Source organism: Globicephala melas, chromosome 21 (assembly GCF_963455315.2).
Source record: "Globicephala melas chromosome 21, mGloMel1.2, whole genome shotgun sequence".
Taxonomy (NCBI): Eukaryota; Metazoa; Chordata; class Mammalia; order Artiodactyla; family Delphinidae; genus Globicephala; species Globicephala melas.
In genome coordinates, this window is record NC_083334.1 from 33,072,606 (window position 1) to 33,144,202 (window position 71,597).

Genomic DNA, 71,597 nt, shown 5'->3' on the forward strand with positions numbered 1-71,597 from the left:
AGGAGTCCTGGAGCACCGCCCTGTTACCTCACCACTAATCAATCAGAAGAAAGTTTGCACACAGTGCAAGATAACAAAGATTCTGACCCTCTCCTCAAATGTTACTGTGATTAAGTTTCCCTTTCTCCCTTTAAAAACTTTTGTGGTAGAGCACAGTCTTCGGAGTTGGTTCTTGGACATGAGTTCAACTTCTTCCTAGGATGCTGGCCTCCTAAATAAAGCAACCTTTCCTTTCCAAACAACTCCTGTCTCTTGAGTATTGGCTTCTGAACAGCAAGCAGCTGAACCTGAGTTCGGTAACAGTTTGCTTCATCTCACAATTCATTGACAACAATCTCAAAATAATAATACCAACACCATTATCAATAATATGATTACTGGACTTCCCTGGTGGCACAGTGGTTAAGAATCTGCCTGCCAATGCAGGGGACATGAGTTTGATCCCTGGTCTGGGAAGATCCCACATGTCACGGAGCAACTAAGCCTGTGGGCCACAACTGCTGAAGCCCACGCACCTAGAGCCCATGCACCGCAATGAAGAGTAGCTACCACTCAACCTGACTAGAGAAAGCCTATGTGCAGCAACGAAGACCCAACACATCCAAAAATAAATAAATAAATTTATTAAAAAAAGAAATATGATTACTCAATTCAGGTTTTGGGTGTGGATTTTTTTGGGGGGGGTACTTTGTCATCAGGATCTATCTGACTACAGATGTACAGTCAAATTACTGTGAATTAAAGTCCCTTGAAATATCTCACCTCTGTGCATTATGCCACCAACTCACTATACAGTCGGATTCATTTCTTTCCATTTTTAGAATATTTCTCTTTTCCTTTTTAAATTTAATTTTGTTTTATAATTATACAAAATACTTACTTGGTTTCAAAATCAAATCTACCAGCCAAGGTATAGTCAGAGAAGTCTAGCTTCCACACCTGTTCTTTCAACCCCATTCTCTTTTCTCCCTATCAGTAACCTTTTTTTCCCTCTCTTTATGGTTTATCTTTCCATTTTTAAAAAGACAAGTTTAGATATATTTATAGAAAGAATATGTGTGTGTATATTCACATCCCTCCCCTTTATCATATAAATGATATATTAATGTTTCTCCACTTATTGATATAATCCAGAAATAACTATGCAGTAGTAGTATATAGAAACATTTCTTTTTTCTTTTTTTCATTTGAATACCTCCTCATTTTGTAAATGTAAGTAATTCAACCAGATCCCTGTTGACAGACATTTGCTTTGTTACCAAACTTTTGTTAATCTGTGCTGCATGAATAGCCCAGTGAACGCATCTTTTCATAGTCATGCTACACTGTCTTTGGGACAAATACGTAAAAGCAGGAAAGCCAGTTCAGTGAATAAAAGCATATGTAGGACTTCCCTGGTGGCGCAGTGGTTGAGAGTCTGCCTGCCGATGCAGGGGACCCGGGTTCATGCCCCGGTCCGGGAGGATCCCACATGTCGCAGAGCGGCTGGGCCTGTGAGCCGTGGCCGCTGAGCCTGCGCATCCGGAGCCTGTGCTCCGCAACGGGAGAGACCACAACAGTGAGAGGCCCGCGTACAGCCAAAAAAAAAAAAAAAAAAAAGCATATGTAATTTTCATAGATATTTCCAAGTTTCCCTCCATAGGAATTATACATTGCTGGTGGGAATTTTGCATTCCCACCAGCAATGTATCAGAATGTTTGTTTCCCCACAGCTTGGCCAACAGAATATGTGGTCAAACATTTTGCCTTTTGTCAACCTGCTAGGTGAGAAATAGTATCTCAATGAGTTTTCATTTGCATTTTTCTTATTGTAGGCAAGGTTGAGAATCTTTTCATATGGGTAAGGCCCATTTGGATTTTATTTTCTGTGACTTCTCCATTTCTCTAGTCCATGTTTCTATAGATTTTTTGGCCTTTTTCTTTTTTAATTTAGAAGCTATTTTTATATCAGGGATAATAACACTTTGTCTATAGTATTTTTTCCTGGTTTGTTATAATTTGCTTATGGTATTTTTTGCCATGCAAACTTTTTTTTATGTAATCAGATTTACTAATCTTTTCTTTCATTGTTTCTGGATTTTAAGCTTTAGGAAAGTTTTCTCATTTTTCAAGTTACAGAGGAATTCACCCATGTTTTCTTCAAGTAGCTGTAGGGCTTAATTTTTCACATTTAAATCTCTGATTCATTTGGAACTTATGTCAGTATACCATGTGAAGAAAGGATCTAATTTCATCTTTTTCCACATGGCCGTCCAGGTATCCTTAAACCACCTATTGACACTTCTATTTCTCCCCCATTGACTTGAAAGGCCTCCTTCATTAGAAACTGGCACAGACAAATGGATCTTTTTCTGGATGTTCTAGTCTGTTCCTTGGTCTGTGTGTCTATTTCTGTGTTGATACCACACTGATCCAGTTACAGGGTTTTATAATATTTTCCTGTTTCCCCCATTGTTCTTTTTCAGGGGCTTCCTGGCTATTTTTGCTTTTATGTTTTAGTGAATAAACAAACTATTCATTCTTTTTATAGTTTATATGGTCATAAACTTTATAATCAGTTTAACCTTCATGAGATTATCAAGAGTCCTGGCAATGCAGCCAGTTCCGACACCCCGTACCTACATGCCTCTCAGAGGAAAGGCAGCTGGGGGTGGGGAACTGAGCATTTGCCCCAGACAGCGAATCATCCAAAGACACTAAGACTCCACCTGGCAAGCTGGAAGTCCAGGTGTCCTTTCCAGAACTTTCCAGAAGGTGAGGTCTCACGATTGGTTATGGAGAAATAAAGAGGATACATTTTGTTTATGCTTCAGCACAGGAGGGCAAGTAAATGTTGGTACTGCGCCTCTTCCTCTTGATTTTCTTGCTTCTCTTTTTTTTTGTCGTTTGTTTTTTTTGCGGTACGCGGGCGTCTCACTGCTGTGGCCTCTCCCGTTGCGGAGCACAGGCTCTGGACGCGCAGGCTCTGCGGCCATGGCTCACGGGCCCAGCTGCTCCACGGCATGTGGGATCCTCCCAGACCGGGGCACGAACCCGTGTCCCCTGCATCGGCAGGCGGACTCTCAACCACTGCGCCACCAGGGAAGCCCTCTTGCTTCTCTTAATAGCATAAGCATCCTCCTCCTCCTCCAGATTGGAACCTCGGGTTGTCTTTGCCCCCCTTCTTCCCATGCCTCATCCCATCAGTCACTCAGGCCTGTAGGTCCCACCTTCACAGTGTCTTCACGTTTTCCAGGATAACAGATCAGCAGGACCTCAAGGCTCTAACCACTGGCACCCAGCTGTCATTGTCAAAAGAAACACATGCTTTCCAGAGCCAGCTCTGTGTATACACATAAACACGGGCTTCTAACCAATTAATTTTAACCAATTAACTTTAAGGAACAAAGGACACCACTCCCCTTATGGTCTCACCTTTCCACTGTGCGACATAAATGTCGATGTTGCCCATTGTGTGATTTTATTTGTTACTTATTTATTTGTTTTTGGCCGGACCATGCTGGCTTGTGGGATCTTAGTTCCCCCACCAGAGATTGAAGCCAGGCCAGCAGTGAAAGTGCTGAGTCCTAACCACTGGACTGCCAGGGATTCCCCATCCTATGATTTTAGAGCAAAGCAGTGTGCCTTGCCCAGAGTGGGGTCACTCACAATCGAAAATCCATTTTCTGTGGGCTGCAGATAGCTGTGTCTTTAAGAAACACACGTGCTGTGTACACGTACATATATATGTATACAGATATATAAACATCTGTATACATATTCAGAGATGAAAACCTAGTGTGTGTGTGTGTTTTTTTTTTTTGCGGTACGCGGGCCTCTCACTGTTGCGGCCTCTCCCGTTGCGGAGCACAGGCTCCGGACGCGCAGGCTCAGCGGCCATGGCTCACGGGCCCAGCCACTCCGCGGCACATGGGATCCTCCTGGACCGGGGCATGAACCTGCGTCCCCTGCATTGGCAGGCGGACTCTCAACCACTGTGCCACCAGCGAAGCCCCCTAGTGTGTTTTATCTAGGAACATTTTTAGAATCTAAAAATACTCTCAGACTCCACTCTTATGTATGTGTCAAGAGTAGTGTGCACCAAAACCCATGTGCATGCCTTGTTAGTCATAGTACCTCAAACTGCAAACAGCCTAAATGCCCATCAGTGAGAGGATGGATGAATAAATCAGAGTACGTTCCTTCAGTGGAATTCTATGGGACAGTAAAGAGATCGGACTAGCGATAAACGCATCGATTTGGACGATGGCAGACATGAACATGGACCAAAGAAGCAGACTCCCCCCTCCCCAGAAAAAAGAGTACATATGCATAGTTCCCTTTTTGTGAAGTTCAAGACAGATAAAACCATGTATGATGATAAAATCAGAATAATCCTTGTGGGAGGGGGTGTAGTCTGGGAAGTGGCAGTAGGGAACCTCCGGTGGTTGGAGATGCTCTGCATCTTCACCTGGGTTGTGGTCACCTGAGTGTGTAGCTGTGCAAAGATTCACTGAGTTGTGTATTTAGTATTTGTGTACCTTCCTTGATGTATGTCACCCTTTCACTTATAAAATCTCAGAGAACCTTCCCTCCCGAATCCTCCAAGACAGCAAACTTCTCTAAAACTCCCTGATCCCCAAATATCTGGCGCAGGGAAAGCCGTGTTCTTACTCTGCCGTGAGCCCCCCACCTAGGTGTGTTCGGTATGATGGCGCCCCCTGGAGCACAAAACAGATCCAGTTGAAAGGGAATTTCTCAGCCTCTTATTTCCCATGTGAGTGAGGGAAATCTAGCTCAGTTTATGGATCATCAGTTGGAACGCGACAGAGTGAGATCAGAACTCCCATCAGGAAAACAGAAGTTCTCACGTCAAAGCACACAGCCGGCTTCACAGGCAGCTCTAACTTTCTTGAGGGTGGGAGTTATCATCTAATCCTTGTTTTATCCTTTGTGCCTTCAGCACTGGCTTCCCTGAACAGAGTAGAAAATCAGAATGAATGAATGCATGAATGACGCGTAGTGGACGGAGGGGTGGATGAAACCTTACATCCTCAGTAAAGCAGCTTAATGGTCCTTCCTAAATGTGTGTTTTCTTGGTGGTGGGTCCTCCTCGTGGTAGGTCCTTCTCGGGGCTTCACGGTTAGAACAAGCCTCTCTCATCCCCTCCCCTCCAATTTGTGTCTTTGATGAAACATAATTATATCTAAGTGGTATTTTTCTCAGTGTTCCTCCTTGTTGGAATTCGTCCTGTTCTCATGATTTGTGTCCCATGGTGAAATTTTCCAGTGATAAGGGCTGGCTTATAATCTCACATTTTCTTCTCACGGGAATTGGCAACATTAAGAGTCCAGTTAGTTTGAAATACACATACAAAAAAATATGGATACCTGGGTTTTCACCAAAGGCTTAATATAAAAATCAAACTGTCAAGCTTTTCCACCTGAGAAGAGTGAAGTTCTCTTTGAGAGCCAGCCCGTGCCAGCCTGGGACCTGGGCAAGTCAAGGGCCCTCCACCCAGGGGAGGGCTGTGGGATGACTGGGAGTATCTTCCAGGCTGGTGAAAGCTCAGCCTGGGACAGTGGAAGGGAACTCTTTGGTGCAAGGCTGCTGCTGTGTCCCTAGAGTTTGTTAGAACAGGAGTTGTTGTTTTAAAACTGTATTTTATTGAAGAATAGCTGATTTACAATGTTGTGTGAATTTATGCTGTACAGCAAAGTGATCAGTTATACATAAATATATATATATACATTTTTTATATTCTTTTCCATTATGGTTTATCACAGGATATTGAATATAGTTCTCTGTTTATCCATTCTATATATAATAGTTTGCATCTGCGAATCCCAAACTCCCAATCCATTCCTCCCCTACCTTCCTCCCCCTTGGCAACCACAAGTCAGAACAGGAGTGTTTTTGAAGATACCCTTGTCCACTTAAGTACTGCTGATGTCCTTAGGCCACAGGCTGAGGAAGGAAGACCCGTGGCTACCTACTCTTTGCCACTTCCTAGAACATCTAGAACGTTCTTTCACTTTATCTGACACCTATCCTTAACCCTCCAGAGAACTGGACTCCTACTGCATGATGGATCAGAACCAGAACTTGCCCTCAGCACATTGACTGTTGGGGCAGGACCCCCATTGTTGTGGGGTTTTCCTGCACACTGTAGGGTGTTTTGTAGCATCCCTGGCTTCTACCCATTGGAGGTCCCAGTACGACAACCGAGATGGCCCCCAGTTGAGAAGCATTGGATTAAACTGACCAGATATGAGGGCCTATACTCAAAACCCAGGAACAGGCTCCCACTTGTCTCTGCCCCAAACTTCCAACACCTTCTACTGCTAAGCCCCTGGGAAGGGGGCAGTAAAGCGAACCCCATGACTCCATGATAGCCGTTGGGTGGGGTAGGTGTAGAGACTGTCAGATATAAGAAGGTAACAAAATGCAAATTTTATGACAATATTTGGTGTCCAGGAGCTCTTCTGCCTGGAGCCAGGCCACAGAGGACTCACACAGGATTGCAGAGCTGGTGAGATCAAGGAGTGCATTTAACCAAACTTTCCGAATCAAATCTAAGAGCTATAGCATCTCCTTTGTGGTCACTCTAATGTAGAAGGAATCGAACATGAAATCTCCCTAATTAAATGCTTTCTGTGATTCAGTTCCTGGATTCAGAGATGACCCGGCATGTCTGCAATGCCTGGGTAGCCCGAGAGCCACAGTGGGTGTGGCAGCATGGGCTGGGAGATGGCCCTCACCTGTGCCGCTGCCCCTTCCACGGCCACGATGGCAGCTCTCACTGCTGCTCCGTGCCCCCATCTCATCTTGCCACAGTGACTGTGGGGACTTGACTCTGTCTGACCCCAAATCCTTTCTCCTTTTTAGAAAGGACCCTGCTAGTTCCTTAGCTACAGAGGGGGCAAAGGACCAGGCCGGATGCATCATAATACCTCACCCCTGGCCACAGTGACCCTCGGCCAAAATCCTTTTTTGACATCTTCAAAGTTGGGAGAGAAGCCTCCTCTCCCCTCTGGTCAGGGACTGTTGAAAGGCACACGTGAGGCTGAGCGTCCCATGTGCTATATTTTTCATCACGCGGAGAAACCCGTCTCCATCGGGAGGACCAAAGCATCACCTGGGGAGAGGACGTCCTGCTGACTTTGAGCCCTGGTCCTGGCTTCCACGCTGCCCAGTCCTGACCCCAGGCTTCCTGCATATGCAGAGCCTCATCTGAGTCCATAATATCCCCAGGGTCACTCCAGCAAGTGCCCCCCGCTTTTATTCTAAGCAGGTGTGAGCTGGAGTCTCATCCATTGTAACCAGGAAAGTGCTGGTGATTCTAGACTGGAAACGCCATCAAGGACAGGACCCTGTCTCACCATTTTTGTTATCACTCACAGTTTCTATCATGGATGGATCTCAGAACTGGTTTTCAAGGGACACTTGTTGATTAATTCTGAATGTTCTAGTCTGAACAGTGGCAATTTGTAAACAACAGTCTTCACGTGGTTGAATAAGCCAGACATTTACCTGCTTTACTATCCCCAAACCAACATGGCTTCGCCTTGCCTGAGAGGAACTGTGCTCGCAGTTAAGGACAGCCTGTCTGTGGCAGGTCACCCTGCTCATCTCCGAGGTGACTTGGCTGACATCCTGGACCTGGTGACCTTCCTCCCTTCATGAGGGTCATTCTGAGGCTGGTTAGTCTAAGAGGACAATCTTTAAAGCATGGAAGGACTGTTGTATCATGGGTATATCTGCCTATATTCCATGGATAATATTACTTTTTAACACCTATATTAGTATTTAATTAGCAGTTAATACGTACATTATATATACATATAATTCTGTCTAGTTAGATGGCACATGGAAATCGAGAACTCATTCCACGACCCTCAAGTTCCAATTATTTGAATGTTTCTCATATCACTCATGGGGCCCAAAAAGCTTGTGTTGGTGGGTGGTCTCTGTGGTCCAGCTTCTTCATCTGTTGAGACCATTTCTCCACTGTTGGGGTTTTTGCCGCCAGCCCTTTAGGGACAGAAGACTCGACATTTCCAGTCTCATCCTTCAGCGGTCGGTTGAGTCCTCTGACCACTCCAGAATCCACAACTCACAAAAAAGTAAAAAAAAAAAAAAAAAAAAAAAAAATCAACCATGAAGAAGAAGGCCAATCTCTGTTTTCTTTTCTATGAGTTGCCATCTTTGTTTTTCCGATATTTATGTCTTAACTTCTTATTTAATGCAAGGGAGAAGCAATTCTAAGATCTGTGCCTCTGAACTGCAAGAAATTATAAATTGTTGTCAGAAGTTGCAAAGAAAAAAAGTACTACCTTAGACTCTCATATTATCATGCCTTATTCATCCTTTTATAAACCAAAGTACAGTTGCTTTGTCATTTTGGAAAAAGATGGGTGTGGTTTAAGAAGCTCCCAAGGACTCACCCAAACTTCAGGTTTAAAACCTGATTAATTGAGTTCGTTCTGGCTCTTGGGTCAAAAAAGATTTGAGTAGTTTTGAGAGGGACACGCTGCCTTGTGGGTAAGATGATTATCCTATAAGATGGAGGGTTGGATAGAAGCTGTTGAATACTAAGGAATGCACAGATATGGGAACAGAATAGAAGAAGAAAAGTAAGTAGGGAGAGTAAAGGCAAAGGGAGTAGATGAAAGAAGTCTCATCACAACATAGGTCAGAATGTTTCTATTTCAAAGTATATTTATACTTTCTCCTGCATTAAGTTCCCATTAAGGATTTTTTTAAATGGCAATTTCTCAAATTTCCTTAATCATTTAGCTTAAGCTCCACAGTCCAGCATGGCTACTATCAAAAAAAAAAACCAAAACAAAACAGAAAATAACAAGGGTTGGTGAGGATGTGGAAAAAGAAATTGGAACGCTTGCGCACTGCAGATGGGAGTGTAAAATGGTGCAGCCACTGTGAAACACAGTATAAAGGGTTCTCAAAAAATTAAAAATAGAAATACCATATGATCCAGCAATTCCACCTCTGGGTATATACTCAAAAGAACTGAAAGCAGGGACTCAGAGAAATATTTGCACACCTATGTTCATAGCAGCATTTTTCACAAAAGGCAGAAACAACCCAAGTGTCCATCAATGGATGAATAGATAAGGAAAACATTGTCTATACAGTCAATGGAATATTATTCAGCCTTAAAAAGGAAAGAAATTCTGACACATGCTACAACATGGATGGACCTCGAGAGCTCTGTGTTAAGTGAAATAAGCTAGTCACAAAAAGACAAATGCAAATATAAGCTCTATCATTCTGCCTATATGAGGTAACTAGAATAATCAGATTCAGAGAGAGAAAGTAGAAGGGTGGTTGGCAAGGCTGGGATGGGGGGAATGGGAAGTTACAGTTTAATGGGTACAGTGTTCCAGTTTTGCAAGACGAAAAAAGTTCTCGAGATGGAGGTGGGTGGTGGTGATGATTGCACAGCACTGTGAATGTACTTAACACGACCAAACTGTACACTTAAAAATGGTTATGACAGTAAATGTTATGTTGTGTGTATCTCACCACAATTTTTTTTAAAGCCCACAGCTCACGTCCCCCTTCTGGAGTCCAGGGTCACAACTGCCAGATCTCCCCGCATCACCCTGAAATGCAACAGGTAACACCTGGGACCTTGTTGGAAACGCAAATAATCGGTCCCACCCCAGACCTCCTGAATCAGGAACTCGAGCCCTGGCATTATAGTGGTAACAAGTTGCAGGGTGACTCTGATGTCCCTCGAGTCTGGGAACCGCTGCCCAAGGGTGATAGATGTGGGGCAGTCAGAAGGGCTACGTTTGAGATTCAGAATATGTCTTGAAGGTGGAGAAAATACAACTGGGTGGTAGGTTGGACGCAGAGTAGAGAAGAGGGAACAGCAGGCAGAGGTTGAATAGATTTGAGTGAATGAATGCCTGTTAAAACTGTTCTGCTGAGGGGGAAGGGTAAGCTGTGACAAAGTGAGAGAGGCATGGACATATATACACTACCAAACATAAAATAGATAGCTAGTGGGAAGCAGCTGCATAGCACAGGGAGATCAGCTCGGTGCTTTGTGACCACCTAGAGGGGTGGGATAGTGAGGGAGGGAGGGAGACGCAAGAGGGAGGGGATATGGGGATATATGTATATGTATAGCTGATTCACTTTGTTATAAAGCAGAAACTAACACACCATTGTAAAGCAATTATACTCCAATAAAGATGTAAAAAAAAAACCAACAACTGTTCTGCTCTTAATTTTTCTTCGTTTTACTAGAGTCAGAAAGAAAAAGTAAAAGCCTGCTTTCTCAAAGCATCAGGTTGGAGAACAGGAAACAAGCTAGGATGGCTGGTATATAATCTTTAGAAATCCACGCGAGGTAGGCCTTATCCAAATGTGTACTTAACTGCACACACGGCAATTATGTAGCGGGTAAGTGGTCGAGTCATACGTTTGCTTATGATAGGCTTGGTGACGTCACACACAAAACCCACACTCACAACACACCCCAGAGAGCTCTGAGCATGCCTCTCTTCTTTCTTTCTATACTGATGTCAGAGGGGGAGTGATGTAGACCATGGCCCGAGACTGAGGGGTTTCTGGGACCAGGGACTTTCAGTTTGAAAACTGGGACAGTCCCGGGCAAATCGGGATGGTTGGTCACCCTACTTATAACCCACACGCATAGAATTTCAAACCCAAAAGGAGAGTTCTTCTGGTCTGTGGTTCAACACGCTGGCTAGAGATGAGAAACACCTGGAGAGCTTAAACAATATAGGATTCCTGGGCCTCACAGTAGACCAGTTAAAATCAGCATCCCTGGGCACAATACCAGGAGGCAGTATTTGTGAAAAGCTCCCCAAGGGAGCATTGAGAACAACTAATCTAATCCAACATCCTGACCCAATAGAGGAGGAATCTGACGCCACAAAAAGTTATTTGTCCACCATCACACAATTAATTAGGGGCAAACTCAGGGTTCCTGACGGTAGGGCCAGTGTTCTGCACCCACACACAGCACTTTTGTAGATAATAACTGATGAGTTACCTGCAATTAGCCCCCGCCCAGGGCAATTAACTAGACAACTCATCCCCACACCCTCTGTCTGGGCCTCAGTAAAGCTGACCCCCTGAGCGGCCAGCTGTGTGCTCACGGCTGAGATCCAACACTCTCTTCTCTTGCTTCCTTCCAACTTTCCTCCCTCCCAGCTGCTCCTGAAGGATTCAGACCCAGCCCCTACTCCTGGCCCAGGGATGCCCTCTGCCCCTGGTTGCAGATTTGGCCTCCGCAGTTCTGACCCCGGCATTCTCTCCCTTCAGCCTCCGGAGGTCCCTCAGCGCATTTGCTTTGGGCACCTGGGACCAGTCACCTGGGTCCAGGGACCACCTGGCGGCACCTCCACCGGCAGCAGCGAAGATGAAGCTCCTTTAACTACAGAGCTGACTTTGTAGAACAAGCAAAAGCCACAGCAGCCTGTTTCTCATGCCTGGGGGAGCCTGGCTGGCTGACCACTTGCTCCACAGCCTGAAACAAGCCCCACTGCTGAGGACGCAGAGCCTAGAAGGAAATAACGTCTCTGACTGGTGAGGGCCCTAGCAAACCGGGCCAGGAAGGGCTCAGCTGTTACCCTGACCAGGAAAAGGCCCCGGAAAATGACAGCATTGAAGGAAGTTCATGTCACTCAAAGAGGATGACGTAAACCCTCAGAAAAGAAACAAGCGAACAAAAAAAAGAACACGTAAAGGATGAAATTGGCAGTGTTGAAGGAGATTTCTAGGTCCAAGATGGGGCCTCTCCTGCCCGGCGTGCCATGGCACATATAACTTTCGTGTCCCTGTAAAGGCCCACGTGACCTGGATTTTCAGGGTAAATGCAGTCAGCTGTCCCCACCCACCACGCCAACTCTGGGCTTCTCATCCCAAACCAGGTTGACCCTGGGGCCCCCGACAACCCGATGTTTTCCATTTTTCTCTTCCTTGTTTTTTATTCTTTATCCTATAAAAGCTTCCTGCCTTCTGCCCAGATTTCCAAAAGGAGACCGTCCACTTCATGAAGTGTCAAGTGTTTGTATCACCTCAACTGTCTTCTAAAGTCATTTTCTTAGCAGAAGAACAATGAGAAGCCCACCCTTAGCCCGGGGGTTCCTCCCCCCTCCCCGTGTCACAGCCGGCTTCCTGAGGACACGGTGCTTCTAGGGCCGCTGGGGCTTTGGGCCCTCACTGCCCCGCCTCCTCGTTTGCGGTGGTTTAATGTGGTTTGTTCCCCTGTCATCAAGTGTTTTCTACTGGTCCTTGTGGTGCCTTAACTTGGAAGAGGATGCCGGTCGGCGGTCTGTGGTCTGTAAACCACGCGGGCCCCATTCCAGACCCACCGAACCAGAACTGCCAGGGAAAGCATCCCGGAATTCGTGTTTCTCAAAAGCTCCCGGAATGACTGGGATGCACAGGTATGTTTGGGAAACGCTGGCGTGATAGATACGTTGAGAGATGGTTTCTTTTTGTTTAACCCACGCCCCCCCCGCTTCCTGGACAAACGCCAGGGTTCCAACGGTGGGCGCTTCCCGCTCCAGGGCTTGGCTCACTCCACGGGCGCGCGGGGTACCAACTCATCCCCTGAGCGAGTTCTCCGGGCTGAGTCCGGAGCGCCCTTCTTTTGAGAGCTGTGCGTGGGTGGGTGGAGCTGTCGCGCCAACACCCCACTGCCTTCGAGTGCTTAGTTTTGGATTCAGGCAGCCTTTAAAATTTTTTATTTTATTTTTAAAGTTAAATTTTAAGGAACAACGTCTAAAGCGTACTTCCTTTAAAAAGGGGCCTGTCGGCCTTAGCTTGCAGTCTGATCGACGGTCCAACAGGGGGCGCCCAAGCCCCGCACCGCACCGTGCGCGCCGCTGGCTCCCCGCTGGTCCTGGTCTCTGTGCTGCGCCACCTGGGGGACCGCAAAGCTTCCCAGGAGCCCTTGGCGCTCATCCTTCGATCTCAGGAAAAAAACTGACACGTAAAAACCATGATTTTCAAATCGCTACGGATAATGAGGAATGTTACTACCGGGAGTATGTCATACAGGTGCAGAGGAAGAAAAAGGGTTGAGGCTTTGCACCTCCCAGGGTCTTGGATTTAGTAAGTTTTAAACCAAATTAAAGAATTAATTTATGTTAACTTATTAAAGTTAACGTAAATTAGCTTCTTTATAAGTTTTAATTCAAATTAGGAATTCTCTTTAGAGGGAAATTTTAGCTATCAAAGGAGAGGTTATTTTGGAGGGCATGAGATTTTCAAGTTCAGGCACTGAGATTTCAGCCCTTCTGACTCCGGAGTCAGTCACCCATCCCTCCCGCACAACATCCCCACTGCTGGTGGGTGCACATCGGAAACTCGGGCGGAGCGGCACTGGCTAGACGTGGGCAGACGGGCTGCAGGAATGACCGAGGGTGCAGGGAGGGCCCACGGAAGAGGGCTGGGACCTCTTTGATGGGTGACAGGGCAGGAATGGCACGGATGGGCCTTCAGAAGGCAGGTTGCGTGTCCTCTCCTCTCCCGTTTCTCCATGAGCTGGTACAGTCTGCCTGGGGGCATCATACATGATTCTGGCCCGATTCTGCCCGTGCGACCCGAGACAATGACTCCACCTCCCTGGGCCTCAGTTTTCTCGCCTGTAAAATGGTGTTGGTGCAGAGGGGTTAGCCATCGAGTGTAAATGTTTCATAGCAGAAAGCTTCCTAAGACATTTTTTTCTGATCTAAGCTCCTTGCCCTTTAATTTTTCTCATAAAACCTCCTTTCTGGACCCTGGGTCTCCCAGCTCCCCCTGGATGAACATATTTAACTGTCTTAAAACACATTGCCCTAAACAAAGACAGTGTCCCAGACGCCATTCTTACAGGGACTCTCAGACTCAGCGCTGTGTAATTGTATTCTTTGTGATAAAGGCAACTCACTAATTGAACACCTCAGTATAATTTAGTGTTTCTAACTCTGTAAGATTTTTTGGTAGAATAAAATCTTAAATAAGAAAGACATGTAACAGAGAAGAACAAACCTGAAATATACATGATGACCCATTCTCAAGACTCTGACCTTCAAAGGGTCAGAGACCCTTTGAAGACTTTTTATTCACATAGAGGTAAGAAGTTGCAGAACAGAGAATAACATTTGTCTTGTTAGAGGTTTACAGGAACATCGTGACCTGACTTACAGGGACAGCAGCAAGAACAAAGGATTCCAGCACCAAGAAGTTTACAACAACTAACCACGCCCCCTCCCCTTTTAGTATAAAAGAAGCCTGAATTCTAGTTCGGGTAAGATGGTTCTTTGGGACACTAGTCCACCATCTCCTCTGTCTGCTGGTTTTCAGAGTAAAGTTGCTAGTCCTTGACCCAACATCTCATCTCTCAATTTACTGGCTTGTCATGTGGTGAGCAGTATGAGCTTGAACTCAGTAACAGACACATTTTGTCCCAATTTACAGAGATGTGGTCACTTTCAGCTATTCTACCTTGTCCGTATGGGCCCAACATCCCAGGCTTTATAGCTTTTTCTGGCTCTTGATTCTGTCCCTCACAGTGGATGACGAGCTGGTACAGTTTAGTATTGGAAGAGACCTTGGAAGTCAAGCTGATCCTCTTATTTTTGTGTTATTTGCAAAACTGATAAGCATATCTTCCATGCCTTTAAGAAAATACTTGAGAGATTTAAATGTGTCAGAGCCATGCTGCCATAGGGGAGACCACTGCTGGAGACCTCCTTCCAGGCTGACATCAGTTATTAACCAACACTCTTGTTTGTGGTTGCTCAACTAGCCTTGAGTTTACTTATTTGTACTATGGAAGCGTCTACAATTCTTTTTGTCTACATAAAGATCAGGAAATACTTTCTCAAAGTTCTGTTCTCAAAGTCGATATCAGAACATTCTCCTTTTTAATGGTGTCAAATTTTATATTATAGTCAGTAACAGTTCAGCTGAAGGCTAAACTTGTATACAAACTAGATAGCAACTATGCGATTGTGTGTGCATGTGTGTGTGTGTGTGTGTGCGCGCACACGCATACCCACAGGGGCATGTGCACTGGAGGGAAATAGACCAACACCTTGATGGTGGTTAGATTAGGAAGATGGATTATAAATCTTCTTAAAATTTACCGTTAAGATTATACTACTTTTACCATTTAAAAAATACTAATCATAACTTTTTAAACCATCAAGTGAAAGTACATCTGTTTCCCGGCACCTTCAGTTTTGTTTTGTGGCTCTCATGATGTCTGTCCTGGAAGTGGTCTGGGCAGTGTTCCCGAGTCCTCAGAAGGAGCCAGCTCACTCCCCACGGGGAGCGCGTTTGGTCAGTGATGGCTGAGCAGCGGTTTTGCTCGGGCTCCCGGGATGCAAACGTGTCCCCTGTTGACGATGGAGACCTTCTGATGATTCTGCGTTGCTGGACCCACTCCGGCACCCCAGGCAGTCACCTAGCTGATGTTTATCATTGGTTATAGAGCAGGTGAGGGAAAGAGCACACACTGGCTCAGAACAGGATGATTTGGGGGATATGAATTTGTTTTGTTCTCTGGAATTTGCTTTCCCCTACATTTCCCAAGAAAGGAGCTAGGACTCCTTATATTTGTAGAGACCAAAGGCAGAAGCCCCTTAAAGACAACCTCTCTTCCTATTTGTTTGATGTCCGCTTTCACCAAGAGTCTAAACTCACTGAAGAGATTATTTGAGGTTTCTAGAGCTGGATGGAGATGAGGTGAGTGTCTTTTCAGGGGGAAAGGGGGGTGTAAAGGGAGATAGGCCAGAAATTCCCAGAGACTGGCTGGTCCCTCCAGCAGCGGGGACCAGCCACTGGGGAATCCTGTCACCCAGACTTCCTGACCAGGAAAGGGTAGCAGAATGTGGCCGGCCACTGACCCTCTGCTCTGGTCAAGACGGACTGGAGGCTACAGGCCTGCTTGTGTTTGGGGGGACCACAAAAGCCTTCCCAATTCTTTTGCTACCCTAGGCAAGGGACTGGAATTCCTGTAATGACAGTGTCAGAATTTCCTGCCAGCTCAGTGGAATGGCAAGCTCCATTTTATCTGATTTATTGAAAATAAAGAAAGGTGATACTTCCTGCACCCTTGGGTTAGTGGCTAATTAATTCCTGAGACAGTTGTGAATTCACTGCGGGCCTGGAATGCAATTCAGATGGATAGGAAATCAATGTCTAATTGTTTCCTTCCTCTTCGTTCTGAAGCATTCACAAGTGATAGGCGCTGGGGATGCCACGGAGAGAGGATGAGAGGACACAGCCCATCCTCAGGAGCCTGTGGTCTGGGGAGGGGACAGCCACATGGTGTGAGGGGGTCTCTGAGGGAGGAGCGGAGAAGGGGTCGGAGGAGGGAATGCAGTCCTGCCTGCCCCTCCCTGGCCAGGGCTGTTTTGATTCTGTGCTGGTACCTTGCTGAGCATCACCTTGGAAGTTGCTGATGCACACAGTGGGGACTTGAATGAGATACAGGGGAATTTTAAATTGGATTAAATCAGTGTAGCTCAGGTCGGTTGTCAGTGCCCAGAGTGTGTTGCTCCAGAACTGGGGCCCCATCAGGTGACTCTGCTCCCACCTGGCCCTCTTCTCTTTCCAGCCCTAACTTTCTCTTGCCAAATTTGCATTTCTTGAGGGCCTCTGTGTGTGGACAGCACTGAGCTAGGTGAGAATCGGACCAACTGTGAACAAGATGAATCCAAGGGTGGTGAACAAGATGACACTCCGACTGTCCTTTCTCCTGTGGAGGGTCCGCTGGACCTGCCGCCTCCAGGGAACCACAGAGGATGCTCTGACCTTAAAGCACATGAGAACTGCTAGATGAGGGCCCTAAAGGACATGGTCATTATTCCTTTGTAAAACTGAGGTGCAATTGCCATATGACATTATGTTGGTTTCAGGAGCACAACGTAAGGATTTGATATTTGTATACATTGTGAAATGACCACCACAGTAAGTCTAGTTAACATCCATCACCACACGTGGTTACAAAGTTTTTTTCTGTGATGAGAACTTTTAAGATCTACTCTTTAAGCAGCTTTCAAATGTGCAGCGCAGTGCTGTTAGCTCCGGTCGCCACGCTGCACATTACATCCCCAGGGCTTGTTTTTATAACTGGGAGTCTGTACCTTTTGACCCCCTCGTGTTCACTATTCTGAAGCTCCAAGTCCAAAATGAAGGGTGATGGAGGAACACCGTTTAGGAGAAACTTTCACCAGCTTCCATGTTGCATGTTTTCATGTGTGGTTTTTCCCTTTCACACAGCTCTCCAACCATGAGAAAACTAGCTCAGAACATTCAGAAGTTGTCTGGGTTCATCTTCTCTCCATTGGCCTGCATCTCTTTGCGAGAGAGTGAATTAATAAGTCAGGAGTTAGGACCCAGAGATATTTCTCAGACTTAACCGATCTGACAGCCGACTAGAAATCAACGAGGTGTGCTTTCAGAGACGTCGCGCTGACGTGAGCTGGTTCGACCCCATTTTACCCTCTCCAGGTGTCCACTTTCCCCGGGTTCTGCTCTGAACTTTGAAGCACTGCATTTTCTTGTCCTTTCCGATGGAAATACCCTGTTGTTACAAAGGAAGGAATTATCGTTCTCAAGCTGACATCATGATGCTGGCAGACTTTATCCTGCTGCTCAGCGCCCTCCGTGTCACCAGCTCAGGTAAGCTCAGGCTAAAATAAATGAAAACTTGATCACTGTTAGTGCTGATAATGTTAGAATTACAAAATGTAATGTGTAGGTATCTTTAGGATAACCTCTAGAATGTGGCTCCGATGAGTAAGTCTTTGAAATCTGTATATTGCTAAAGAAATCATATCTATGAATTCCATAATGTTTATGCTTTTGTCATTTATTGCGTTATTCCTTTTGAATCGTTATCAGCTTGGTACAGAGATATAAAAGCAGGGAAAATCTTACCAAATGCACTGAATGGTACTCAGAGAACTATTAAAATATTTAGCATAGGAATTGACTATATCAACATTTTAATATCCTATCTATTAACAATCACTATATCTGTGTGCAGATAATTATCCAAAATATCAGGTAGACATAGAAATATTTTCATAAATTTGTGTATGTAGGTACATTTAGTATGTATGTACAACAGAATTAAATGAAATATATATCAAACGTCTATGAACCTGTGTGAGTCTTCTGTGACTATTATTCACCAGAAAATAGAGGGTTCTTAATAAAGAATGGGGGCAAATAAAAGGAGAGAGAGAGAGTGAAAAGGAAAGAGGGAGAAAATAACTGAAAAGTTTAGGGAAAAATTGTCATTGTCACCTGCCAGTTTTCTGGGTTTTGGAATCATTTCACTTTTCCTGTAACTTAAGAACAGAACGCTCTTCCATGACACCAGAAACCATATAGAGCCAGGAGCCAGATGGTGGGAAAACAGTGTTATTTCTTTAGCAATTTGTATTTATTTGTCACTAGTATTTTTGCCACATCTAATTATTGTAATTTTCAGATAGAGAACCAGAGGCACTGAGATAGATTTGCCCAAGTCCTGAAATAAATCCTGGAATTAAAAGTCATAAGGCTGTGAGGCATACACACCTGAATGTCATTATATCTTCAAAAATGTAGCCTTTGCTATGTACCTGGGGCTCAGAAACACACAGTCACTTCTAAGTGCAGAGAGTGGCAAACCCACTTTCAAATATCATTAAATTTGGTCTCTGCAAAGTCTTAAGTGCAACTTGCCAATCATAAAAATAATAATCAACTTCTGTGTGTTTTAACATCAATTAATCATGAAAATAATAATCAGTTTCTGTACAATTAATGTCTGGTGTTTTTCTGCCTTAATTACGAGAGCATCCTATTTCCTATGAAAGAATTGATTCCTACCATTCTGCCCACAGGGAAACCACCCCCTGGTTAGCAGGGGCAGTTAGCACGAACCCTCTGGCTCACCTCTGACCCCTCCTCTGTGCGTTGTAAGTTACACAGAAAGTTGGAATCGGAGGAGGGCCTGGTCACATGTCTTCCCCGTGTGGGCTGCAAGAGTTTGGGAATGTAGACTGAGCTGTATACATCCATCACTGATCTATACAAATCCATGTAGTAACCGGCAGTAACTCTGGAATTTGTCAGTGGTTCTAGATCCACTGGAGCCGATCGCTAGTTTTAGATCTGCACCACCTTTCCTTAAGTTCTTTAACTTGACTACTCATTGTAAAGAAAACAGTTTCTTTTTGTTACACAAGACTACCTTTTTCAAATTACAAGGGACAAGCCCTCATCTCTGCATTTCTGGTTTTGGTGGCAGGATCATTGTCATGGCCACGCTTTGCGTCTGCTCCCAGAAATAGGGACTGTGTCTTCTTCATCTTCCCATCACTCTTACCACCTGAGGACGTGTGTTATTCATTCAAAAAATATTTATTGAAGATCTACCATACTGTAGTAATTGTTCCAGTATGTGGGATGCAAGGAGGAATAAAACAAGGTTGTTTTAAGAGATCTCATGCTAGCAGGAAGCCATGAAATATTTATTATTTGAGTCCACCCTGAGGGCTAGCTCTGCGTGTGGGCAGAAGAGGCTATTTGTGGTATGATTTTTTTTGGACGAGGTGATGATAATGAAAGGCAAACCCCAAATATACCAAAAAGTGTCAAACAAAAAATACGCCTCTCCCAACCATACTTGCTGAGGTTTGAAATTCTTCAATTACTTCTTTACTCTCCTAGCTGAGGATAAACAATGATATTGTTTTCCACAAAGTCGTAAATAATCATGGGAAGTTTCATCCATTAAGTTTTTTTAATTGAAGTAGTGTTGTTTCATAATGTTATGTAACTTATAGATGTACAATATAGTGATTCACAATTTTTAAAGGTTATAATCCATTTATAGCTACTAAAATGTTGGCTATATTCCCCGTGTTGTACAATATATCCTTGTAGCTTATTTTATACCTAATAGTTTATTCATCTTAATCCCCTACCCCATGATACCCCTCCCCTGTCCCCACTGGTGACCACTAGTTTGTTTTCTATATCTGTGAGTCTGCTTCTTTTTTGTTATATTCACTAGTTTATTGTATTTTTATCATCTATTAAGTTTTATCAATTATTTATACTTTGGTATAAGAGAGTTTGTCAAAATTTTGCTGAAAGCAGTTGTTGATATGGGGGTGAGGAGAGAGCAGAGGGTCTGAGCACCTGAAGAAAGGTAAGGACACAGGAGCACGAAGAATAAAGAGACCAGAAACTCAAGTCGTGGGTTCCAAAGAAAAAATTTGTCTCCAGCTGTTTCTGGGCGCCCCATCCAAATCTGTCGTGATTCCACTCACTGGGGTCGAGAGAGCGCTAAGCTCCTCCCAGGGAGTGTCTAGCCCCGGGGTAGCTTTGGTCACCGTTACCTGGATGCCTTCTCTGCTGCAGCCAGGTGTGAAGGGCTGTTCTCGAATCAAGGGCGCATCTCAATCTTGAGCTCTCTGTGTATCTTTGGAAGAGCAGATATGGCATTAAGAGGTCACGTTTGTGGCTGTCTCATGGACGTAAAGAACCTAGAAGCACTGGGCGTGTGAGTGGCTGGACCTTCCCCATCACTGCTCCCTATTTTCACTGGGAGAGGTTAAAGGTCTTACTTGAGATCACACAGCCTGGAATCAGGACCAGACCTCTCGTCTCTGGGTCTGAGTCCAGGGCCTCTCAACGTTGAATAAATATTCATTGGACCCTCGTTCTAACGAGTGATGAGTTTGGCAGGAGACTCGGGGTCCTGAGCCAAGAGCAGCGCACCCTCCTGCAGCTCTGCCCCAGCCAGTTCCACGTGGAGGAAATCACTAGAATCAGGCAGGGCACTGCATCTCTGTCTGTCTGTCCGTCTGTACACATTTGCTGTCTGTCTCTCCCTGTTCTTGCCCTCTGCCTGCGGGGCCGCTTGTCTGGTCCCAAGCGAAAGATTTTGACAAAGAAAAATGAGACAAAGATTAAGTAGGGATGGGACTGCCCTGGTGGTCCAGTGGTTAGGACTCTGTGCTCTCACTGCTGAGGGCACTGGTTCAATCCCTCTTTGGAGATCTAAGATCTTCCAAGCAGCACAGCACAGAAGCAAAAAAAGATTTAAAAATTAAGTAGGGAGAAGAGAAGAAAGGGGGAGAAAGATGTTTCAGGAAGAAACAAAAATTCCTTTTTTACCAAAAGAGATGGTGAAAAGCATCTCTAACAGGCAGCACACATCCTCTGAAGATGTGCGTTAGACCTAGTGTGTGTTGTGTGTGTGTGTTTTGCGGAGGGGCTGCAGGGAAATGCGGGGAGACCCTTGTCTGGTCTGAAGCAGGGTGGCTCTGCTCTGTGACTGTAAAGCACTGGACGTCCCCCTCCCCAGAGAGTGACCCCAGAGCAGTGCCTGTTCAAGAGTCCCCCCAACCAACCCCGCAGTAAAGCAGCCTGCCAGGTGCCACCTGCAGCAGAGGGAGATTCCGGGGAGGCGGGGTGGGTGATTACAGAACACCTTCAGCAGGGTTGAGTGTCTCCCCTTGACCAAACAAATACTACCCGGGACCTGGTTTTAGAGCACCATTCTTCCCCGTGATAGACAGCTTGAAGCAACAGTTTGGAGGATACAGGGCTAACAACACAGCAGCAGAAAGAGCAGTAGCAACCAATATGTGTTCATAGGAGTGATTGTTGGAGCAGTTTTTATGTGGCAGTAAGACCATGGTGGCGGGAACGGTGTTTTTCCTCCTCAATCCTCAGTGAACTCCATGGGACGGTGGAAAGATGGAAGCTTGGGATTCAGAAGACCAGCCCGCACCCCCATTCGCTGGGTGACCCCTCGCAGGTCCCCTGGGTCTCCACCCATAAAATTAGGGGCTCACATCACCATAAAAGTCCCTTCTGGCTCTGTCGTCTTCACGTCTTTATCATTTCTCTTTTCTTCCTCTTTAATTAATGCTGAAATTATTCACGAGTACAAATGTCCTCCCGTCCCTCCCCTAGGAAGCTGACTTCGGGGACTGCAAACCCCCATGGCAGAGGGGGGTGGGAGACTCACTCATCTTCCAAGAGCAGTTTCCTGACTTGTCAATGAATCATTGAGATGTATCTTAGAATAGTGGTCTTGTCTAATTAAGCTGAAATAGAAGTCCATTAGCAAAAATTTGGTTTACACACAACTTTTCAGGAATCCACTTTTTTCTTTTCTTAATGTATTTTTTAAATTTTACTGAAGTATAGTTGGTTTACAATGTTTTGTTAATTTCTGCTGCACAGCAAAGTGATTCAGTTATATATGTATATATTCTTTTTCATGTTCTTTTCCACTATGGTTTATCCCAGGATATTGAATACAGTTCCCTGAGCTCTGCAGTAGGACCTTGTTGTTTATCCATCCTATATATCATAGTTTGCATCTGCTAACCCCAAACTCCCACTCCACCCCTCCCCTACCCACCCACCTTGACAACCACAAGTCTGTTCTCTATGTCTGTGAGTCTGTTTCTGTTTTGTAGATATGTTCATTTGTGTCATATTTTAGAAGGAATCCATTTATTTCTTAAGAGACCACTTGTTCTGGAAATCCTGAGAACGTCTGTGGTTCCACATCCTCTGGAGCCGTGAGCCGGTCTCCTGTGCACAGAAAGTGCCGTTATAGCCTTTTGTGCATTTATTCATTCATTCACTCATTCACTTAAAGTCATCTAATGTTTACTGAGGCCTTAGCCTCAAAGAATCAACATGGAAGCCCTTGCCCTTCCTCATAACATTCTATTTTACAAGAAGAACAAACCAGAAGCAGTTCTGGGCCTGTCTCTACATCTGCTCCAATAACATCAGTGACTTCAGCTTCTATTTTGGGGAAGATATTAGGCAGAAAACATTCAACCTTTGGCCTTTTTCTTTTCTTTTTTGGTAAGGTCTGTTTTAGGCAATGCAGATTTGTACTAGCCAGCTCAGACTACCATAACAAAATACCACAGACTGGGTGACTTAACAGAAATTTATTTTCTCACAGTTCTGGAGGCTAGAAGTCCATGATCAAGGTGCCAGCAAACTCGGTTTCTGGTGAGGGCTCTCCTCCTGGCTTGTAAACTGCTGCCTCCTGGCTGTGTCCTCACATGGCCTTTCCTCTGTGCTTGCTTGGGGAGAGATCTCTGGTTTCTCTTCCTCCTCTTATGAGGACCGCAATCCTATTGGACTAGGGCCCCACCCTGATGACCTGATTGAACCTTAATTGCCTCTTTTGAGGCCCTGTCTCCAAATGCAGTCACGCTGGGGGTTAGGGCTTCAACATATGGATTTGAAGGGACACACATCCAGTCTGTAAGAGCCAGTACAGAGCTAGGCCTTTTCCTCCTTGACTCAGATGGCAGCTCACCCTCTGACATGGGCAACAGGGTCAAAACAAACACACGGGTCTCTGAGAGCAGATCTGCTTGCTTCCCTCTGGATGCTGGTGATGGGGTGTCAGGGGCTGGGGAGGTCAGGTCATAGTCTTAGGAGATCCTTCCCAACATGCAACTCCCACTGCCTCCAAACTGACAGTAAAGTTATCCTGCCAGGAAGGAAGGTCCAAGGTGCAGTCTCAGGATCCTTCTCACATGTCCAAAATGATGATAATGCAGGGCTGTCCCAGATAATAAGCCCATGGTGTGTGTGTGTGTGTGTGTGTGTGTGTGTGTTATGTGTATGGGGTGTGTGTGTGTGGTGTGTAGTGTGTGGTGTGTTGTATGTGGTGTGTGTGGTGTGTGTTGTATGTGGTGTGTATGTGTGTGCGTGTATTATGTGTATGGTGTGTGTGTGTGGTGTGTAGTGTGTGGTGTGTGTGGTGTGTTGTATGTGGTGTGTGTGGTGTGTGTTGTATGTGGTGTGTATGTGTGTGTGTGTATTATGTGTATGGTGTGTGTGTGTGGTGTGTAGTGTGTGGTGTGTGTGGTGTGTTGTATGTGGTGTGTGTGGTGTGTGTTGTATGTGGTGTGTGTGTGTTATGTGTATGGTGTGTGTGTGTGGTGTGTGTGTAGTATGTGGTGTGTTGTATGTGGTGTGTGTGTGTTATGTGTATGGGTGTGTGTGTGTGGTGTGTAGTGTGTGGTGTGTGTGTGGTGTGTAGTGTGTGGTGTGTTGTGTGTGGTGTGTGTGGTGTGTGTGTTGTGTGTGGTGTGTGTGGTGTGTGTGTGTTATGTGTATGGGGTGTGTTTGTGTGGTGTGTAGTGTGTGATGTGTGTGTGGTATGTTGTATGGGTGTGTGTGTGTGTGGTGTGTAGTGTGTGTGTGTTGTGTGTGGTGTGTGTTGTATGTGGTGTGTGTGTGTTATGTGTATGGTGTGTGTGTGGTATGTGTGTAGTGTGTTGTATGTGGTGTGTTGTATGTGGTGTGTGTGTGTGTTATGTGTATGGGTGTGTGTGTGTGTGGTGTGTAGTGTGTGGTGTGTGTGTTGTATGTGGTGTGTGTGGTGTGTGTGGTGTGTGTGTGTTATGTGTATGGGGTGTGTTTGTGTGGTGTGTAGTGTGTGATGTGTGTGTGGTATGTGGTGTGTTGTATGGGGGTGTGTGTGTGTGTGGTGTGTAGTGTGTGTGTGTTGTGTGTGGTGTGTGTTGTATGTGGTGTGTGTGTGTTATGTGTATGGTGTGTGTGTGGTATGTGTGTAGTGTGTTGTATGTGGTGTGTTGTATGTGGTGTGTGTGTGTGTTATGTGTATGGGTGTGTGTGTGTGTGGTGTGTAGTGTGTGATGTGTGTGTTGTATGTGGTGTGTGTGGTGTGTGTGTGTGTTTAGACATCGTGCAGTTGTCCTCAGCCTTCCTGGTGTACCTCCACCATTATGAGATGTTGTCCTCAGTGACTTGTTCTCATGGGCTGAGCTGGGACACAGGGATTTAGGAAGGCCACAGCGTCCTGGCTGTAGGGGAGCCACGAGGGGAGGGTTTAAGCTGGCGCCGTTTAGCATCTGTACAGGGAAGAAGGTCGAGTAGCTGGTAGGCAGGTACTTGCAGGCCCAGCCGCGGCCCCCCTGCTTCTCCTTCTCCTGGGGGTCCGGCTCCGGCCCAAACTCTCCAAGGCTACTCGGCAAACACATGGCAACTAACTGCGCTGCTATCAGCTCGGCAGCCACAGTGCCGGCACTGTCCTGAGCGCCGGCGTGCTGTAGGGGAGCCAGACGATAAACAGAAGCACACACAGCACCATCAAGAGCTCCGATGCGGGATAAGGCACCCACATTTAAAGGTACAGTGTATGAAGTACATACGCAGTGTACGGAAGGATCCGTAGACGGTGTAACCTCAGTGACCTCTTCAGGAGGAGACGTCAGCAAGGCAGGGCTCCCTAGGGCAGGAGCTTCCCGGGCAAGTTCTGAAAAGTGCAGACGGGCTGAGGCCTGGGGACGAGGGGCAAGGCCAGAGTGGGAGAGGGTGGGCACCCTCTAGGGCCTGGGAGGCCACGGTAAGAACTGGGAATGTTTTTCTAAGTTTGAGGGGAAACCATGGGGGTGGTTTGAGCAGGAAACTGACATAATCCTCTTCTGCTTTTAAGCAATGGTCTAGCTGCTGGAAAATGGACTATAAAAGGGGCAAGAGTGAAGCAATTAGTAGGCAGTGCACGAAGCCAAGAGGGAGATGATGGAGTCTGAGATCAGGGTGGTACCCCTGGAGGAGCTGGAAGCCATCAGAGCTGCCGTGCTGCTTAGGAAGCTAAGCCCAGGTGTGGGCAGGAAATTCGGGAAGTTCAGCCTATTCCCCTTTCAATTCCCTATCCTCCCACTGCCCACATTTCCAGGAAGGTTTTGGGGTCTGTACAGAGGGCTGTCCTGGCTGCCACCCGCTGACCTGCTTCCTGATGCCCCTCTGCTGGCTAAGAGTAGTTGAAGTATCGAAGTCTGAGAACCGTTAGGCTTTTGAGTAAATAAGCACAGACGTAAGGTTACATCTCTACCACTCCTCAGCATCTTCATCGTCGCCAGCTTTCTAGAGTGGAAGAGAAAGGGTGGAGGCAGCCACGGCACGCAGCGCCTTGTGTCTGCCCCTGCTCACCCCAGGAGGAGCATTCTGAATTACATTTTGAATCATGGCTCCCCAGTAAAGTGAAGGTCTCACGCACACGTGGAGCATGTGTGCGATTTTGCTTTTCTTCCCACTAAGACTCTCTGGGTTTTCATTGGGTAAACGTGGGGGTGTGTCTTGCGTGTGACCTTGCCAGCCACGTGCGTCTCTCAGTGGGAAGAAGAGGTTTTCTGTGGGAAAGCGGATGGTGCAGAATGAGTCATTGTAGGATTTCAGAGGGTGCTGGACAGAGGAAAAAAGGGGCCATATTTAAAACAACAAAGAGCTTCCTGGTTTGAAATTGGGTAGCATAGCACTGAAAAGAAACAAAACTTACCTCTAGACCACGTTCCTAAACCATTTCTTCAACTTGAGTGTTAAAGCTTGAAATTAGGGTGTTTCTTAGGCTTTTGTACACTTGGGGAGGAAAAGAGTTGTTGTTAGAACCTGGTTCTTGGCCAGGGAGGCTCTTCGTAAGGGAGGACTTCCCCAGGAGGAAGGGAGGGAACCGGCGGGGCATGTGGTAGGTGTTCTGTGAACGTCTGCTGAACGTATGGAAAATGGCCTGGCTCTCCCTTCATTGGTTCATTCATTAAGTAGACATCAAATGAGCTAGTGCTGTGCCCGGACACCGTGCTAGGTGCTGGCTGAACAACACCAAATAGCACAGGTACTGTGCCTGCCATCGTGGCACCCAAGGGGAGGACAGACAGGGACAAATGCATGACAAATTGTGATCAGGGATGTGAAGGGGCCAGACCAGGTGCAGTGATGGACAGTGCAAGCAGGCAGAGACCACCTCCATCAGGAGGTGTTGACCTCTTGATGAGAAAGCCCTGTAAGAAGGCAAAGCTCTGGGTATAGACTCTACTTTTATTTTTTTCTTCCAGTTTTATTGGGATGTAATTGACATACAGCCCTGTGGAAATTTAGGAGGCACAGCATAATGATCTGACTTACATGCGTCATGAAAGGATTTCACCACAATAAGTTTAGTGACCATCCGTCACCTCATACAGATACAACATTAAAGAAGTAGAACGAGAGTCTACCTTGAGCGGTGCGTTTGGGGAGGGAGCTGGGGTGGGTAAGGAGAGTGTTTAGAGAGAACCCTTGTAGCCTCAACCCTGCCTCTGCTGAATCAGGCTGTTTAGAAATACACGATGTCCCGCTGGAGAATGTGGGCCCAGCCGTCCCGCCTCCCCGGTTAATTCGGGTCCCCTCATGTCTTACAGCTGCTGCAGGATTCAGGCCCATAGCCGAAGAAGAAGATGCGCTGCTCAGACATTTATTCCAAGGTTACCAGAAATGGGTTCGCCCTGTATTACAATCTAATGACACCATAAAAGTATATTTTGGGTTGAAAATATCTCAGCTGGTAGATGTGGTGAGTAATCTTCGGCCCTCAGCTGCAGAGAACATGCATTCCTTCGCCCATTCTCGAGGCTAAAATTTGATTTTGTTTTCTTTCCACATGTCTGCCATTTCAGTTTTAAAAATAAAACCTGCCCCAAGAAGCCAGTGAAATGACCCACGGAAAGAATGAGAACGTCATTTTCATTGCAACACTGTTGGTGGGGTGTGGGTGGCGTGGAGGAGGGACGTTTTCCGCTGGGGGGGTGGGATGTGCCTGCTAGGAGGGCATCACCCTTGGCAGTTCTGCTGGAGCCCCCAGGGTGAGCATCAGGGTGAGGGGCTGGGCTGCAGAGGTGGGGCTGAGCCAGGGCTGGCAGGGCTGCTTGCGGGGAGGGACAGCAGATGGTGACAGCACCAGAGTGAGTGCCTGGGTGACCCCATCCCCTCCCGGATCCCCTCAGGACCCCATACCTTTCCCTGACACACCACACCTTAACATTCTCTACTAATTTTCCTGTCGGGCTCACATTACTGCCATGATGTCCCTGGGGAAATCCATGAACTTCAACAACCCCGATTCTGCAGAATCATTCTGCCGTGGTCCCCAAAGTCACAGAATAATCCTCTGCCATTGCCCAAATCTCCACCCCACTACAAGTGCACACACGCATCCCCCCCCCCAGCTGACTCATCACCCAGGATTCCTTCTAGAAAATCATGCAAAGCCCATCTCCCATTTAGCTAATACTTCATTCTACTTCACACCCTTACCATGCCTTCGGTTAGGCAATTTTATATAAATATCACCACAGTGAACTACTACTTGCTCTAATTATTATTTTTCATTTTAAGTAAAATATGCCTAATGCTTTAGGGTCTCAATGCCATTTAACTGCTCTTCAGTTGAGAATCCTTTTCACTTTGGACCCCTCAAAGGTAAGACTCAGGAAGTCTCGGACAAAAAGAAAAATCCAACACACAGCTTCACTTAATTTTTTTAGTTTCTGCTTTATAACAAAGTGAATCAGTTATACATATACATACATATATCCCCATATCTCTTCCCTCTTGCGTCTCCCTCCCTCCCACCCTCCCTATCCCATCCCTCCAGGTGGTCACAAAGCACCGAGCTGATCTCCCTGTGCTATGCGGCTGCTTCCCACTAGCTATCTACCTTACGTTTGGTAGTGTATATATGTCCACGCCACTCTCGCACTTTGTCACAGCTTACCCTTCCCCCTCCCCATATCCTCAAGTCCATTCTCTAGTAGGTCTGTGTCTTTATTCCTGTCTTACTCCTAGGTTCTTCATGACATTTTTTTTCCTTAAATTCCATATATATGTGTTAGCATACGGTATTTGTCTCTCTCTTTCTGACTTACTTCACTCTGTATGACAGACTCTAGGTCTATCCACCTCATTACAAATAGCTCAATTTCGTTTCTTTTTATGGCTGAGTAATATTCCATTGTATATATGTGCCACATCTTCTTTATCCATTCATCCGATGATGGGCACTTAGGTTGTTTCCATCTCCGGGCTATTGTAAATAGAGCTGCAATGAATATTTTGCTACATGACTCTTTTTGAATTATGGTTTTCTCAGGGTATATGCCCAGTAGTGGGATTGCTGGGTCATATGGTAGTTCTATGTGTAGTTTTTTAAGGAACCTCCATACTGTTCTCCATAGTGGCTGTACCAATTCACATTCCCACCAGCAGTGCAAGAGGGTTCCCTTTTCTCCACACCCTCTCCAGCATTTATTGTTTCTAGATTTTTTGATGATGGCCATTCTGACTGGTGTGAGTTGATATCTCATTGTAGTTTTGATTTGCATTTCTCTAATGATTAATGATGTTGAGCATTCTTTCATGTGTTTGTTGGCAGTCTGCATATCTTCTTTGGAGAAATGTCTATTTAGGTCTTCTGCCCATTTTGGGATTGAGTTGTTTGTTTTTTTGTTATTGAGCTGCATGAGCTGCTTATAAATTTTGGAGACTAATCCTTTGTCAGTTGCTTCATTTGCAAATATTTTCTCCCATTCTGAGGGTTGTCTTTTGGTCTTGTTTATGGTTTCCTTTGCTGTAGTTTCACTTAATTTGAATTTAATTTTCATTCTCTTAGGATGAAAAGAATCAGCTGATGACAACAAACGTGTGGCTCAAACAGGTAACTGTCAGTCCAAGGACTGTAGCTCCCCCCCAATTGTTTCCATTCTTTTCTACTGAGAAAGGCTCCCGTTGAAAAATAATTATTTTAAAGAGCATATTGAGTTCTTCAGAGAGATATTTGGGAGTGTTTGGGGAAGGGTTTATTCTTTTGTATTCTCTTCTGCACGAGTCAGAGGTCAGTCTGGAAGCTCGTAGGCACACCTTGCTCTGTCTTCTTGCTTCTGGAGTGGGCAGGTAGGAGGGTGACTCTGACACTGAGTCCAGGGCACTGGTCCCTGGGCTACTTGCAGAAAGGGGGGAAAGGTGTCAGGGTGCAACTTACCCTCATTTAAGCTACCACAACTGGATAAGAAAATCAGGGATGTTAAATTCTCCCTCTTCCCCCCTGGTCCTCCCTGGGATGACCCTTCCCCTAATGTTGTTCCCAGAAAGAGAAAACAGGGAATGACAGAGGCCACTCACCACCAACTTCAGAACAAGGTGAAGCCCAAGTCAAAATGATGAACCTCCGTCTTCCTAATATGACTAGAAAAGCATGTGAATTGTTTTCAGCTCCTAGCTTGGCCATAGCCTGTTTCCTGCTCTTTCTGGAGTTGCCAGGAAATAATTACCATTCAAGTTTGCATATGTCGTGTAAAGGAGAAAATATTGCCACTTCCTTGATAGGAGGTGAGAAGGTTGATTTAATTGCTTATTTATTTTTGTTAGCAATTATTGGGTTTTTTACGGGATGTTGCCTCATCTCCCAGAGATTTAAAATCTTCCCAGTGGGGATATGTTAATTATCTCACTTGATTTTAATGTACAAACATAATAGTTTTCACTTGTTTATGTTGAAATGAATTAGTTATCTATTCAGGTTTAGTAGACTTGTTCAGGTCTTTCTGCTAATGTTTTGTTTATAAAGAACAATGGATAAAAGAGACTGTAAGGACATTCCCTAGACTTCATCTGGTGTCATCAAATTTCTCCTACCCAAAAACTTTGATCAGAGTTGGATAATCATTATAAATTTTACTAGTTCCTAGTTCTCTGAGTCTTTTCTTGGTAGGTATGTTAGCATGTTATGAAATGGATCTGCATAGTTTTTTACTTGCAAATAAAAATGTCCAGGAGAAAATAATAAGCTAGGAATGTAGATATAAAAATACAATTTAAATAAATGTATTTTTTGATATACCTATCTCATTCCTCAGAACTTATCCTACTTTTGCACTTTCTAAAGTGGAATTTGGAGGTATTTTGAGTTCATAAAAATCAGTAAGAAGTCCTGTATTTGAGCTTTCAGGGAAGAGGAGAAAAACTTTTCTGTTAAAGTGTAAATAGGCTTGGGAATTTGGCAAAAATAAAACAAACGAACAGACTCTCACTGATTCACACACACCTCCTCCAGCTGCCCCTTGAGGCTAAGCTCTTACACTTAAAACAGTGGTCCAGGACCTTGGCCTCTGAGATAGTAAGGATTTCTCACTTTTCTTGAGATTTTGGAAATAGGGAGTCATTTCAGCCAAAGAGAACAATGTCAGACACGAAGGGAAGAAATCACTGCTCCTTGGTTTCTAGCTGTACTTTGGAAATGACCTCTCGCAAACCTATGCCCCAGAATCACGGTGGCCTGGTGGGAGCCTCCAGGGCAAGACAGAACCAACACCTGAAAACCCCCAACACCCAAAACAGAGCAAGAGAAATCTCCAGGGGGAGGTGGGGGCTTGCTAGCTGACACTTAGAAAAGCCAGCTGGGGACTTTGGTTCCCATGTCATAGAAGTAACGAGAGTAACATGGTTTCATTGCATTAATTTGCAATGGGTTGTCATGGCTCTTATCCACTTACATTTCTCAACCTCTCTGAATTAGCAGAGCAGGTATCATTACCCCTGTTACCAGAGACTGAAGAGACTGCCTCACCTGGCTGGAACCAGCTTTCCCCAGTTAGGGCCTTGTCTGCACATCCAGCTTTGCACAAAACATCAAGGCCTGTTTCTAAATTAGAGGAGGATCCAAAATGGGAGAAACCACCGAGAGTATTAGGAAACTATTGCACTCACACAGGTTGGATTTGGAGCGGGAACGTCACAATAGGTATTAATCAATAAGGGCTATGTTGTGGCGCAAACAATATGGCAACAAAAAAGAAAGGAGAATCTATGGCCTGGGTGGCAGGCAGGGAAGGCTGCATGGAAGAGGAGGCTTTGGAGCTCCACCATAATGTTACTTTTATACTTTTTTTAAAGCTTTTTAAAACTAAAAAAGGTAAAAGAAAGGACAGAAGGGATGATAAAAAGAAGATAAAATTGATGTTTAAAAAAAACTACTGGGCTTCCCTGGTGGCGCAGTGGTTGAGAATCCGCCTGCCGATGCAGGTGACACAGGGTTGTGCCCCGGTCCGGGAAGATCCCACATGCCGCGGAGCGGCTGGGCCCGTGAGCCATGGCCGCTGAGCCTGCGCGTCCGGAGCCTGTGCTCCGCAACGGGAGAGGCCACAGCAGTGAGAGGCCCGCGTACCGCAAAAAAAAAAAAACACAAAAAAACCCCTACCATTTTAGTGTTTTACACAGATGTCAGTTTCAGAGTAGCCAACAACAATACTGAGATTTATTGAGCGCCTGCCAAGTGCCCAGTCACTCTGCCGCTTGTGTCACAGGAATGAATGCATTCAATTCTCACAGCCGCCTCCTGAGACAGGCCTGTTATTATTCCCACCTTGCAGATTAGAAGACTGAGGACTGAAGGACTGGAGTGACTTGCCTCGGGCTACACACTATCAGGTGCAGCCTGGCTTGTATAAAGAAACCATATTCTTCTTCAAACTGGAGGGAGCTGACGGGAGACGTCTGGCGCTCCTCTCAGGGCTGCCCCTGTAGAGTCCGGTTCCTAATCCTGGCCTTCTAAGGCTTCGATTCCTCAACCTCTGGGATGTCTCATGGAGTTGGTCTAGAAAGACATGTGGGACAGAATGAGGCTAGGGTTCGCTCCACCTTCCATTCATTCCACAGGGTTTACTGAGAGGCTGCTAAGGGCCAGGTACTCTGCTAGATCCTGGATGTCCAGAGCACAAAACAGCCCTGCTTCAAGGAGAGGATCTGGTGTTAGTTGTGTAAAAAATAACTACTGTAATATAAACACCATAAGGAAAGTATATACATAAGGAACTGGGTCATTACAATAATGACAATGAAACAGGGAGTAAATCAGGGAAGGCTTCCAAGGGGAGGAGACATTTAAACTGGCTCTTGCAGGATCAGTAGAAGTTCTACAAGCCATAAAAGTGGAGAAATTGTGACCCACCTGAATAGGCTTCTCAATAACACGACTTCCCAAAGCTCTCACACCAGAGCAAAGCTACAGGAAACTCTTTCCAATCATCCGTGTCTACCTCAGTCAAAATAAAGACAAAAATGACCAAACCTTTCTCTTTTGTGATTGCCCTCTCAGACACTGAAAAATGCTCCCTAGTTCATTTCCACAGAGAGAATAAAATTCTACCTACTTGGACCAAAAGCATGTCTCCTGATAGCATATGCAACTGAGATGCTTGGTTTTTTTTGTTTGTTTGTTTGTTTGTTTACCCAATTCCTCTGCTGTGTCTTCTATTTCCTTCATTCTCGTCTGATATATCTAGACATTTCTCTTCTATCCTCTCAACCACAGACCTTTACAAGCACAAATTTAGTGACATCCTGAAAAAGTCCTCTACGTGGAGCTATTTTTATGTTACTGATTTTATTTTGCAAACTCATTTGTCTTCCTCCTTTGTACTTCCAGAGAGTATTCAAGACCATATAAATCATAAATAGATTATTAACTCACTAAAACTCCGTGAGAAATACTCACTTCCCTAGCCGCTCAGATTCTGCTTCGTCGTTGTCAAGGTTAGGAAAACTGCACCGTAGGTACCCAAAAAGGAATGAAAGATGAAAATATCCCTTCTTTAATGACAGGAGGGTTGGCCCTTTGCCTAGATGTTATTGTGTGAATAATCACTCTGACGACAGATGTCAAGTATATTCACTCAACTAGCACTTCCTGAGCACCCACTACGTGCCAGGGATGGTGGAGGGCACTGGGCTTGCACCGCTGGAGGCATACTCCAATGAACCAGTAAGATTCACTGTCGCTGAGAGCCGGCTGCTATCCTAGCCCCATGATGACCCCAGGGGAAACAAAGCTTCCTTAATCTCTGCCCAGGCCAACACCTTAGACTGGTGTTGTTTCTCCAACAGCTGATTCCTGTTTTAGATCAACAAAAAGTTCAGAAACATGATGAAGGCCTCATTGGATAAATCCCTGCAGCTGGCTTGCAGGAGAAAACCAAGAAGCTGGTTTATTTCATAACAAACCCAAGGAAAGGACGGCCTTGCCGTAAGGTCCGGGCCACGTTCCCAAAGCCTTCCACAACCTGTAATGGCACTTGTACATCTAGGAGTTTACCTCAGACCTCCCTCACCATCTTATTTTCCTTCCTTTTCTACAGCCTCACTCTGACCTTAGCAGAGGAGACCCGTGTGGTCTTCTGATTCACGTGGATTCAAGCAGAGTGAGTCAGGAATCCAAAGTCTCGCTGTATAAACTTGAGCAGGTCACTTCCCCTCTCTGACCCTCAGTCTCTTCATCTAGCAAATAGAGACGATGCCTAGCTCACAGTATCGCTGGGAGGTTAAACGGGATTGTGTGCATGAATGTGACTCCTACATGGTCTGGCACGTAGAGGGGACTCAATACATGTCATTTCCTGGTGCCACCTTTGGAGGCTTTCTCATCCTTAATGACAAAGCCCATTTCTTGGCCTCAACAACTCATAGATATTACGGGAATATGAGACATATAAGATGTCATGTTGCTGTCTTTAAAGTGAATCAACACTAATTCAGTTTTAGGAATTTCACACCTGACTTTGAGATAACTGACGATCCCAAGGGTGTCCCAGAGGTTGCCAATCACCAGCAAGGAATATTTGTTCCTTACTATCTTTTGGTCTTGGGATTAAGAATTACTAATTATGATAATAATATTTTTTCTAATTATTAAGAATAATTAGAAGAATCTATTTATTATAAAGAAGTCATGACATAGTTTTAAAAAGTCTTATGATTTAGGTTTAAATGAAATTTGGTAATATCTCGACACTTATGGGTGATATTTCAGGTAATATATGTAAGAAAAGACAGTTTTAAGGGAATATATGTGATATGGATTTGAAGTTGCACTTTTCAGAATTAAGAGAGCTAGACTGGGAGTATGTTTCCATTTTTTTTCTCAGTCAGAGATTAACTTTGGTATTTGGCCCTGACCTACCCTGCGCTCCCCTGTTTCCTATAATAACAAGCTCTCAAGCCCGGGACTGCTGCAAAGTGGAGCTGATGTTTGTACAGGGCTTTGGGAATCTTGGCCAGGACATGCTCCATGAACACTGGATATTGTTTCTAATCTACTGCTTTAAGAAGGCGGAGACAGGAGATCAATCTCCAAATGCCTCCACGGTTTCAGAGAGAGCAGGGAAGTGACCAGAAAGCCTCACAGCTCCTTAGAGAGCAGGACTGGGGATTTGGGCTCTGAATCCTCACCTTGACCCAGCTGACCCTAAGACGGGCAGTGGCCCTGGGTTGTGGGGCTCAGCCAGCATCATGGTGGACCACAACCTGCTGGGAATTCTGTGAGCCGCTCTGATGGGCACATCCAGGGGGAGAGCATCTCCGACTCCCCAGGTCTAGCATCAGAAGGACCCCAAGATGGTGAGGAATGTCTCCCTTAACCCCGCAGAGGAGCACAGCTAGTAAAGAACAGTGCAGGGGGCTCCCCTGGTGGCTCAGTGGTTGGGAGTCCGCCTGCCGATGCTGGGGACACGGGTTCGTGTCCCGGTCCGGGAAGATCCCACATGCCGCGGAGCGGCTGGGCCCATGAGCCATGGCCGCTGAGCCTGCGCGTCTGGAGCCTGTGCTCCGCAACGGGAGAGGCCACAACAGTGAGAGGCCCGCGTACCGCAAAAAAAAAAAAAAAAAAAAAAAAAAAAAGAACAGTGCAGGGGTGGAACTCTAATTCAGTGCTGCCTCCCTCTTTCTCTCTCTCTCTCAGGTACCCCCAAGTAAGCGGCAATGACCGCGAGTCCCACCTGCCCCTTTTCCTTTACTGGTCAAGAGCACACCCTGAATCCACTGGAGCTGTCTTTATATCCTCCTCGAGGATTGAGACGTGTCCCTCATTCATCCATCCACTCACGTCTGCTGTTCATCCTGCAACAGCGTCCACAGCAGACCTGCCCTCCACAGCACCCACTGCCCCTTCCTACCCTCTGCTTCAGCTGCGATGTCGTCAAATCCGAACCTCCTTCCCTGTCCACTCACTGTCCTGCATCTTCACACCCAAACCGCGCCCTTCATGGCAATAACCACAGGGTGTGGTGATGGTTTGCCAGTTAGTTTACTCGTTCTTGTCTGAGACAGCCCCAGGCCAGGAGGGCAAGGCGGCCCTGCTCAGTGCTGGTATAAGCCTCGCATATTTGTGGAATGAATTAATTCCCCCCAAATTGTGAGCGTCCTAAAGCACTGTCTCTGCTGTCTCTGGCCACAGCTGTTCATCTTGCTGTCCGGTGAGCGAGACAAATCTTTCTGACTGAACAGTCTCTCCCTCTGGGGCTTGGCCCACTTCATGAGCACAGTCTGTGTGGCCGGTGTGCGTTTGCTGGGATGTGCCCCCAGAATGTGAGCTCCCCCGCTTCCTCCTTGGCTGTACAGCTGGGCTTAGGTAAAGACGGGCAGTGCCTGCAGAAGAGAGAAGACTGAATTCCAGAAGCAGGCAATTTGAGTTCCAGATCTTTAGGTTCCAAGCGGAGGAATTGTGGGTTTGGACTCCTAACTGTGCTCGCTTAACACTGATTTTTAAAGACGGAGCCAGAGTGTAAGAGCCCAGCTCCAGCCAGTCTGCCCGAGTGCACGTCTGTCCCCGGGGCTCATCGCCTGTGGGCCTGCAGCTCGCTCCCTGCTCGGGATCTATTTTTATATATAGAAATATACTTTCCATATATATAAAGAACTAAAAACTCAGCAATAAGAAAACAGACAACCCATTTAAAAAATGTGCAAAAGATTTAGCAACCACTTCACCAAATAAAATGTATGGATGACAAGTAAGCACATGAAGAAATGCTCAACATCATTTAGTCATTAGGAAAATGCATAGTAAAAACCATAATGAGTTACTACTTTACAACTATTATAATATAGTTAAACATCTAAATGTGACAAAACCCAGTACTAGAGATGAGCCAAACAGCTGGAATGCTCATGCATTGTTAGTGGGAATGCAAAATGATTCAGTCTCTCCGGCGTGTATCATATTAAGTTAAACGTACACTTACTCTATGACCCAGCCATCCCACTCCTAGGTATTTACCCAAGAGAAAAAAAAGAATGGTTTTCACCCAAAAAATTACAAAATGTTTATAGTGGCTTTATTTATAATCATTAAAAACTGAAAAGAATCCAGATATTTTGCCTGGTGAATGGATAAAAAGAATTGTGGTATATTCATACAGTGGAATACTTCTCACTAATATAAAAATGAACAAACTACTAATACAACCTAGAAGAATCCAAAATGTATTCTGATAAGTAAAAGAAGTCAGGATGGAATGGCTACCTATTGTATGATTCCATTATATGACATTCTAGAAAAGGCAAAATTATAGGATCAGAAAATAGAGCAGTGGTTGCCCGGGACTGGGGATATGGGAGTGGTTGATTACAAAGGGGCAGCCCGAGGAAAATTTGGGGGCAGCAGAGCTATTCTGGTATCTTTATGGCATTAGTGATTATCCAACTGTTTGCCTGTGGAACTGTAGAGTGACTTTTATTGTAAGGAAAATTTTTAAATGTAAAAGTGAAAACGAACCATAAATGTTGCTCTGAGTTCCCTTCAGCATTTCTGGGATTCAGGCTTGCTGCCAGTAGTAGAAATCTCCTTAGCAGGAGACAAATAATTCATAGGAAGGAAATTATATTTGCTTTTCAAAATGGGCAGAGGAAGAGGAAGGAAGAGAGAAGCTTGTGAGTACCAAGTAAGCATGATAAATGCTTTATTAGTTTGGGTTCTTAAACTGTCAGTCTTCATATGCATGGTTTTCCATAAGTAGTCATGCAATTTTTTTTTAATCCTTTAGAGGGTAGACTTTTAAAGACCCATATCTTTTAAAATTTGTTTTTCACGGATTAAGCCTCACAAATATTGCCTAAGAGAGACGATGTCTCATCTGGTGTGTATAGTTCCGTCCTTTTCCAGGCATCATGCATATTTCAATATTTTACCATCTAGTGAACCATCTATCTGCTGACTCCTGATTTTTTAATGACAGTTGGCACCACTGGGCTCCAGGAAGCCTCACACTGGGCATACCCTCCCAACCTCCTGAAATGTCATTTAATATTCTCCTATATCATTCCTCAACTGTCCACATGACAGAGGGTGGAATAATTAATTTTCAGGTCAGATTTCATAAGATTCTAGATCCTAAATCTTTTTAAGTCCACTTCTGCTGTAACTGGGTCATCCATACATCATCCTTCATAATTCAATCAATTAACGGTCAGTTTTGTTAATCTGGATCCACCAACCCCTGTAAAACATGCTAAATGATTACATTCTATTACAAGGAAAAATATGCAAGCATCTGGAGGCTAACAACATTAGGAATATAATTTAAAACTGGATTTGGTACTTGCAAAATAAATTCAGATTAGAGCTTAAAAGGAGATTCTTGGGAAATATTTTATCATTGGATAAAAGTTATAATGTCCTCAAGAGTAGTCAGCAGATACTGGAAGTTTCATATTAGCATGTTGCATGCATCTTCGTCCAAGACTCTTGATTGATATTCAAAATCATTTCTCTCAATACAATTATCATGAGATTACAATATCACTGGACCAACTCTCCTAGAATAAACTAAGTTAGAGCTATCTTTGCTTTTCTTTTGTTCCTTAGGAGAAAATAGGTCATGAATCAGTGGTGTTTGCTGCTGAGCCTCTAGATTGTGAGGTAGATACGGCAATTTTGGAAATCCCAGACTGGACAAGTGTGAGAGTCTGGGCACCATCAAAGACCAGGCTGGCTCAAACTGTATCTTGACCTGCCCTGAGTCACAGAGAGGGTCATAAGGTCTAAAGTGGATGAATTTCCCTTTTAAAATAAAACACTGGATTAGTAAATTAACATAAACTAGAAGATTCCAAACTCTAATACCTTGAATTTTCAGAACAGTATATTAATTTCACACAGGAATGGACAGACCACAAATTACGCTGGAATCCAGATGAATACGGTGGAATTCATTCAATTAAAGTTCCGTCAGAATCTCTCTGGCTTCCTGACATAGTTCTCTTTGAAAAGTAAGTATCACAGTAGAAAAGTGCACTGGTCGGATTAGGAGTAGAAATAGAAAAGCCTGGGCTTCCCTGGTGGCACAGTGGTTGAGAATCTGCCTGCTAATGCAGGGGATACGGGTTCGAGCCCTGGTCTGGGAGGATCCCACATGCCGCGGAGCAACTGGGCCTGTGAGCCACAACTACTGAGCCTGCGCGTCTGGAGCCTGCGCTCCGCGACAAGAGAGACTGCGATAGTGAGAGGCCCGCACACCGCGATGAAGAGTGGCCGCCGCTTGCCACAACTAGAGAAAGCCCTCACACAGAAACGAAGACCCAACACAGCAAAAATAAATAAATTAACTAATTAAAAAGAAAAAAAAAAAGAAATAGAAAAACCTGATTGTGCCAAAATAATTAAGAGAAAGGTACAACTTTAACGAGAAAATTATTCCTTTTGGAAATATTGTTTGACCCTGTGGTAGGAAAGTCATAAAATACAAATAGTACGACGGTGGGAAAAACAAAAAAAAAGTTAATATGTGTTCAACTAACCATCAGGTGAACCGTTTTTCGACAGCGCTGACGGACGGTTCGAAGGCTCGCTCATGACCAAGGCCATCGTGAAATCCAATGGGACCGTGGTGTGGATGCCTCCCGCCAGTTACAAAAGCTCCTGCACCATGGACGTCACCTTCTTCCCATTCGACAGGCAGAACTGCTCCATGAAGTTCGGATCCTGGACTTACGACGGGACCATGGTTGACCTCGTCCTGATAGACGAGAACGTGGACAGAAGAGACTTCTTCGACAACGGAGAGTGGGAGATCCTCAACGCCAAGGGCACAGCGGGGAGCCGGAGAGACGGCGCGTACCAGTACCCGTTCATCACCTACTCCTTCGTGCTGCGCCGCCTGCCCCTGTTCTACACCCTCTTCCTCATCATCCCCTGCCTGGGGCTGTCCTTTCTGACAGTGCTTGTCTTCTACTTGCCTTCTGACGAGGGGGAGAAGCTCTCCTTATCCACGTCCGTCTTGGTTTCCCTGACAGTGTTTCTCCTGGTGATTGAAGAAATCATCCCGTCCTCCTCCAAGGTCATCCCGCTCATTGGCGAGTACCTCCTGTTCATCATGGTCTTTGTCACCCTGTCCATCATCGTCACCGTGTTTGTCATCAACGTCCACCACAGATCTCCCTCCACTTACCACCCCATGGCCCCCTGGGTTAAGCGGCTATTTCTGCAAAAACTTCCTAAATTACTTTGCATGAAGGACCACGTGGATGGCTACTCTTTCCCGGATAAAGAGGAGAGTAAACCGGCAGTGGGAGGTAAAGTCCTCGAAAAAAGGAAACAAAAGCAGATTAGCGATGGAGAAAAAGCTCTGGTCGCTTTCCTGGAAAAGGCTGCGGATTCCATCAGATACATTTCCAGCCACGTGAAGAAAGAGCATTTCATCAGTCAGGTGAGGGGACCGCCGCAAGCCAGGACTGAGATTTTAACGTCTGTTTACAGCAAATGCGTCCTTGTTTAACATGTGACCTTATTAGCTCTCTGCTTGACACACATAAAACTTAAAACAAGCCCTGACACAAAATAGAGACTTCAGTGTGGATTTTCAGGGAGAAGTTCACAAAAACAGAATGAGCAAAAGAGGAGCAACTATAGATTAAGCACTATTTCTTATAAGTAGACTTAATTCTATCTAAAATAATTCAATTCTACATTTTAAGTTGGTTGTCCTGGTCTCTGGTCATTTATCTCTCACTTTTAGTGGGATGATGGATATCTCTATTCAGCATATTTGGAAAACAGAAAACAGAAGGAATCAATTTCTAAATTTATACAAAAACATGGTGTAACAACAAGTATTTAGTTCACAAATTTAAAGAGATTTATTTTTTAAAATGTGATGAGGGTGTGGATTTCAGACTCAAAACGGTCCTGCATGCAGATGCTACCCATGTTCATTATGACTTGAGAAAAGCTACTTAACCTGAACTTCAGTTTTCTGAAACCTCCCTTGAAGGGTTATTGTGAGGAATTAGTGACATCATGTATAAAACATGCACTGTGTGCCTAGCGCACGTGGTCTCATGATTATGTAAGCAGTCAATAAATGTGAATCCTCGGGCTTCCCTGGTGGCGCAGTGGTTGAGAGTCCGCCTGCCAATGCCGGGGACACGGGTTCGTACCCCAGTCCGGGAAGATCCCACATGCCGTGGAGCGGCTGGGCCCGTGAGCCATGGCCGCTGAGCCTGCGCGTCCGGAGCCTGTGCTCCACAACGGGAGGGGCCCCAACAGTGAGAGGCCCGCGTACCGCAAAAAAAAAAAAAAAAAAAAAACAAGCAAACAAACAAAAAAATAAATGTTAATCCTCATCTTTCTTCTCCCCGTCTTCCCTCCCTCCTCTACATGGTCCTTCCCCCGTGGAAGGAAAATATTATTTGACATTTAAATACTCAGCACAAAAACAGGTCTGTTGCTTAAAATGAGTTAATACTTACACCAGTTTATAGGGTTTAATTATTTTACTCTAAAATCAGTAAAAATTAGTGCCAAGATCCTGATCTCATAAACAAACTTATGAAAGAATAGGGTTTTTTAGAAATATCCTCTACTTTTCATGTAGACACTGCCTAGCATCTCTTCTCTCTTAACAATTTGTCATTTTTTCATCCACTGAAAAAATTTTTAAACAGCACTAGAAAAAATGCTGCTATAGAAAAAACATTACAGCTATGCTTAAGGGTTTTTTGTTTGTTTCTTTCTTTATATCTTTTAGAAATTCTTTTTTTAATTTTATTTTGATTGAAGTATAGTTGATTCACAATGTTGTGTTAATTTCTGCTGTACAGCAAAGTGACTCAGTTATACATACATATACATTCTTTTTCATATTCTTTTCCATTATGGTTTATCACAGTATGTTGAATATAGTTCCTGGTGCCTTTTAGAAATTCTAATACAAAAATTTAAATAGCTTTTTTAAAAATTATAAAAGTAACACATCATCAGTATAGGGAATTGGAAAATACAAAACATTTAAGATTATTCACATTGTTAATAATCCCCCACTTAAGTTTGAAACTTTTAACATTTTCATCTGTCTTCTTCGTGGTTTTCCCCAAGGTTTTATTTCTAAACCTCTATGTGCACAAAATACATTCAAGTTCTGCATCAGCTTCTATGTTCCTTCTAGAACGGCAGGCGTCCTGCTTGGTTCCATCTTTACCAAATCCCCATGTACTGGAAATGGGACACTTATTTTCCCTTGAAAGATTTCTGGCCCCGTCTCTGAGGCTCCCCCCGACCCCCGCCGACCCTGCAGCTTGTCCTGCTCTGAACGTTCCCTCACTGGCCACTGCCCAGTCTCCCCAGCCTCCCTTCCTCCAGAGGGACTTGGTCTCCTCTCTCCCTCACCAGTTCCTGTCATCTCCTCCAGGAGTGTCCATTGTAGACCCACCCACCTGGGGAGTGGAGGAAAAGAGGTCCTGAGTCAAGTGACCACAAAAATTCTTAATTTATAAATTTGTGATTTATTTCCTATGTCATATCAGGAAGCATCACAGTGAGTGATGCTGGCTTTTTATTTGGGTAAAAATCAGGCTTTTCCCATTTCAGTCAGTAACATTTACAAACGCATCAATGATTCTGTTCTTTCAATTTTACATCCTCAACGGTGATGAAAGTGTTTTCCCATGAACTTGAATTATGGGCTGTTTTCTTGGGCACGGTCAGTGAGGTCCCAGGAAGCCTATATTGCAGGGGATGTGTCAGGTGCGTTTGGAAAACTGCAGGGCTGTAAATCTGAATAGGACTCTTTCTGAAGTCCCTTGAAATGAATTCAGAGCAGCTGCCCCGCATCCTGAATGGGAGGCGTCTTTTTCTCTTTTGCAGGTGGTGCAAGACTGGAAGTTCGCAGCTCAAGTTCTCGACCGGATCTTCCTCTGGCTCTTTCTGATCGCGTCTGTCACCGGCTCAGTGCTGATTTTCACCCCTGCTTTGAAGATGTGGCTACACAGTTACCATTAGGAAGACGTCTCCAGAGCAATCTAAACCGCACACATAAAGACAGAATTATACCCTAGAACTGACATCCAGCCCCCATGTATATACAGCATCCAGGCGCACGTGCTTATCAGGAGGCCCCGAGTGTAGACGGCGTCTTGTGTCATCCTCAGGGAGGTTGAACCTTGGTTGCCGTGACAGTGAGTTGGGTTTACATCAGGCAGACCCTCCTCAGACCCCTGCCTTGGTTTCTGCAGACATTCAGGGAGGAATCGTGTGTCCAGCCCTGAGGTCACCAGCCAAGACACACTAGGACTGTTTCAGTGGCCAAGACACACTAGGACTGTGGCAGTAGCCCATGAAGAGTTCCAGGAGGAGGTGTGGGCAGACCCAGGTCTTTTCCTAGAAAACTGAAATTCTGAACATGCTCTGATAATGTTTTTTTATGTCCCTTCATCTAATCTAATCCATTTCAGCTGCACTCTCCAGGCTTTCCATTCTGTTTCTTTTCTTTTCCTCCTTCTCCTTCTCCTTATTCGTATTCTTCTCTTCTTCTTTTTCTGAGAACATTTAAGTTCACTCTCTTAGCAAATTTCAATTGTACAAAGCAGTTTTATCAACTGTAGTCACGTTTTACATGAGATCCTCTGACCTTATTCGTGTTATAACCCAAAATGTATACCCTTTTACCAACCTCTCCCTATTTCCCCGCCCCCTATAGCTCCTGGCAACCACTTCTCTACTCTCTGTTTCTATGAGTTCAACTTCTTTTTCTTTTCTTTTTTTTTAGATTCCACTTATAAGTGAGATCATGCAGTATTTGTCTTTCTGTATCTGGCTTACTTCACTAAGCATCATGTCCTCTGGGTTCATCTGTGTTGTCGCAAATGACAGGACATTTGCTGTCCTGTCAGCAAATGGTTGAATTATATTCAGCTGAATTCATTATGGCTGAATTATATTCCATTGCATATATATCACATTTTCTTTATCCATTTATCTATCGACAGACGCTTACGTTGTTTCCATGTCTTGGGTATTGTAAATAATGCTGCAGTGAACATAGGGGTACAGATATCTCGTCAAGAGAATTATTTCGTTTCCAGAAGTGGCATTGCTGGATCGTATGGTAGTTCTAGTTTTCATTTCTTGAGGACTCTCCATACTGATTTCCATAGTAGCTGCACCAATTTCCATTCCCACCAGCAGTGCACAAGGGGTCCCTTCCTCCACACCTTCATCAGCACTTGTTATCTCTTGTCTTTTCTATGACAACCATCCTAATAAGCGTGAGGTGCTACCTCATTGTGGTTTTGATTTGCATCCCCTGGTGTTGAGCACCTTTTCCTCTACCTGCTGGCCACCTGATTGTCTTCCTTGGAAACATATCTATTCAGATCCTTTGCCCATTTTTTAATTGAGTTACTTGGCTTTTTGCTACTGAGTTGTCTGAGTTCCTTGCATATTTTGAAGAGCGAATATATGGTTTGCAGATATTTTCTCCCATTCTATAGGTTACCTTTTCATGCTGATGGTTTCCTTTGCTGTGCAGTCGTTTCTTAGTTTGATGTAGTCCCACTTGTTTATTGTGCTTTTACTGCCTTTGCTTTTGGTGTCAGATCCAAAGAAACCATCACCAAGACTCTTCCCATTCTGTCTGCATGTTTCTCCCTGCCCTCTGGGAGCACCTCATTCCCCCACCCAGCCCGACTCCTTCTCTGAGACTCATGGGGAGAGGCTGACAGTCTTCTCTCTCGATGACGCCAAATCCTGGATTTTAGCTTGAAATAATTGTTCTCCTTTCCCAGTTCTAAATCCAAGCCTTCTCTGGATTATTTTGTGCGAGGCATGTTTCGTATAAACTCTTTGCAGCTGGGACTTTTAAAAACCCAATTTAAGTATTTAACCTTTTCACATAAATTGTTACCACCAATATGTTTAGCCTTATTTATGCCATTTTGTTTGTGTTTTCTGTGTAATGTTTTCTTGTTCTTTCTTATTTTGCTCCTTTTCAGCCTTGACTGAATTTGTCTGTTTCTTCTTCTTCTCTAATGATTTGAAAGGTATGCACCCTTTTCTACTAATTTATTAATAAACACATACAAACTTCTTTTACCAGCATTGAGAATTAACACCTGTCCCCTACCCTCTAAACAAAACAGGATGCTAAATCACCTTCACTTCCCCTCTTTCTTGATCACCTTTTATATTTTCTCTAAATCATCCATAATTTAGCTCCAGATTATTAATTTTTATATTATGTGTCTCTTTCTTCTGAATAATGTCTTGACAATACATTTTGTCCACAACCATATTCTAAACAACTAATCGTTTTATTCATTTCTTGGTTTACCGGGTTTTGTTTTTTTTTTTTTTTTTGGCGGTACACGGGCCTCTCACTGTTGTGGCCTCTCCCATTGCGGGGCACAGGCTCCGGACGCGCAGGCTCAGCGGCCATGGCTCACGGGCCCAGCCGCTCCGTGGCATGTGGGATCTTCCCAGATCGGGGCACGAACACGTGTCCCCTGCATTGGCAGGCGGACTCTCAGCCACGGCGTCACCAGGGAAGCCCTACCAGTTTTTTTTAATCCTACATTTTCCAATTTTTTTTTTATCCTGTTTTTCTCTTTTGCTGATGCATTTCATTATTTCAGAGGAATCCATCTCTAAGCCATTCTTTTAGAAAGTTTTGAGTGTGGTAACCTTTCTGAATTGCTGCATTTCTGCAATTGTAGTTCATTCTGCCCTCACAGAATAGGTTGGCTGGGCCTGGAATTCTGAGTTCAAAATCATTTTCCCTCAGAACTTTGAAGACATTATTCTACAATATCCCCCATTATAGATGAGAACTATGGTGAGGGATGATTCTTATTCTCATTGCTACAGATTCCTGTTTTTTCCTTAAACTTCTTAAGCTTAAGCTTCTCTCTTCATCTTTGGACTTTAGAAATGTCACCTGTATGCCGTATGTGTCTAAGTGTAAGACTTTCTCTCTCCTTGTCTTGGCACGAGGTGACTGTCTTTCTTCAACTCATGCAAATTTTCTTGTCCTCTTTCATTATTTCCTGTCTTCCATTCTTCCTCCCCTTTCTTTCTTTTTTTTTTTTTTTTTTTTTTTTTTGCGGTACACGGGCCTCTCACTGTTGTGGCCTCTCCCGTTGCGGAGCACAGGCTCCGGACGCGCAGGCTCAGCGGCCATGGTTCACGGGCCCAGCCGCTCCACGGCATGTGGGATATTCCCGGACTGGGGCACGAACCCGCGTCCCCTGCATCGGCAGGCAGACTCTCAACCACTGCACCACCAGGGAAGCCCCTCCCCTTTCTTTTTGAAATTTCTAACAGAAGAGTTTTAATATTCCTAGATGTCTTCCGTATTTATTAACTTATTAACTTTTCTCTCATACTTCTTATTTCTTTAACTCTTTCCATTGTCAGTTTGATGTTACAGCTGACTAATTTGCTTTTCAGTTATTGTTTAGTCTTCTATTCAGCCCACCTACCCAGGTGGGGGATTGGTTTGTCTGTGGATAAATCATGTATTTGATTTCCAACAACTCTAATTCTTCTTTTTGGATGTCATACCCTCTGGAATATATATTAGGGGAATAGTTACTTTAAAGTCTTCTTCTAAGGACTTCCCTGGTGGCACAGTGGCTAAGAGTCCACCTGCCAATGCAGCTGACACAGGTTCGAGCCCTGGTCCAGGAAGATCCCACATGCCGCAGAGCAACTAAGCCCATGCACCACAACTACTGAGCCCATGAGCCACAACTACTGAGCCCGAGTGCTGCAACTACTGAAGCCCGCACACCTAAAGCCCATGCTCTGCAACAAGAGAAGCCAGCGCAATGAGGAGACCGCACACCACAACGAAGAGTAGCCCCCATCACCGCAACTAGAGAAAGCCCGCATGCAGCAATGAAGACCCAACGCAGCCAAAAAAAAAAAAAGTCTTAAAAAAAAAAAGACTTCTTCTACTGTCTGCAATAACAATTTTTCTGTAGTGGTTAATTCTTCTGCTGATTTTTGATGCTTTTTGTGGTCATTTTATTCAGATGTTTGGTGAGTTTTGATATTGTTTACTCTCCTGACAGTGGAAAACATTTCTAATTACAGGAAACCTAGCTTCAGTCACTTTCCTTTACTGTCTAGTGTCCAAGCAAGCATTTCTCTAGGGTGTGCATGTAGTTCATCTTCTACATTTGGGACACCCCTTCCTTCACAGTAGCTGTAAGTGATCTCGGGCACTGCCCTAATTCTCTGATCTGGTGCCTACTGTAGTTCTCCATGTGTCAGAATGACCACCTCAGTGGGGACAGACTGCAGAAGCCACTGTGAGGGTGGAGAACCACAGCAGCTTGTCCTCCGCCCTTCACTCATCTCCCCATATAGAATCTTAGGGTTATAGTGGGGTTTGCTAGAAAAAAATAATTTCTTTGGTGGTCCCAACTCTCCTGCATGGGACCACAAATTCCACTGCTCTGTTAGGTTTTTCCATAAATCTGATCTCATCCGTCCTACATATTTCAGCCATCCCCACCGATCCAGTCTATGAAGATACCTCAGCCAACTTTCCAGTACTCCTACGGATTCGTTTTCGTTTCACATTTCTTCTGAAATATCAGTAGGATTTGGAGGACAAAAAAATAAGATGAAGAAGAAGAAGGAAACACATCAGCCAGTCACTTATACTAAACCTTTTTTCTAAATCCCAACCCCTATAGACATGTTCAATTGTCGATGGCAAATGGACACTGAAAAATCACCCAGAGTGGGATCACACCATGAGAAGAGTGAGGTCTATTTTAAGGACTGAATGATCTTGACTTTGCAGCCTGGTAGGTGCTGGACATGGGTGGGGACTAGAAAGATGATTCTGCTGGGAATAGAATTGCAAATTTATTGGCCAAAAAAAAGTGAGGCGTGTCTTGAAGGTAATGATCCACGTGTGTTGTCAGACATGGCAGGAGGACCACATCCACTCTCGTGGGGCTCTTCACGCCTGGCTGTTTCAGTCTCCTGGACCTTTGCTGAAGTCTCCAAACTGCCCTTCCTGCTTCCAGGCAGATCTCCATCCTGTTCACACCAACCAGCCCTTCTCCTTCATACCTGTCTCTCCTTCCCTGTGCCCTTGACTCCTCCTCCTGGAAATGCTTCCTTTAATTACCCTCCTGTCTTGTGCAGCTTCCTTTCCTACAAAGTACCCAGATCTGCTCTATTCTTAGAACAAAGCACAGAACCATAGTGAACAGAAATGATAGAATTTTTTCAAATAGCCTGGACTGTTTTTTAAATTTATCCCATTCAAATCACCCTCAAAAGAAATTCAAAAAAAAAAGAAAAGAAAGGAAATCATATTCATATATTATAGGTGTTTAAATCATATTTAATGTGGTCAATGCATTTGTTTTCAATAGATACCAAATTTTGTTCTATAGAATTGTATTTTTATGTGCTCACATTATGGAACAATGGGGCTCCTCGTATGGTCCACATAGTCATTACTTTTCTGCATATTTTGCTGAATTTTTAAAGGGAGGCAACATGGCAAAGCAGAAGCCAGGGCACTAGGACTCTTGGGTTCTAGACCAGCCATTACCTAGCTGTGTGAACTGTGGGGTCTTCGGTGAGTCACTTGTCCTCTCTGGGCTTTAGTTTCCTTGTCAATAGCAAGAGGTTATGACTCCGGAGGTTATGCTTTTGAAGACCTCTCCTGCCCCCAAATTCTGTACTTTAGAGATTAAATACTGGAACTTTCACAATTTTAAACCACACAACTTGTAACTGTAACTTTGTTCCTTTGGGAAAACATAATCTGCTTTATTGCTGCTTTAGGACAGGATTTGCTGGACTACACTGTGATGAAAATCAAGGATTCCCTGCCTTAAATCCCTGACGGGATTATGGACTCAAAGGGCAAATCAGTGTTCTTCCTTTTATTGAGAACACTGTTGACTTAACTCATTACTTAACTTTGTTTAGCTCATTAGTTTGCTGGGTAAATGGCAGTACTAATCTTGGAAAGATGTATTTCGAGTTGAATTCATTGTTAAATTATGAAAAATGCCACGTGAAACGCTTTCCACATCAAGCCTCTTTCTGACCAGACACAAATACAGCAAAGGTCAAGCATTTCTATGTGTGCACAAAGCTTAAGCCTCGTCCCAGCTAGACCGGGAGGGGATAACGGTCTCAAGTGTGGGGAAGGATAAACGTTTATATAGCAGGATCACCCCAAGGAGTAACTACAAAACCTAACTTTAAAGCAAAGCAATTTTACATTCAAATGTTTAGCAAGACAAATCTGTGGGCAAAATGTTCCAGCTAACTCCAACCAGTGGATATTGGAAGACGCATACAACTTTGCATCCCACATGTGAGTGCGCAGGACGCACATGCGGACACACACACAGGTGTGGAACACACACATGTGGGCACACACAGGTGAGGGCACACAGAGAGCTGCCCTCAATTGTTCTCACTCTTCAGCTCCCTGCTCACACCCCCTCCTCATGAAGTCCTCACGGAACACGCAGCCCCCTCGGAGCCCCCGTCTCTGAGAGCCTGTGGTGTTTTCAGTCTCTGATATATATGTAGTTTAGAACATAATTGTTCTCTATTGCTTTGTTCTGTGAATTTTATTTCCTCAGCTGTACTGTAGCATATCCACCATTACATCCCCAACAGCATCTAAGAGAGTTGAGTACGTGGTCAAGGCTTAAATCATATTTGTTCGTTGATTAAACCAGTATCACAAAGTTTGGATTGGGTTATTTGTCTAAAATGAGGACAAATTTGTATTCTTGCTCAGTTTCACCCAATAGTTCCAGCTCTGTGTGTGTGCATGTGTAATTTTCAGTATGCCCCTTAAAGAACCATTTTCTTACGTTAAAAGAATTCTAAAATACTATGATCACACTTAGAAGAATCAATAACTCCATATTCAAGTTTCCCCAACTATCTCAAGAATAGCCTAAATTAAGAGATAGCTTGTCTACAGTAGGATTCAATCCATAGTGCTATGCCTCTTAAATCTATTTTAATTTCTTTCTTGTCACTAACTTGTTGAAAGGAGGAGATCAGTTTTCTCCAAGAATGTCTTATTTTCAGGTTGTCTTGTTACTTGCTTCTGGTGTCATTTAGTTTGTCCCCCTGTGTCCTGTATTTCCTGTAAATTGGAAGTTACAGCTATAATCTAGTTCAATATTGTTGGCAGAATACATCGTAGATGGTGATGTGTAGTTTCTATTTACCGTACAAGGGGACATGCTATGGGGCTATCTCACCATTAGTGTTAAGACTAATCCCTGGATTAAGGTGGTCTGTCCACCTTAATCCACTGGTAATTTTAGAAGTGTAGCCTGTGGCCATAACACACAGCAAAGTTACAGAGACTCTTACCTGTGACCTTGGTCCTTTTAAAAATGGTCTCTAACTAGCTACATTAGAACACTGTAGTTTCCAAAGAGTAATATCTTTATGCTGGGTTGGATTTTTTTGGTTGTGTCATAATTCTTTCTTGGAAGCACCTACTCTTATGTATTAATGTGAATTTGTTTACTTAATAGCCATGGTGACTACCATTTATGTTTAACCTGACATATACTCCTTCTTTGTATTAAGACTTTCTGTTCAGTATGTCAATAAAATAGTAGTGAAAATAAAAGTAACGTTATTTCTTTGGTTCATAGACAATCTTAGTTTTAGGCAAACTAGCCGAGAGCAGCAGTATTTCCACTGGTGTGCGTTGCCACACCCCTCTGGGCAGGCAGAATAGCGGCGGTAGGGCATAGCAGCCTGGCCTGCTGCAGGATTAGACGTGCCCCTGAACACTCCGGGGGCATCTCCGCCAGGCCAGAAGAGCGCAGTATCCACAGGGAGGTCGAAAGGAAGAGTACACGATGTGAAGGTTGACTCAGGCAATCTTCCAAACAGCTCTGTGTGGAAAGCACTATCAACATCCATGTTTACAGATGGAGTCCTCTCCACCTACAAAACTCTATCCTCAGGGGAACATACAGTGGGGAAGGAGCCTTCCTGTTTCTCCAGGAGGATGGGTGCTTCTGCACCAAGGACCCAGTGAGGGTGCTGTGTGAGGGGGGTGGTGGGCTTGGTGTGTGTGTAATGTGTGTGGTGTATGGTGTGTGTAGAGGGTGTGGAGTGCGTGGTGAGTGTGGTGTGTGCTGGGTGTGGTGTGTGCTGGGTGTGGTGTGTGGCTGCCCTCAACAGGCCCACAGAGTGTGGGTCTTCACAGGCCTGTGCCCCAAACTGACCACCCCTGAGAGGGTCAGACTTTCCTTTGGGAGTTATGGGTCTCTTGTTTGGGACAATTCTACACTGACCTGCCCCTCACACTGCAGGAGGCTTACATCCCTAGCCCCAGACCCTAAGTGACAGTAGCGCCCCAGTCATTGTGACAACCCAAAATACCCTTTTAGATGTTTCCAAACACCAGCTGGAAATTGTCTGTGTGTGTGTGTGTGTGTGTGTGTGTGTGCGCGCGTGTGTGTGTGTGTGCATGTGTAAGGGGTACAATAGCAGCTCTGGCTGAAAACTGATGCTGCTGCTGAAGAGTTCAGATGAGAGCTCCCAAGTCAAAAGTGGGGATGGGCGAGGGGAGATGCTCCTGTTCTTATCTCGCTGTGCCCTCACTACACCCAAGAGGCACCCCTAGGCCTCGGGGCAGGTTGGGGCCAGTGGAACAGCCCGTGTAGACCTCTCTAGGCCCTCAGATGGAGCTCCGTGGTCCCGGGGTCCACCTCCTCCCCCCCGACCCCAGCACTTCCCTGCCCCTGACTCTACCCCTCCTGCCTGACCTTGCCGGCCGCAAGGGATCAAGCCCTGGTTTGTTTAGCCAAAGGCTGCCACCTCACGGCCCTGCAGGCAGGAGTTTTTGTTTAGCTGACACCAAGACTTTATTTTCGCTTCTTAATTTAGTTGCCACGTTTTAAAACTTGGAGATTCTACATAAAAAGCTGGATTTTCAGTGTATCTTGAAAAATCAGAAGATCAAGCACCCAAGTCCACATTTGGCATGATGGCAAGGGCCCGGGGCCCAGTGGGGGGCAAATCAGCCTCTCTGCAGCGAGCAGACCCTGCATGATGGGCCCCTCTTTGGTCAGTCTCTTTATGCTTCAGTAGCTGCTAACGTCCGGCTTTTCTCCTCTGCCCCCTCTCTGCTACCTCAGCCAAGGGAAGCAGGAACAGATGGGGCAGTGAGGGAGAAAAATGCTTCCACCTGACCTGGGACTTACATTCCCAAGAATGTCTGCAGTTCAACTCAGCAATGACTGATCTCGTTCTGAAGACTCACATATAGCCCACAAAAGTTATTTGTATCCCCTACACCGGCTCAAATAAACTTTGGCACTAAGAGTCCTGACCTTCCTAAACTGAGAGAGCATTTGCTGCTTCATCTCTCTAACCTGTTTACATTTAGAAACTTTTTTGCTTCTGATTACTGACAGTGAAAGGTGCTTTCCCTGGCCTTTGGGAGGACATGCGGATGGGAAGGGAGGAGATGGGCCAAATCAGTTGATTTTCTGTCGTTTTCGATTCCCATCTCATGAGAGAGACTAAATCATCCAGGGGCAGAGAAATGGTTTAAGAGTCAGGAGACGTGGGTTTCAGAGTTGAATTTGTTAGCTACGTGATCATGGGCAAGCCACTCTACCTCTTGAGATTAAAAAAAGAGTTGTGCTACATAATCTATGAGTTCCATTCCATCTCTCAAAGTCATTGATTCTACAGACCTGATACACAAAGACATCTCCATGCTGTGATGCCCCTTTTATTCAAATGCTTATTTCTTTAAAATATATGTTGTTGGGCTTCCCTGGTGGCGCAGTGGTTGAGAGTCCGCCTGCCGATGCAGGGGACACGGGTTCGTGCCCCGGTCCGGGAAGATCCCATGTGCCGCGGAGCGGCTGGGCCCGTGAGCTATGGCCGCTGAGCCTGCGCGTCCGGAGCCTGTGCTCTGCAACGGGAGAGGCCACAGCGGTGAGAGGCCCGCGTACCGCAAAAAAAAAAAAAAAAATATATATATATATATATATATATATATATATATATGTTGTTAGTTTGTCACTGCCTCTGAGGATCACCAAGCAACTTCTGGAAAGCTGGGTTGGGAAGGCTGATGTCCGTTCATGCACAAAAGAATATGCTAAGAAGTCAGGATCCTGGCTTCCTGCCCCAAGCTGGGAGCACTTTCCTCTCATCTTCCTGTTCTGCAGTTCTTAAAAGTCTTATTTTTATATCTGATAAGGGGTTAATATCCAGTATATATAGAACACCTACAATTCAACAACAAGAAAACAAATAACCCAATCTTAAAAAGGGCAAAGGACTTGAATACACATTTCTCCAAAGAAGATATACAAGTGGCCAATAAGTACATGAAAAGATGCTCACCGTCACTCATCGTTAGGGAAAAGCAAATCAAAACCACAAGATATTATCTTACACCCATTAGGATGGCTACCATCAAAAAACTAACACGAGTTGATGAGGGTGTGGAGAAGATGAAGCCCCTGCTCACTGTTAGCGAGAAGTAAAATCGTGCAGCTGCGGTGGGAAACAGTGTGACAGTTCCTCAAAAAAATGTAAAAGTTATTGCTTAATGGGTTCAGAGTTTCAGTTTTGCAAGATGCAAAGAGTTCCGGGGCTGGATGGTGCTGATGACTGTGAACAATGCGAATATACTTAATACCACTGAACCGCACACTTAAAAAGGGTTACGATGGTACATTTTGTTATGCGTATTTACCACCATGAACACTTTTAAACAATGACTTGAAATAGTGATCTGGCTTAATAGAAAAAAAAGTATCAAGAAACAAGCAACCCTCTGTAAAGACAGATAAAATAGAGGTGCTACAATCACATGACATGAAGAGAGTAAAAATACTTTAAAACAGAGTAACTTGTGCCTGGGGTACTACAGCCGGCCTTAAGCTCCAGGATGAGGTAGATAGGAAGAATTAGCACATGGTAATGAGACAGGTTGGGATCTGGGACCTGGGACCCTTTGTTGCAGGGCTTTCACCTGGACAAACGTCTCCTTGAGCAAAAAAATACAAAGAAACTATAAGGGAGTAAAAATAACTGCGTATATGTGCAGTTGGGCAAATTATGGACAACAAGATACAAAAAGACCCAAAAAAAACCCAACTGCCACTTCCGATGAGTTGGGAGCAAAAGCAGGGTGTCGGGAGCAAAAGCAGGGTACTGTGCACGCCCCCTGCTCTCAACACCACCTAAGGGGTGGGCAGACCACCTACACCCCCCTTCCTGTCCAACCCCTGGACACACCCCTACCCTCGCCCCATATAAGGAACTAGCTTGCCCCCCTCGGTGAGTGAGCAAGGGAAGTTGTTACTTGTTTTCGTTCCTTTTGCTCCTGCCGCCTCGGGAGCCCCAATAAAGCCTTGCCTGAGTTTCTTGTCTGGCCTCTTATCAATTTCTATTGATTAAGGGAAGGTCAAGAACCCTGGTTAGTATCAGTAATAGAAGTTGTAGGGTATCAACACAATGGAGGTTATGCAACCACAAAAATTATACTTCAAGACTGCGTAACATCTCGGAGAAATGCTGCTGACATGATATTGAGAAAAGAGCAAAATACAGAACCGAAAGGTAAAACTGAGGTGTCAAATTATGTGTGCATTTAGACAAGGACTAGAATGGAAAAGGCAAAGTGAAATTAGTTCCTGTGTTAGCGTAGATTTTTTTTCTACTTTAAAATGCATCTTTAAAACTGTTACTATAAGTGTATACAAAAAATAAGAAGATAATAAACGAGGGTTGAATAAAACAGAATACCCAACGTTCTCCCTCTCAGAAAAGGAATTGCTCTAAAAGGTACAAGATCACCATTTCCTACAGAAGAAACACTTTTATTTTCAATCTCAGTTACAAAGAGCAAATGGAAACTGCTGATGAGAAGAGACACCTTTTGGACCCACGGCAAAAGTTGCTTCAGGTCTGTCCGGCCAGACCACGTCATGCTTTATTTTCGTTGCTCTGGTTACATTCCCCACATGATACCTGGTCCTGGAGATCTCTGTGTTTATGACTTTTCCTACAAAGCTCCAAGTGCATGGACAGAACCTATTTCTGTGACTGTGGCAATGTCACCACTCAAGTCTCTTGCCAGATGAATGATAATTAAATATGGGGGGTGGGGGAGGGAAAGACTGGGAGTTTGGGGTTAGCAGATGCAAACTAGTAAATATAGGATGGATAAACAACAAGGTCCTACTGTGTGGCACAGGGAACTATATTCAGTATCCTGTGATAAACCAAAATGGAAAGAATATGAAGAAGAATGCATATATATGCGTAACTGAGTCACTTGTCTGTACAGCAGAAATTAACACAACATTGTAAATCAACTCTACTTCAATAAGATTTTTTAGAAGGGGAGTAAATACAGCCTGTTGGTTAGACTGACTACCTGCTGTTACTTTTTTACTAAATAATGTATCAAATAATGCTGCAGTGTGTGCTCTACATCACAGAGATGTGCAGGAGAAAGCAAGCATACACGAGTTCACAGGTGCTGCAGAGGTCAGCAGGTCCAAGGTCCAGAGTTTCACGTCTGGCAGGTGTCATTATACTGAGAAGCCCATAAACTGGAGAAGCAAAAGAAGCTCTTAGCATGGCTTGACTTTGATTCCACGGTTTGCTGTTCTGTGGGTCAGTCACGTCCCCGGAAGCCAAACGTGTACAGACAAGAGAAGCCTGCAGGTGCTGCCAGCTCTGGGCTCCAGTGTCAGATCCCAGACACTGGGATCATAAAGTACTCCTCTGTGCCCCAAGGGAGGGCATCCAGGCTCCTGGTTGGCAATAAAGTCCTCTTTTTCCATCTAGATGGGGACTTGGTGCGAAGCTTTCTATCCCTTTCCTTGTGGTGGGGGAAACATGGAACAAACACAGTGTCTTGTAAGTTTCTGAAGATAAAGGGAAAATCCATCTTACGAATGTCCTGTGTTCCCCAGGAGTGGCTGGAGAAACAGCCCTGCAGTTCCAAACACGCAGATGATTATAAACACCCACAGGAACACCCTGTCCACTACCATGGCCACGTATTTCCAGTCGTCCTCTACCTGAAAGACAAAAGTCAAGCAGCTGTAAAAAAAATCAAAACCATGGGAGATAAGCTTTGTCTCATAAATAAGCTGCTTCCTTTTCACAGAAGATTTCCTGGCAATTTTAAAGCAAATATCCCCGTGATCCTGGTTAACCCGTGTCTCCTCTGTAGCACACAGGGAACTTCCGTTTGTCTGCAGAGGGTTGGTGCGTGTGTCCATCAGTCCTGGGACAGCGGGCTGCAGAGTGAGCAGGCTTATGTGGGCACACAGGACCTCTCCTGACTGCAGGCAGCACCCCAGAAAGAGCTGCTCGGAGAGCTCCACTTCTGCGTTGACTGGAAAAAAAAATGCATAACCTAACAGTTGAGAATTATGTTTTATTCAGTGGATTTTCTGAGGAATTCAAGCCCGGGAGGCAGCCTCTCAGATCGCTCTGAGGGACTGCCCTGAAGAGGTAAGGGAAAAAAAAGTCAGGGCATAGAGGAAGTTTTGCAACAAAGACCAGGTAGCCGGAACATCAAAAGATTAGTTGTAGAGCATTTTGTTGCATTTGACTGCAACAGTAATCCTTTGATGTTCTGACCACCTGGATTTCGTGGCAAAACCTCCTATGTATCCTGGTTCCCCCCTATCCAATCTCCTGAGGTAAACCATAATGGAAAAGAATACCCCAAAAATGTATATATGTGTATAACTGAGTCACTTTGCTAGGCAGCAGAAATTAGTACAACATTGTAAATCAACTATACTTCAATTTTAAAAACGTTTAAAAAAAGATTACTGTTAATTAAAGAAAACCAGACATCTCAAGTTAAGGAATTTAGCGCTTTTCTATGTATGGGAAGAGGCAAGAGTCTGGGTTCACGGAAATCATTCCTTTGATATGCAACTTAGCTCTCTAGGGCCAGCATCCTTCTTTCCTCCACCCTGAATCCCCTCAGGGTGCACAGCTGGGGGTGACTGCAGTGGTTGATGGCTTGACTGGTGCAACGTCCTTCGTTTATTAATAGGACAGGTGACATTTCTCATCCACTCTTGTCATGGACACCACGGGACAGTCTGACTCCTTGGCAAGTCTGGGAAATGGGTTTGAGGCGGGGGGTGTAGGATGTGCGATGTGCTGGGCCCCCCCCCCATCAGGAATAGGTGACCCTCTAGAACTCGGGATCACGCTGGTCAGGGAGAGCTCGTTACATCTCTCATGTCCTTCCTGTTCCCGACCTCCAAGAGCCCTACCTGGTGGTGATCAATTCAGCAGCAACTGTCCCCTAGTTTGACGAAGGTGTCACAACAGAGGGGAGTCCTAGGCTCACCTGGCCCCGATGTACCCCCTCCCCGACCTGTGTGACATGCAGCCCATGTCCGCCTCAGCACCAATGGGTGGACTTCAGGCCTGCAATGTCCTTTCATTAGGAGATAAGGATGATGGCTACTGCCATCAGGTCAGACCCAGACCCCTGGCGGCAGGAGTTTTCAGAGGCCCCCCAGCTAGTCATCCTGATGGTATGGAAAATTGGCATAAAGTTCTTGAGCTCTCTCTCTCTGGAGGATGAGGAGGTCCGAGCTGCTATAGTTAGACTCTGGGCCGCAGAAGCGGACTGTGTTGATGCTAAAAATAACCCTGAGGTTCATTCAATCAGCACCTGGATCCCCGTCAAGTGGAGTAAGTGGGATTGGAGCTGCCGGAGGCTCACGCCACCTTCCTCCCAGGCTCCCAGACTGTGACCAGCCCTGCAGGCTTTCCTCCTGCCCCTCAGCCGGCTTTTCCCTCTCCCACCCTTCCTTACGCAGGGGCTCTCAGTTTAATAAACCAAGGTTGCCCTGAGTGTTTATCTTAACCAGATTTTACTTGAGTTGACATTTCTGGAGGCAGAGATTTGCTCTGAGGCTACACCTTACCCCACCCCCTCCGCAGGGCGGTTCACCCATAACTGCATCATCACAGGGCTGGCTTTTAGGGCACCACTCCCTGACCGTCTTGCAAACAGAACTCACATTGAAGATCTGACATGTCTATGCAGGGCCCCCAGGCCTGCTGCGGGTGAACAGGCTAGAAGACCCATACATTTACCTCCTTTGTTTCATTTTGGTTCTTCATGTTTTCTGCTATGAATTGAACACTATCAATTACATCTTCGACTTCAGGTGAGGGCTCCAAATTTTCAGTCGTCCGTTGTAAAGGCTGATGACTTAACCGTCTCTTGCTGGTGGCGATCTCCCTGGACTTACGACAGTGGCAGCATTCTTTAAGAAGTTTGGGCTCTCTGCGACAATCGAACTTGACTTTGGCTGGCCTGCCAGAGAAGCCTTCGGGGTTTTTGTCATATCTTGTCCCCTTCCTCTTGTCCAGAGGCCTCCTCATCATCAGGATCTGGGGTAAGAGCCGGAGGAAGACTGCCTTCACCCACATGGGCATGGTATGTGTGGTCGGGGTGCGGTAGTGGGTGTTCAACACAAACACCGTCACCACGATGGACAAGGTGATGAAGATCATGGTGAACAGCAGGTACTTGCCCACCAAGGGGATCACGAGAGACGTAGATGGGATGGTTTCTGTGATCACCAGCAAAAACACTGTCAGGGAAAGCAGAACTGAAATGCAAAGCGTCACTTTTTCACCACAGTCAGAAGGAAGGTAGAAAACCAACACAGTTAGAAATGAAACAAAGAGACAGGGGATGATCAGATTAATGGTGTAAAACATCGGCAATCTTCTAATGTAAAAAGAATAGGTTATGTCTGTGTATATCTCTTCACAACAGTTGTATTTTATGTCATGCTTGTAGCCAGAAGCATCGACAATTTCCCATTCACTGTTTTCCCAAAATTCATCCATGTCCACTTTAGAGCCAATGATTAGAAGATCAATTTCAGCTTTGTCATAGGTCCAGGAACCAAATTTCAGGGAACAGTTTTGATGATCGAAAGGGAAAAAAGTGATATCCATAGGACAGGAGCTCTTAAAAATAGCTGGTGGAGTCCAGGTTATCATGCCATCATATTTAAGAAGAGCTTTTGTCTTGCCTTTGACTTGGAAGTTGCCGACAGCACTGCAAAGTAAACCAGACACCATTAGTAACACCCTCTGTGCTTTGGGTCAGCCTGTACCAAAGGCAACTTTGGAAAGACACTGGCTGTCAGATGCCCATACTTGTTGTAGAGAACAATGTCAGGCTTCCAGATCTTCTCCGCAGGAACGCGAAGAGTCTCAATGCCATCGTATTCCACTGGGTCCCAGCGCAATTTATAATCATTCCACATCTAAAGGGAATAGAAGTCAGTTTTTAAAAATTCTCGACTTTCTTCCAATGTTAATTCTATGTTGGTTCAACAACTTTTTGAAAATTTTCTTATTTAAAGAGTTGGTTTCCTACCAAAAGTTGGAAGATTAAATCCATGGGGAACAAGGTAGCTGAGCTGATTTGGGGTAAATATAGATATTAGATAAGTATCTATTGATTATTAATTAGCTAGCCAAGTTTACAGGCTCAGCTTCCATATTCCATGGACTATGTTCCATCTCTAGTAGCAATCCATTTCTAGTATTAAAAAGATAATTCAAGTGTATGATGATGGGTTTGTCACAAAATCTGCATAAAAGATTGAGACAGGAAGGAAGAACAAGATGGTATGACTGATAAAACCAGACGGTGGGAATCTAACCCAGAGCAGGATCAAAGAGTGGTCAAGAATCTGGCTCTGGAGCTCGAGATTCAGACAAAAATAGGAGACTTGAGAGCAGAAACCACCGAAGCAGAGTCAGAGAGAACTCTGTCACTAAGTTCTGCAGCATGAAGCCTCCACCCAGCCAGCCGTTACCAGATTGAACTTTGGGCTTTGGAGCTAGTTAATATTTTATGCTCTATCATAAGCTGGAGATGCAAAGAGGGAGTGCTAGTGGATTTTATCCATTTGACATTGTTAAACTGACACACAAGTGTGACACAATTCCAAGAGAAGAACGTGTGACATAGACACGTACGTGACGTAGCCACAGATTGGTTTCCATGATCTGGTTTACTTCATCCTGGGAAGAAGAAACAATATTTTTTAGCCTCAAATGTACTTGCTAATAGAAGTGAATCTTAGAGCAAAAATTACAACTAAAAATAGCCAATCTGAGTTATTCATGCTAACGGAGGGAAAAAAAGCAGACTGAAAAGGCAATTTATAAAAGGCCCAAAATACAATATTTTCACACTGGTCCCAACCCTGTTGACTTTGAAATGTGGCTTTATGACTGTCTTTCAAATCTGATTGAAGTCCCACTTCTGTGAAGCCTTTCTGACCACTGCAGCCCATAAACATTTCTGATCCCATAAAAGGAAAGAAGGGAGAGAAGAGAGAGTGGGAGGGAGGGAGGGGAAGTCCTGCAGATGGCGATGGGTATCATTGCTTTTGCTATCTTCTTCCTCAGCTGTGCCCCAGCACCCTCTAGGTCCTGAGTCCTGAGCCCCACTGCCCCTCAAGGTGTCAGCCTCAGCTCACCATGGAGTTCTCCAGCTGGAACCTGCCACTCCCCAGAGCACTGCTCCCACACACACCACTGCCGATTGCTTCAATCATTCATTAACAAGTATTTATTGAGTGCCTACTGTGCGCTCTATAAATGCTGGGGCTACAGAAGTAATCAGGATGGAAAATATCCCTACCTACATGTGCCTAAGCTATTAGCTGGGGAGACAGAAAATCAATAATACATACATGGTATAATGTAAGATAGTGATAAGTCCCATGCAAAAAAATAAAGAGGGATTGAGTGGTGTGTGTGTCTGCACACACACGCACACACGTCTCTTTTAGACAGGATGATCCAGAAAGGTTTGTCTTAGGAGGTGGTTTAAGCAGGTACCTAAATGACCTGCAAAGAGTCCTGGGTCTCTTGAATAAAAGCATTCCAGGATGACATGCCAAATATAATATGTTCCTAATCAGCTACCACCTCTCAGTGGAGCAGCTACTGAAGACACGTCCAGAACCTTCAGCAGTCTCAGAGCGCAACACTTGGAGGCTATTGATGGTCACACAGTGGCCGGCAGTGGGTTCCCAAAACTTACCAACCTTGTTTCCCCAGACACATGAGCACCTTCGAGAGTAAACACCTCACACTGGCTGAGGAAGCTGTGGCCAGGGCTGGACACCAGCCCACTCTGGTTTGCTGCTCTGCGGTTCTCCATGCCCCCCAGAAAACGCTACCTGGAGACTTCACCAGCTTCCTCCTTCAAAGGGATTTGTGTCAAGTCATGATAAGCCCCAGGGTTTTAAAAGGTCAACAAAAGGAGTTACATTCATGGTTTTCTATTGGTCAGGGCAAGCAAAGAAATGGACTATTACTTATCCATGACTTTACAATTACCCAAGTCTAAGGACAGTGTCTTCTGCTCATACCTTGTGACCAGCAGATTCAAGCAGGGGCCATGTCAATAAATCCATTGGCTGTCAGTCAGGAATGGACTAGCTCTAGCAGTCCAGAAATGTCTTGGAGGTAACAGTCATAAGCATCTTCCAACAACTGCTTCCTCTCTGTCCACTAATACACTGTTTAAAGAACTAGTGCACACTATGAACTGGAACGTTGTATTCTGAGAATTAAAATCATTTGGCAATATCATCCCAACAGTATTCCTGCCTCCCCATCTATAGTTCCACAGCCTGGTGAACCTCCATGTGGTGTGGACCTGCTTCATGGTGGATGGACACCCTCAGAGGTGTCAGCCAAGTTTATGGGTCAGGACCGGGTCTGGAAAGTCGCATTCTCCATCCAATGCCAGATTGCACCTATGGTCATGGGAACTGCTATCAGACAGCCCAGCTGAAGGAGACCAGAGACCCACAGTACAACCCCACGTTCCTGGGACCATCACCCTGCGTCCCCTTCTTGGGAAAATAAAGTAGTTGACACCTGGTTCAATTAAAGGATTGGAGTTACAACTTCAAATGGACTAGATTCTGGAGAGCAGCAACAGACTCAGAGACTGAGATCAGAAAGGCCAGGTGGGCTACATTTTCAAAGCCTTCATGTTTGTCATGTCAGATATGCCAGGCCATCGAAAACACTGGGCAGGGCCTTTGTCCTGGCCCCATGAGGGGCACAGTGGAAATACACTTACTCTGAAGATCATCCTCTCATTAGACTTTGTGGCCAAGTTCATTCTATGCAGCCCCAAACACCCTTCCATGTAGAGCTCTCTGGTGCTCTAAGGCCAAGCCTGAGGCCCAAACAGCAGCAGACGGCCTACAGTCTTCTAGAAGGGAGTTGGTAATTGTGCATCTGGGCTGTACTGCATCACAGTCACTCCCAGACCTCACCATGGCTCAGTGACAACAATGAATATGGCCCATAGGGACTGCTGGTGCCCCACATGAGGACAAGTAGACTCTAATACACCAATAAGAATTGCTATATTAATACTGGACAAAGCAGATGCAGAGGAAAAAAATTACTAAAGACAAAGAGGGACATTACATAATGAAAGAAGGATCAATCCACCAGGAAGACACAATGATCCTGACCATATATGCACCAAACAGCAGAGTCTCAAATTATATGGAACAAAAACTGATAGAGCTGAAAGAAAAAACAGACAAATCTCCAATTACAGTTAGAGACTTCAATATCCCTCTCTCAGTGACCAACAGAACTCAGTAAACTCAACAGAATCAGCAAAAATAGGGAAAATCTGAACAACATAATCAACCAGCAGAATTTAATTGACACATAGAGATACTCCACTCAAACACACCAGAATACACATTTTTTCAAGCATGCATATAATATTAACCAACGCAGAGCATATCCTTATCATAGGCTATGAAACAAACCTCAACAAATTTAAAAGAATTGGAATCATAGTGTGTTTCTGACCATAATGGAATCAAACTAGAAATCAATAACCAAAAGACAACAGGAAAATCTCTAAACCCATGGAAACTGAACTTCTAAATAATCCATGGGTCAAAGAGAATGTCTCAAAGGAAATTCTTTAAAACGCATAGAGCTGAATGGGAACAAAAATACAATATATCAAAATATGAGGGACATAGCTAATAAAAGTGCTAAGAAGAAAATTTAAAGCTAAATGCTTTAAAAGTCTCAAGTCAATAACACAAGTTTCTACCTCAAGAAATTAGGAAAACAAGCACAAAATAAACCCAAAGCAAGTACAAGGAAGGAAAAATAAAGATAAAACAGAAATCAATAAAGTTGAAAAGGAAAACAATGAAGAATATTAATGAAACAAAAGGCTGATTTTTTTGGGGAAAAATAACAAAATTGATAAACCTTTAGCCAGACTGACAAAAATAAAAAGAGAGAAGACACAAACCACCAATATCAGGAATGAAACAGGAGCTATCATTACAGATCCTATAGCCATTAAAAAGTTAGATAATACCATGAGCAACTTTAATTTTATCATAAATTTGTCAATTTAAAAGAAATAGGCCCATTCCTCAAAAACCACAAACTAACTAACAAGGACCTACTGTATAGCACAGGGAAATATACTTAATATTTTGTAATAAACAATAAGGGAAAAGAATCTGAAAAGTGATATAAATAGACAGCCTGAATACCCTATAGCCATTTAAGAATTGAGTTTATAATTAAAAAGCTGCTGGAAAAGAAATCTCCAGGCCCAGTAGGTTTCCCTGAAGAATTCTACCAAATATGTAAAGAAAAATCAATACCAACTTTCCACAATTTCTTCCAGAAAATAGAAGAGGAGGAAACAACTCCAAATCCTTTATGTGAAGCTAATATTATCCTGACACAAACCCAAAGACATTATGAAAAAAGAAAATGACAGATCAATATCTTTCATGAACTTAGATGCAAAAATCATTAACAAAATATTAGCAAACTGAATCCAACAATGTATAAAAAGTTATACACCATGACTAAGTGGGATACAAGACTGGTTCAACATTCAAAACTTAATCAATGTAATTTACCATATCAACAAACTAAAGAAGAAAAACCATGTGATCATATCAATTGATGGAGAAAAAGTTTTTTGTTTTTTTTGTTTGTTTGTTTTTGTTTTGGCGGTACGCGGGCCTCTCACTCTTGTGGCCTCTCCCGTTGTGGAGCACAGGCTCCGGACGCGCAGGCCCAGCGGTCATGGCTCACAGGCCCAGCCGCTCCACGACATATGGGATCCTCCCGGACCGGGGCACGAACCCGTGTCCCCTGCATCGGCAGGCGGACTCTCAACCACTGCGCCACCAGGGAAGCCCAAGAAAAAGTTTTTGACAAAACTCAACATCAATTCATGATTAAAAACTCTGTGAAACTAGGAATAAAGGGAAATTTCCTCAACTTGATAAGAGCATCTACAAAACAGCTACACCTAACTTTATACCAAATGGTGAAAGACTGAATGCTTTTTCCTTAAGACTGGGAAAAGGACAAGGATGTCTGTTGTCGCCACTCTTACTCAGCATAGTACTGGAAGTTCTAGCCACTGAAATGAAGCAAGAAAAAGGGGGAAAAGGCATAGACTGGAAAGGAAGAAATAAAACTATCTCTATTTGCAGATTATAAGGTTGCCTACAAAGAAAATCCCATGGAATCTATAAAAATGCTGAAACTAAGTGAGTTCAGCAAGATCTTAGGATACAAGATCAATATACAAAAGTCTTAAAATTCTATATACTAACAATGAGCATGGAGAAACCAAAATTAAAAGCATAATAGGGCTTCCCTGGTGGCGCAGTGGTTGAGAATCTGCCTGCTAATGCAGGGGACACGGGTTCGAGCCCTGGTCTGAGAAGATTCCACATGCCGCGGAGCAACTAGGCCCGTGAGCCACAACTACTGAACCTGCGCGTCTGGAGCCTGTGCTCCACAACAAGAGAGGCCGCGATAGTGAGAGGTCCGTGCACCACGATGAAGAGCGGCGCCCGCTTGCCACAACTAGAGAAAGCCCTCGCACAGAAACGAAGACCCAACACAGCCAAAAATAAATAAATAAACAAATGTGGGGTTTAAAAGAAAAAAGCATAATACTATTTTCAGTCACTCCCAGATAAAACAAAATACTTACGTATACATGTAACAATACATGTATGGGATCTGTGTACTGAAAATTGCAAAATCCTGAAGGAAGAAGAGCTAAATAAATGGAGAAACATCCCGCATTCATGTACTGGAAGACTCAACAGAGTAAAGATGTCACTTCTCCCCAAACTTATCTGCAGGTTTAATGCAGTTCCTATCAAAATCAGGGCAATGCTTTTTGTGGACATAGGCAGCTTATTCTAGGCATAGGCCACAGAATAGCTAGGACAATCTTGACAAAGAAGAACAAAGTGGCAGGAATCACTCTAGCCAATATTAAGTCTTACTCTACAGCTACAGTCATCAAGAGAGTGCAGTGTTGGTGGAGGGATAGTCACACTGATCAATGAAACAGAATAGAGGACCTAGAAATAGACCCACACAAATATGTTCAACTGATTTTTCACAAAGGTGCAAAACCAATTCAGTGGGGAAAGGATTGCCTTTTCAACAAATAGTGCTGGAGCAATTGGACACCCACAGGTCTAAAAAAAAAAATCTAGGTCTCATATCTTATATAAAAATTACCTCAAAATGGATCACAGTCTTAAACATAAGACATAAATAAAACTTTTAGAAAAACATAGGAGAAAACCTATAGGATCTGGGATAAGGCAAAGAATTACTAGGCTTGATGCCAAAAGCATGACATATAAAAGGAAAAATTGATAAATTGGACCGCATCAAAATTAAAAACCTCATGTGAAAGCCCATGTGAAGAGGAAGAAAAGATAAGCTACAAACTGGGCTAAAATATTTGCAAACCACAAAACGGGCAAAGCACTTGCATCTAGAATATAGCCAGAACTCTCAACACTAAATAGTAAAAAACAAACAATCCAACTGGAAAATGGGCTTAAGGACGTGAGCAAACATTTCACCTTAGAGGATATGCAGATTGCAGATAAGCACATGAAAAGAGGTTTTATATCATTAATCATTAGGGAAATGCAAATTAAAACCACAATGAGATATCGTTTCATACCTAATATAACTCAAATAAAAAACAGTGACAATACCAAATACTGGCAAAGCTGTAGATAAACTGGTCCCTCACATATTGCTGGTGGGAATGTAAAAGGGTACAGCCATTCTGGAAAGCATTTTGGCAGTTTCTTTTAAAACTAACACACAACTACCACATGACCCAGGAATTGCACCCCTGGGCATTTATCCCAGAGAAATAACGATTAATGTTCACCCAAAAACCTGTACACAAATGTTCATAGCAGCTTTATTTGTAAAAGACCAAAACTGGAACCAGCCCAAATGTTCTTCAACCAATGAAAGGTCAATCAAAGTGTGCTCCATCAATACCATGGAATACTACTCACAGTAAGAAGAAATGACTCACCAAACTTATTGTGGCAACGACTGCATGATGTATGCATGAAGTCAAACCACTATTCTGCACACCTTACTTATACAGTGTTGTATGTCAAATATATCTCAATAAAACTGGAAGAAAAAAATGAAGAAATGAACTATTGATACAAGCAACAACTTGGATGAATCTCTAAAGAATTATGCTGAGTGGAAAAGCCAGTCCACAAGGTTACATACTGTGTGATTCCATTTATGTATAGCTTTCTTGAAACGACAAAATTTTAGCAATGAAAGATACAGTAGTTGTTGCCATTGGTCAAAGAAAGTATACAAGGGCTCTATTATTTCTTACTGCAAGTGAATCTATGATTATTTCAATAAATAAAATTTCAGTTAAAAAACTACATTTCTCAAGACTCTCTTGCAGCTAGTGGTGGTCAATGAGCTAGGAAGCAGAAGCTGTCAGTAGGACTTCTAATAAAACTCCTTAAGGAAGTCACAGATGTCTGGTATGTGCCCCTTTCTCTCTTGCTCCTGCTTCTTGCCAAGAATGTGAATATGATGAGTGAAAATCAGCAGTTATCCTGGACCACAAGGCAACACTGAGGGAAGAAATCACATGCTAAGGATGGTGACATAGAAAGATAGAAGGAACCTTGGTCCCTGTCACAGTTTATGCTTTTAGCATCATAGCTCATGTGATTAACATCCTCAGGAGTTGTGCAGTGCACAACCTGGGCAACCAAACACCGTGATGCAACCACTACCACGAAGCCACCTGGTATTAACCTGGGCTGTTAATCTTTAGATTTCTATTACATAAGAAAGAAATAAACTTGTTTTATATAAGCTGAGAGAGCATGTGTGTGTTTTTCAATCTCTGATAGCGGCCAAATGCAAATACCAAAATCTGTATTTAGCAATCCTCCACCCACCATCTTCAGAACAATGTCCTGAAAGGGTGTATAGATCATGGATTTGAAGTGATGATGTATCACAAACTTTAGGGGTCACTCAGTCCAGTTCTCCATTCATAACAGCCCGATTCATACCAAGTGTGGCTTCCAGCCTGGTAGGAGACCAGTAACCAGTGCTAAGCTATTTGAGGGGAGAGGGGAGGCGGGATCAGAATAGGTACTAAATAAATGTTTATTAAAGGAATTAGTGGGCCCATTTAAGTGAGATAAAATGTCTGGCTTACTTTTTTTTAAACCAGTATTTATCAGCATATACACACTTCCAGCTTGGGCCAGAAGCTAGAGGATCAGGTCAGGGTCAGCCCAGTCCACTGGGAAACACGGACCGGAGAAACATGGTGAGCCCGGACTTCATATCCATAACTGAGGTCTTCCCCCAGGTGCACCTGGAGCCACCACTGTTTCTCCAGGCAAAGCTGAGAGGAAGGAGGCACCCCCTGCCTCCGTCCAGGGTCTGGGCTGCTCCCTCGGTCTGTGCACCATTGTCTCAGAGATGCTCGGGACGTCCCTTACCCCTTACGTCCTGAGCCTGCCTATTCCTGGAACTTGGTCTGAGTCCAGTGCCTCAGGCCAGCCTGCGCCCTGCCATGCCTTGAAGCCCAGAACCCTGTCCTCTGTTAGGGTATCGGGTCCCACACCTCCTCTCTCAGCAACTAGGGTGTGAAGATTATTCAAAAGAAAGAACTCTAGTCCTCTTTGCCCCTTAAACAGGGTAGCAATAAATTAAACTAAGATCTCCAAATTCCCATCAGATTTTCAGGGCTGGATGGAACCCTATGTGAAACAAGGTGAATTTTCTCTTTCTTCTATAACAAAGGAGACTTAAAGCAATTCTTCTTATACGGAGTCAAAAGAGCATGAGCTTTGGGGTTGAACAGTGCTGATTGAACCGCAGTGCCACCATCTGTAACTGTATGACGTTGGGAAAGTTTCGTATCTGAGATTTCCTCTCCCCAGCTGTAAAATGCAGATGACAGCCACTAAGTGTGGACACTGGTGCGTAATAGGTGCATAATGAAGTTAGCTCCCTTTGTATTCCCCCTTCAAATGCCCCTGCGCTTCTTTGTTTCATAAACTGGTTCTGAGAGCATTTCCAGAAAAACATCGCCTTAAGGAGAATAATGACAGCAACCCTGGGAAGAGTGGATCCCTCCCAACGGGCTGGCTTTGAAGGGCAGCACTCTGTAGATTTTTGCCTGTTTGTGTTCAAAAATCCCTTTATTTACCCAGTGCAGTGAGTGGGAATTGCTTGGACCCTTCAGAGTTGGGGCCTCTGAGGCCTCGTGGTGCCCACCCTGCACTTACCACGTCGGCCAGCTGTGTGATGGCCACTTCAAAATGCACAGTGACTGGGTCAGAAACGTTTTCCACGGGCCTGATGAACTGGTTATAATGAGCAAACAGTTTGTGAAAGAGCCTCTCCTCAGACGCACAGCCTGCACATCCTGCGGCACCATACAGAGAGAGGGGTTAGAGAAGCAGAAAGGATGCTGGCTGGTGGGGAGGTTCCAGGGGCTTCCATCCGGGAAGGCGGGTGCAGGACACCAGCTTCCCCCAGCACCACTGCACCTGCCCCTCCTGGCCATGCTACTCCCCTTCACCACCGAGATGAAAAGAGTAATACCGGCATCTCAGGACTAGTGCGCTAGCAAACAAAATGATGTTGGTAAGAGCACTTCTAAAGTCTATGGCAGCACAGTGTAAAGGGATAGATAGACACAGGCTTGAGCTGTTCAGTTATGTCACTGAACAGAACTCACCGTCTTACTGATCCGGTAATTAAAGAGAAGTCCTGCCCTTTCTTGTCAAAATACTGATCTGACTGGTCTCTGTTTCTACAACCAGCAGGGTGTGTAGCTGGGGAAACTTCTTCAATCAAACTTAAATAACTAGTAATTTCATTAAGGTCTTAAGCCCTCCTCCAAAATCAACTTTGAATTTCAATTCTTGGAGATGTGTGAGAGTGCAAAGTTTTTAAGGAAAATTTACTTAAAATATTTTTTATAGAATCTCCAAAGTTCTTAAACAATAGCACTTTCAGTCATTAAATTTAGACAATAATGTAACGCATGTCTCTGTATTTTCCCAAGAATGCACTAAATGTAGGTTACTTGCTTTCATTTGACATAATTCATCTCATTAAGGCCCCCTCTATATTTTTCCTTATAGAATTCAAATTTGATACCTGAAATACTATTCTATAAATTTCCCAAAGGGATTTATACCCTGAAAGAAAAAAAATTTAAGGGGCTGAACAACTCATTAGGCAAAAACAAAGGAAAAGACAGCTGTTATATTACTAAATAAAAAGTGTTGTTTGACAGATGCATTTGGAAACACTGAGATTTCAGCAGGAAAGGGCAATTTTAGGTGTAAAACATCATTGTCTGCCATCCTAATTAATAAAGATAGAAATATTTCTACATAAAACAGATAAGTAAAAAATCCTCCTGTTACCCATTTTCCTCCTTTGAGGTTTTTCTTTTCCTTTGAGACATTTCAGATAAACCCTCCTTGAGTCTTGACAAGCAAGTCCCTGCAAAGCCGACAGCACGTGGAAATGTGGCTTTGTGGACATGGACAGAGCAGCAGCTGTCCGTTTCTAAGCCTTAACTTTGAAAATGAATGATCTTACTCTTAGGACACATTTCCCAAAATGAAGATGATTACCTACAAAATGGAAGGGTTCACAGACTGAGGAATAGTATCAGCTAATAAACCACAGTTTTGAAAAAATATTAAATACAGGTAAAGAACTTGAATACATCCATAGTGGAGATGGAGAGAAAACTGTACCATTGTTATTTTTGCCTATTTTTCATTGGGAAAATAAAACAAAACATGGTTTACAATGTTTCCTTGTCCTCCCCATCCCATCCCCCCGAAATCTCATTTTACATGTTAAGCCAGCCAACTAAAAATGAATAGATTAATTAGCAGTTATAAGAGGAGTAATTCCTGTGCAGACACTCTACATATTTATCCATAGCATATCTCATCTCTGCTCAGTCAAGCACAACTAGAAAAGGAGGAAAATAAAACCAGGAAATACATGTAGCTAAAAAGGGAATATGAGAACAAGCAGAAATAAAACCTACCTCTGAAGCAAAGTGTGAATACATACCACCAGAGACACAGCCCAAAGTGAAGGAATCCCTGTCCCTCGCGGGGCAGCATGTTTAAAACACACTCTGATTTCTTTTTCTAGTCAAAGGATTGTGGAAAACAAAGAGCTATCAGGCAGCCACTCACACCGGACCTTTAAATCACCAGAGTCCCCTGCAGTCCAAGTGTCTTCTGTGAAATGAAAACCTTCATAAACATAACACGGTCGTTCCCAATATCAGAGACTAAGGTCAACCAAAAGGGCAGATAAAAAGGACTCAATCTGATGTCAGATGAGTCAGCCCATTTCCTGACACCCTACATCTCTTCTCATGCAGGAATGAGAGAAGCAGGATGGGGGTGTTGGGCAGACAGCACCGGGAGGGGACAGAAAACTGTGATGTGCTTAGTGTATCTTTGTAGTGCATCTTTTCCCAGCTCCGGTCCTGAGGGGAACAAACACACGTCTCCTGAGCTCCAGCTGTAGGTAAAGCACCTGCCAGGTCCCGACCAGTGTATTCTGATTCACTGAGATCTCTAGCTCATCAGCGCTTAACCTTGTTACCAGAAAACATTGTAGAATAGGAGTCCTGGTAAAGTGCGCCTCACAGAGAACAGGATTAATTTGGTTTTGTCTGACTGCTAATGCCTCGTCCTTCTGAGTTTAGGAATCACCCTCCAGGACTAGAGATTAGCTGTCTGAGAATGAGAAGAACAAATACTGAACACAGGATGCTGTCTAGACGGTTCTATGTTTATTTATACATCCTTGTCACCAACTGGTTTTCTTATCATTTGCTTCTTTCCTCTGTAAGTTTAGTGTCAGTAACATTCTGATGAGTTAGGCCTTCTGGTCAGATTTTGGTGTTGGTTAAAGGGGAGTTAGCAACAAAATGAAAAGGCAACCTACAGAATGGGGGGAAATATTTGCAAACCATGTATCTGGAAAGGGGTTTATATCCAAAATATGTAAGAAACTCATAAAACTCAATAGCAAATAAATACATCCCAGTTGAAAAATAGGACCTGCACAGACATTTTTCCAAAGACACAGACGGCCAATGGGTATATGCAAAGGGGCTCAGCACCACTAATCATCAGGCAAATGCAGATCAGACCACAATGAGCTATCACCTCACACCTATTAA

General features: G+C 44.3%; 2 protein-coding genes across 3 annotated transcripts; one reads left to right on the plus strand and one right to left on the minus strand.

Annotated features, from left to right (window-relative positions):
• Positions 1 to 17,540: 17,540 nt before the first annotated feature.
• On the plus strand, positions 17,541 to 43,235 carry CHRNB3 (cholinergic receptor nicotinic beta 3 subunit). The gene is made up of 6 exons (XM_030884197.2): positions 17,541 to 17,661; positions 27,234 to 27,385; positions 29,480 to 29,524; positions 38,795 to 38,904; positions 39,458 to 40,340; positions 42,776 to 43,235. The coding sequence occupies exons 1-6, from the start codon at positions 17,553 to 17,555 to the stop codon at positions 42,908 to 42,910; spliced, it is 1,434 nt and encodes a 477-aa protein (XP_030740057.2). The 5' UTR covers positions 17,541 to 17,552; the 3' UTR covers positions 42,911 to 43,235.
• Positions 43,236 to 55,318: 12,083 nt separating this feature from the next.
• On the minus strand, positions 55,319 to 70,616 carry CHRNA6 (cholinergic receptor nicotinic alpha 6 subunit). 2 transcript variants are annotated; one of them, XM_060291531.1, is made up of 6 exons: positions 70,443 to 70,616; positions 68,650 to 68,789; positions 59,963 to 60,007; positions 59,132 to 59,241; positions 58,052 to 59,030; positions 55,319 to 55,995 (listed from the first exon to the last, which is right to left on the minus strand). In XM_060291531.1, the coding sequence occupies exons 1-6, from the start codon at positions 70,519 to 70,521 to the stop codon at positions 55,864 to 55,866; spliced, it is 1,485 nt and encodes a 494-aa protein (XP_060147514.1). In that variant the 5' UTR covers positions 70,522 to 70,616; the 3' UTR covers positions 55,319 to 55,863. The 2 variants fall into 2 exon arrangements, with proteins under 2 accessions (XP_060147514.1, XP_060147515.1); XM_060291532.1 differs by lacking the exon at positions 59,963 to 60,007.
• Between the last annotated feature and the right edge of the window lie 981 nt (positions 70,617 to 71,597).

Excerpts from the sequence above, each read along its gene's own strand:
- CHRNB3 (XM_030884197.2), top strand. The coding sequence starts at position 17,553 with ATGGAAATACCCTGTTGTTACAAAGGAAGGAATTATCGTTCTCAAGCT. Across the intron at positions 17,662-27,233 it reads CCTCCGTGTCACCAGCTCAG|CTGCTGCAGGATTCAGGCCC; the intron begins GTAAGCTCAGGC and ends CATGTCTTACAG. Across the intron at positions 27,386-29,479 it reads TATCTCAGCTGGTAGATGTG|GATGAAAAGAATCAGCTGAT; the intron begins GTGAGTAATCTT and ends TCATTCTCTTAG.
- CHRNA6 (XM_060291531.1), bottom strand. The coding sequence starts at position 70,521 with ATGCTGCCCCGCGAGGGACAGGGATTCCTTCACTTTGGGCTGTGTCTC. Across the intron at positions 68,790-70,442 it reads ATTCACACTTTGCTTCAGAG|GATGTGCAGGCTGTGCGTCT; the intron begins GTAGGTTTTATT and ends ATGGTGCCGCAG. Across the intron at positions 55,996-58,051 it reads ACCAAAATGAAACAAAGGAG|GTAGAGGACGACTGGAAATA; the intron begins GTAAATGTATGG and ends TTTGTCTTTCAG.